The following is a 52,848-nucleotide window of genomic DNA, read 5'->3' as shown; positions in this document are numbered from 1 at the left end:
GGAGGGGAGGAAGGTGGGAAGGTGTGCAAATATTAGGAGCTGGCGCAGAATGGGTCCTGGCCATGTGGCGACGGAGCTGAGCGGCACTGTTAGGTGTGGGGTGGAGGTGGAGAAGGATGGACTGGGTGGGCTGGGCAGAGTTCCAGGCAGCACCACAGGTGTCCGCTTCCTGCTGAAGCCCCGGCTGAAAGGCCTGAGCAGAGTGGGAGCCGGAGGAAGGGCTTGCGTGCAGAGGAGCGGCACTTGCTGGTCTCCATGGCCCTCAGCCCTCCTGGGGACACGCAGGCCTCTTGTTTAGACACGGTGTCCTAGCAGAGGTCGGCCCCCGGGACAGCCAGCGCTCCAGGACGGCCAGGAAGGTGTCCTCTGTGTGAAGCTGTGGCTGTGAAATGCTTGTTCAGACCTTAGAAAGTCGGGAGTGGCTTCCAGGTTCCCACGAAACTCCGGAGCCGTCCCCGAGCGGAAGCTCAAGCCAGAGGGGCTGCTTCTGAGGAGACTGTGCTGGTGGCTTTTGTTTAAGGAATCGGAGCCCGAGAAGTTTCACAGGAGCCTCGGAAAGCTCTGGAGAGAATCACGTCAGAAACCCTGCTGGTTTGTGCTGAAAGGGACCCTGGACCCTCCCAAGTCAGCTGGCAGGACCCATGGGAAGGAAGCTGCATGGCTGCAAACCGGCCTGCCTTCTCCCCCCTGCCCCCGCCCCTTTGGAGGGGCGGGGGCAGAGGGAGGGAGACTCAAGCAGACCCCACACTCAGTGCGGATCCCGACCTGGGCCTCGATGTGGGGCTTGATCTCACGACCCAGAGATCACGAGTCAGCCCCTTCACCGACTGAACCACCCAGGTGCCCCACAGGCTGCCTTTTGTGGGAAAAGAATAATTGAGAGGGTGGACCTAGGAGCCCAGAGGCAGAGCCGGGAAGCATGGAGTCCCCTGATGGGCCACGAGCAGCCCCAGTGGCTCCTGTGTGCCTCCACCCTATCTGAACCGCGGTGTCTGGAGCAGCCCGGGCCTGGCCCATTGCTGTGCGTTGTGTGCGCACACGCATGTACATGCTTGGGGGGGGTGGGGTCAGCGGGGGCTGGGGACAGGGCAGATACGATGTCTCTCTAGCTCACAGGTCTTCAGACAGCGAGAACTCCACACCAGGAGAGCCCCTCTTGGGGAGGAGATTCTGGCCTTCAGGCTGGTGTTGGAGGAGGAGACTTGGAGGCCTTGAGGGGCTTGTCCCTAACTCGTGGCCAGAGAGTGGACTGGGGTGGTCTCATACGAGGGTGAGGAGGCTGGGTTGGCTGGAGCAGGGGTGTTGCACACATAGACTTGGGCTGAGTGAGGTGGGCAGTAGGGGACGTGACATCTGATTTAGGTTCTAGAAGAATCATTCTGGCTACTAGCTTTCGCTTCACATTTAAATTCTTGGAATGCTCTTAAGCAACAAGGAAATAAATCTTCAGACTTTAGTTTCTGCCTTTTAATGCTGTTAACATAATCTGGTATTTTCTATATGAGTGTTACAAATAACCAGTAGGCTAGGATTGAGTCGTCTTTATTCTTGATTCTTGTACATCGAACTAAGAAGTGTCAGAACTAAATTAAGTTTGTCCAGCATGATTAACTCTTCACAATTCCAGGCTGATTGCTATCTCGTTCCCATTGGTGATTCATTTTCCTCTCTCCCCGTGCGTAAACGTGGTCAGCTTATCAGGGTTGTCATCCTGTGTCCCCCAACTTTTTTTCATGCATTGGAAAGCCATTCTTGTTTCTTGCTGGTCTATCAGGATCCTGTCCCTTTGGTAGAAGACGTCTGTGGAGCCTCTCAGGTGAGTCAGCAGTCTCTGCCTGAACCAAAGGCTGCACTTTTGGCTGTGGAGACCCGTGTGGGTGGCTCTTGTGACCAGCAGAGGTCTTTTTATTCCATGTAGGCAGAGTCCTATCACGGTGCTTGGCAGACCGTAGGTACCTTGCATGTCAACAGCTGAGCTGTCGTCTTTGAACCTGGGTTGGCTGGGTGGGAGGAAGTGTGCCTTTTTGATCATTGGGCCTGCATATTTTATTTAAGGATGGTTTTAGCGTGTTTTTCTGTGTGTGTGCGCACAGGCATGCACGTGTGCACGCGTGTGCATGTCCTCACATGTGCGCATGTGCATGTGTGTGCGTGTGCCTGTGCGTTTTTTTGCTTTATTGTTGCTGTTTTGTTTGCTTTCCAATGTGCAGGCTTTACTTGGACCTTACGCCACTTTGTGAAACTCACATTTCAAAGATTCACATTAAGTTTTCCAGAAAAATAATTCCCTCAGTGCAATATAGGAAGCCAGGTCTCCAATTATTGGCACTAAGGGCTTTGATGACTTTTGTGTTCTAACAAAGGCACCAACTGTGTACGTGTTCTCAGCTCTCCGCCTGGTCTGGCGCATCAGGGACACTGTGTGGGGGTGTGGGACGCAGGCCTGCCCCTCAGCCCCAGCTCTGTCTTCCCGCTGTGGGAGGGGGCCTCCACGGCCCCATCTCTAAGAGTGGGATAATAGTGTCTACTCCATAGCACGTCCGTGGGGATTCAAGGAGACAGTGAATGCCGCACAAGCAGCTGTGGTTGCCAGGAGACCCACTTAATTCGTCTCCACAGCCCTGCACTTGGTTCATTCCTTCACTACCGCTCAGGGCAGGGATGGTCTTCGGGCAGAATAACAGGCCTTTAGGAAGCGGGAAGCTGATGACAGAGGCATACTAGCCATTTCATGGAGGCTGAGATGTGGGTGGGTGTGCCCGGGGCGGGGTCCCAGGGCTCAGGCCAGTGCATGCTACCCCCCAAGTTAGTGCCAGGCCATGTGTGGGGCATGTGACATGTCCTCCAGTGGCCCTGAAGGTGATTTTGACAGTGCATTCCAGTGTTGGTGTGCACTCTGGGGAAAAGGCAGAATTTGAGTTTCCAGAGGGACTTCCTTCCAGTCCCCTTGGGCCTGTGGTTGACGTGGGCAGGCAGTGCAAGGCTATACGAGTCATCTCTTGATGCACAACAGGTTTCCCTGAAACTTAGTGACTCACAAGAACGACCAAATGTCCGTTTCTGTGGCTTAGTTGGGGGCTCTTGCAGGACTGCAGTCAGGAAGTGGGCTGGGGCTGGGGTCTCATCTGCAGGCTTGACTGCGGAAGGGTCCATGTCCAGCCCCACTCACATGCAGTTGGCCAGAGATGGCCTCTGTTCCTCACTGGGTGGCTTCTCCATATGGCAGCTTGCTTGGAGCAAGCAGGGAGAGAGCCAGCCAGGCGGAGGTCACAGGCCTGTGTAACTTGATTTCGGGTCGGGAGTGACAGCCTGTCACTTCTGTTGATTAGCAGCAAGTCACCGGCCAGCCGACACTCAAGGGGAGGGGGTCACACAGGAGTGTGAGACTGGGAGGGGACTGTTGGAGCCGTTTTAGAAGCCAGAGGGCCCTCGTGGGCAGCTAGGCGTCCACGGCCATGGGCCACAACCGAAATCTCACATGTTGTACAAAAGTTAACTCAAAATGGGCCACAGGCTTCTTAAATGTAAAGCGTAAAACTTGTAGAAAATCATTGCACTCTAGAGCTGGGCACAGTTCTTAGTCTTGACCCCAAAGGCATGATCCACGAAAGGAAGCATTACTAAAATGGACCTCGTCACAATTAAAAGCTTTTGTTCTGGAAGGAGCCTGTTAGGATGGAAAGACAAACGGCAGACGAGGAGAAAAACCTTTGTAAACCACGCACTTCACAGGACCTGTATCCAGAATATATCAAAAGTCTCAAAACTCAAAAATCACTCCACCTAGAAAGTGAGTGAAAGTGGGGGGCGCCTCAGTCGGTGAAGCGTCTGCCTTCGGTTATGATCTCAGAGTCCTGGGGTTGAGCCCCCTGCTGGGCTCCACTCCGAGCGTGGAGCCTGCTTCCCCCTCTCCCCTGCCCCCTCCCTGCTCGTTCTCTCTCTCAATAAATAAAACCTTTAAAAAAGAAAGGGAGCAAGAGGGCGGGTGGAGGTTTCCCTGGAGGGGCACACGGATGGCAGAGGAGCCTGAGGAGGGGCCTATCCTCAAGGACGCGCGTCTGAAAACCACCTGCCGGGTGGCTGGCGGTCATAGGACCAACACTAAGCGCGGCTGAGCACCGGGCGCGGCCTCCTGGCTGCGCTGGCAGGAGGCTGAATGGTCTGCTGATTTCTTAAAAACGGAAAACGCAGCCCCCGTAAAGCCCAGTCCTTGTCCTGGACGTTGACCCCAGAGGGAGAACACACGTTCACACACAAACCGGTGTGTGAATGTTCACTGCGCTTGGAATCGTAGCTTCCCCGGACTGGAGACAAGCCAGATGCCCTTGAGCCGGTGAACGGCAAAATCATGCTGCTGTCAGGGCCGCGCACAGGATGCCCACAGGGACTGTGTCGCCAGGACCCCGGTCGGTGTGAGACTGTACTCTCCTTTTGCAAGACCTTTTCCTACGGGGAATGACCATTCCCGGAGACTTTTCTGAAGTACACAAGATTCGAAACCACACACTGAAAGCACACCGCATCCTGAACGTACTGGCCCAGAATGACCAACACCAAGACACGTTCTAGCAAAATTACTGGACTTTAAAGAAAAACAAAAATCCTTTGGACATCTTAGAAAAAAAGCACATTATTTATAAGGGAAAGCATTAGATTATCAGACTTCTTTTTTTTTAAATTATTTTTTAAGGTTTTATTTATTAGAGAGAGAGAGCACGAGCAGGGGGAGAAGGAGAGGGAGAAGCAGAGGGAGAAGCAGGCTCCCCGCTGATCAGGGAGCCCAGGATCATGACCTGAGCCGGAGGCAGACGCCTAACCGACGGAGCCCTCCAGGCGCCCCAGAGTATCAGACTTCTCGACAGAAGTGCTTTACGGGAGGAGAGGACGGAGTAGTAGCATGTTTAAGAGATTTGAAGAAAGAAAACGTGCACCAAGGGTTTTATATCCAGAAAACTCAACTTTCAAGTATAAAGGTCACGGAGCACTGTTCCCTACTTGGGAGAACTCCGAATTCTGAGAACCTGCTCCTGGGAGCCCTTCCTGAGGAATCTTCTGGAAAACAAGCTGTGCCAGCCAAGATCAGGCCACAATTTTCTCAGCCATCATGCTGCCGCACGCGGGGTTGGCTGTAGCGCCAGGACACGCGGTCCGCCCGAGAGGGCCGGGCGGGCGGGGGGCGTGGGTTCTGGCAGCTGCTGAAAAGGAGAGGGGGTCCCCCTGCCTGTGCGTGTGCTCTGACAGATAAAATCTTAACAGGCCGGGGGAGGTGGGCAGACGCAAGGCTCGTGTTTGTAGCGATCACGTGGTGGGTACCAGCCTCACTGCTCTGACACTGCTGGGAAATCCCAGTGAGTAGTTACGGGATCTTCCAGTGTCCTCCGTGTGGGAGAAAGGAAACACCTGCACCCAGTGAAGAGCTTCTGGAAGAGCCGTGTGGTCTGGGATCTGCCAAACTTGGCAGGTGAGCGGTTCGACATGGAGTGGCCGGCGGACCGCGGAGTCCGACTCAGCTGCAGAAGGGGGCGAGCTGTCCAGACGTGCAGCACAGTGAGCCTGCAGAGAAGCCAGTCTGAGAGGCTGCGTACTGCCTGACTCCGTTCATGTAACACGGGTGGAAAGTGGCCATCAGGAGTCTGCACATGTTGTGCGTGTGGGTCTCGTCCGTATGTGACCATGTATCTAGTCTGTGTCCCAACGTGTCGGCATCTGATCTAAGTCTTATCTCTAGTCTATATGTAACATAGACTTAACCCACATCCATATCTGAGCTGTGTCATCTTTATCTCCCCCCCCCCGATCCTTGCTGCTGAAAAGCTCTAGAAACAGTGACCGGTCCAGGGCAGTGACCATTCTTTGGCCCCACGTTGTAGTCTGGAAGTACCGTGAATCACCATGAGGGCCTCTTGGCAGAGTGGCTGATCCCAGGTGTGGGGATGTTGGCGATGAGCCTGAGCAGAGAAAGTCTAGGAGGGTCACACCCAGAGGACTCAGCAGTGACCCGAAGAGACCGCTGCACCAGCCAGAGCCGGGACAGTTTGATCTTCAGTGGGGACAAGAAATGCAACGGATTAAAACCCATCAAAATGGTTTACACGCACAAGCTCATAACGATATTTTAGAAAAAGCAAGAGATGGGCCACTTTTGGGAGATGATGAGAGCCAGGTCTCGCTTGCAAGGTGGTGAGTGGAGGGGACGATCTGTCTCTGGCCCAACCTGAATGAGTTGTGCCATGGGGCCGGCAGGCTTGCTGACAATACCCACTCCCTCTCTGGCCCTCCGTCTTGTTCACTGGCTGACCTCTCTGGGAGCGGTGTGTTCTGGGCGCCTTGGAGACTGATAGGCTTACTTGGAGTACCTGCCAAGGCCAGGATGCACAGGGGCATGCTTCGGCCTCTGCGATTCTGCTAGAGAGAACAGCGTTCCCCCTCCTGCCGCACAGGTGGTACCACGAGGTCTGTTAAAGGTCAGCTGTCGGGTGTGTGCAAGCACTTGGATCTCACTACGGTGCCCTTCTGTGTGTCCCCTTGCTCTACAGACTCGGGGACTGAGGTCTGGATTTTCAGGGAAGAACTGCAGCAGCTATGGATCGTCCTTTGCCCGGGGTCCTGTCAGTTACCCTGCGTGAACCCGGAGACGGGCTGGACTGGCCTGCTTCATCTTCTGGGCTCAAAGCGCCTTCTCAGTGTGGGGGACGCTTACCCATCCCCCGCCCCCACACCTCCTCACAGGGTCCCCACGTGGAGCAGTGTCCACGCCAGGATTCTAGCGGATAAGCGCAGAAATAGTGGAATGTGTGTATGTCTGCATGTGCAGCCTGACAGGCACCAGGCATCAGGGGCTGCTCAGACCTCTGCAGTGAGAGGCACCACCGGACATCCGAGCCACCCCTGGCCTTGCCCACCAGCACCGGTGCTGTGACCAGTGTGGTCAGAGCGGAGTCTGACCCAGGCCCTGGACCTAGCTGCCACGGGCAGGCAGTCACGAGGAGGGAGACTGCTGGGCTTTGCCGCCCCGTCCAGGCTGTGGGCAAGAGAAGGGACAGATGGCACCTCTGTGGGCCTGAGTCACCAAAGGGACATCAAGTACAGACACAGGCGGTGGGCATCCAACGATTTTTAAAGGCAAGGAGGTGAGGATTTTAAAGTCAGGCTGATGGCGACCTAGCGAGCCTGGGGGCGTGTCTGGGCACGTGAGCACCTCCTGCAGAGCCGTTTTTTGTTTTTTTTTTAAGATTTTATTTATTTATTTGAGATAGAATTGAGAGAGAGCACGAGAGGGAAGAGGGTCAGAGGGAGAAACAGACTCCCTGCCGAGCAGGGAGCCCGATGCAGGACTCGGTCCAGGGACTCCAGGATCATGACCTGCGCCGAAGGCAGTCGCTTAACCAACTGAGCCACCCAGGCGCCCAGAGCCGTGTTTTAAACAAGCTTTGAGCTGTAATCCACATACTGTACAGTTTGCTTGTTTAAGGTGCACAATTCAGTGGCTTTTAGTGCATCACAGAACTGGGCGCTCCTCTGCACAGTCTGGCCCCTGCCTCGGCCTGTGTCACGTGCGTCTCCTGTCCCTGCTGTTCAGGACACCGCAGGCCCCTGGCCTCCCCGCCTGCTCGCTGTCCGCTGAATGCCAAGTCGGGTCCCACATCAGGCCTGGGCACTGGCCGACCCGTCTGGCCGCCCACGCTGCTTGTTCACCAGGCACAGGGCGGCAGGTAAAAGCTGTTGGGTGCAGATAAGGAGAACAGAGATGATGGTGGTGCCCGCCCCACAGGAAGGATCCAGGTGTGCAGTGGTGCACGGGCAGGGCTGGTCACCCACTTCTGGGGGGGCGGCTAGCCCTAGGAAGCCTCAGATGTGTCATGGATTTAAATGTAAATGAGATCGTAGAAGATGATTTTGGAAAAAGTTTATATAACTTTTCGGATGGGGAAAGGAGACTGACCGTCCAAAGCAAGGAGAATGAACTTAAATAAAAGAAATTTTTGAGGAAGATGGCCTTGGACCAGGCTTGGAGGGGCCACCACCCCTTTCCTTGGCTCTGCTGACTCCGCCAAACTGGCCCAGGGGAAGGCGAGCAGAGGCAGTGGATTGATTGGAGGACTCTGGAACCCTGAGCCCCGGGGCTGACCAAGAGGAGCAGGTGAAAATCGAGCTGTCGGATCTAGAATCTAACCGGCTACGCAGCACTGGGTCTAAACCAGTCCTTCCCAGGGCTCTGATACACATCTGTCCCTGAGGCCAGTGCCCTGTACCTCCTGTTTTCAATTTGGTAATCATAAAGCAAACAGAAATAGAAGCCAGAAAAGAAAGCCGCATCATTTCTTTACTATGTAAGTATCAAAAATGAGTGAGCGTCCAGGCTGTGGGACATCCCAGAAAAGGCAGAACCACGGAGACAGCACCAAGATCGGCGGTTGTCGGTTTGGGGGGAGGAGGGTGAGTAGGTGGAGCACGGGGGATGTGGGGGCCGGGGAGCAACTCGGGGTGGTACTGCGGTGGTGGGCACCTGTCCTGATGCCCTTGTCCAAACCCACAGAATGTGCACCACCGGGGGGGGGGGCCCTGCGGTCATCTGTGGACTCTGGGTGTGATGCTCCAGAGTTGCTCTCTTTCTCTGATGAAGGCAGGTGTCTTGGGGGCAGTACTTTGTTTTTTGTTTTTTTTTTTAAGATTTTATTTATTTATTTGACAGAGAGAAACACAGCGAGAGAGGGAACACAAGCAGGGGGAGCGGGAGAGGGAGAAGCAGGCTTCCCGCGGAGCAGGGAGCCCGATGTGGGACTCGATCCCAGGACCCTGAGATCATGACCTGAGCCGAAGGCAGCCGCTTAACGACTGAGCCACCCAGGCGCCCCTTGGGGGCAGTACTTTGAAAGTGTCAATACGCTGTTCATCCGTTATGTTTAGCGTCTGTAGTCGGTTCTGGAGAAAGAAGCAACAGTATACGGAGAGATATGTAGATACATTACGGTGCTACAACATTTGTCCCTTTTCATACGATAAGATAGTATTTGTCCTGTTGTTGGCCTGTTTCACCAAGCACAGTGTCCCCAAGGTTCATCCCTGTTGTAACAGGCGCCAAAACATCCTTCCTTTTGAAGGCTGCGTGATATTCCACTGGACGGATGGGCGACATTTTGTTTATCCGTCCACGGGCATTTGGGTTACTCCCTCCTTCGGGCTGTTGGGAATGTTGCTGCTGTGAACAGCTTACAAATAATCTCTTCAAGAACCAATCTTCAGTTCTTTGGGTTTATAGACACCCAGAGGTGCACTTGCTGGGTCACATGGTAGTTCTGTTTGTGGTGTTTTGAAGAAGCCCTGTACTGTTCACCATCGCTGCCTCTTCATTTTTAAAGCAGTGGTTTTTGAAGAGCAAATATTTTTTTTTTAAGATTTTATTTATTTATTCATGAGAGACAGAGAGAGAGAGAGAGAGGCAGAGGGAGAAGCAGGCTCCCAAGGAGCAGGGAGCCCGATGCGGGACTCGATCCCAGGACCCTGGGATCATGACCTGAGCCGAAGGCAGACGCTCAACCATCTGAGCCACCCAGGCGCCCAAGAGCAAATATTTTCAATGTTGATAAAGTTCAGTTTATCAATTTTTTTAGAAACTTTATTGTTTGTGCCTTTTGTGTATTTTTAAATATATTTCTTGTTACCGGCTTCTTGTTTAATTCTGTTGTAGTCAGAGGATGGGCCCTGTAGGATTTCTGTCCTGTTAGGTGTGTTCAGTAGATGGTGACCCAGTACGCGGTCTGTCGTGAAGAACGTTCCAGGTGCGCTGGAGAACGGGCTGAAGCTGGTGGGGAGTGGTGGTGACGTGTGCGGCATCCCTCCTGAGTTTTCAGACCGACTCGCTCTGTAAGCCGCTCTTTGCGGGCCGAGAGGAGTGTTGAAATTACCACATATAATTTTGGGTCTGTCTGTGCCTCCCCTTAGTTCTGCCGGCTTTTTACTTCACGTGTCTGAGCCCTGCTCTGGGGGTCCTTGCATCTTCCTGAAGAAACAACCCTCTTCTTAGAAAACGTCTCTCTTGCTGCCTGGTAATTCTCCCAGCCTTTCCCCCCTATGGTAAACAATTTGTTTTTCTACCTCTGTTGTTTATAGGGGAGCAAATAAAATGTCATTAGGGAGAAGCACAGACGAACTATTACAGAGCTGAAGAAGGTTCTCCGTGGCTGACATGTTTGTGAGGCAGGCATACTAGGCCAGCTCAGCAAAGCAGCTGATAGCAGAACTAAGTGAGGGGTGGGGGGGAGCCATACGGATTTGTTTAAAAAAAGAAAAGCACTTCTGAAAAAGCCTGTGGGAAAATAAAAGGAAACCAGTTACCTCAAGCATCTTTAATGAGATGAGCAAAAGCACCCAGGTTGGGTGTCAAGGACACAGACATTTGGACAGATGGCTCTGCTCACACCGCTGGTGAGGTCCGCCAGCTTTGTCCACGGAGAAACATTTCACTGGGGTCACGCCAGGAGTCCTTGCTGCCACCTCAGGTGCCTTGGCTCCCGTGTGCCTCTGTGTCCGAACCCCACCCCCTCCCGCCCCCCAAATCCAAGCCCCACAGTGACCTGAGCAGAGCGGCAGAAGGGCTTCCCGCCTGGCTCCTCCCTGTCTCCCCATGAGCGAGGGCAGCGGCTCCAGCTTTCTTTTGACAGGAGTTAACATGGGGTCTCTTTTTCCAGCCTTTTACTTAGCGCAGATGCGTTTGTGTGTGTTTGGGGACGGTTCCCGGGAGCGGGCGAGTGGGCGTGCGAACGGTGAGCCCTCTGGGGCTGTGTGTGTGTGTGGGGGGGGTGCAGCACAGCCACGGGGCGGCGGCCAGGGGCCCTGCAGTTGTGGGTGTGACGTGGATTCTCGGCCCCGTGGGGAGGGCTCAGACCCAGCTGTGTGGGTGCGCTGCTTGTGAACAGCAGGTGTCTGGACGCTTGTCTGTTGGGCTTTTATTGCACCGAGTGAAAACCTTCACAAAAAGCTGGCTCAGCCCCTGCTGCCCCTTGCGCTCTGAGCCCCGAGCTTCACCTGCCTGAGGGCTCCCTGCTGGGCCTCCAGACCAAATCTCGACTCCTGCTGTTCCCTGGGGGCCCCTGCTTCCATGGCCTGTGCAGGGTGATGGTCCTCCTGTCAGCCCAGCCTGTGCACCCCTGCTCTGGAGGAGGGCCTTTCCCCGGAGGATCACCCCGCAGCCTCAGCGTCCCAGTGCCTCAGGTCCTGTGCCCACTCCCTGCCAGAACACAGGACACATTATGCAAACCAAGGTCACAAAAATGGCCCAGAGCCCAAAGCTCTAAGGGTGGCAGGTCCGGGAAGGAGGCCCCAAGGTGTGCCCAGGGCACAGGTGTGTGCACGGTACCCTGGAGTCATGGCCGAGCCCTCGCTCAGTCTGGACAACAGCTGCTTCCCTGCCTACCCCGGTGGCTGCCAGGCTGGTGCTGGTTTCCACACCCACCTCTGGCACACAGGTTACAGCCTCTCTGGGCCTGTTTTCTCATCTGTAAAACGGGAAATGAGCATGCCCAGGATTGACTGGATGCAAGGACATTCTGCAGAGGGGGAGTGGCTGCGTGCACGTCAGAGGCATTGATGTGGACGGGCCCCCAGCCTTGCATCAGCACCGCAGGCTGCTCCCGTGAATGCTGGGGACAGCAGTGGAGGGCAGGCCAGGGCATCCCAGGTTAGTCTCTCTCCTGGAACTCAGCTCCTGAGTTAGATGAGCCCTCCTGTGAGAAAACCATTTAGGCTCCCCCGCCCCGTGGCGTTTATAAAAAGCTTCCCTCAAAGTCCCGCCTGAGATGCTCTGGGATCAGTTCACTTAACTCCGTCAAAGCTGCATTCCATTCTCCTTAGAGCTGTCCAGTGACATCAGCACATTGAAGGCTCTGGTAAGTCCTGCAACAAGGAAGCTGGTATCACGTGGAGTTGCCTAGTGAACACCTATGGACAGACAGCACACTGAAGGAAAGGCCAAAAATACTGTGTTGTGGCTCCTTCTGGGATTAAGACGGGGCAGGTCACTTGAGAGGCTCCTCTGCCTCACATCCCCATTTGCACCTCCCTCTCTCCGAGTGCCTCCCAGACTTGCCAGTTAGAAGCATCTGCAGCAAGGCTAAGTGACCTGGCCCTTGCTTCCCGTGGAGTCGTGGCCTTGGCAGTTTTGGCCGGTGGTGGTCCAATGATGGCCACTGGCAGGCTGGGACATCTCTCCCTTTGCCTGGCAAGGCCTCAGTGGGCCTGCTTGAGTCCCCCAGTGAAGGCTGGTGAGTGGTGGAGGGAGCGTTTCCCCGGGGGGCTAGCAGCTGAATGCGGGGAAGCACTGAGGGCTGAGCGGAGGGAGCAAGGGGGACTGTAGGAGCCGTCCTAGTGGCAGCTGCGGGGTGTACAGGATGTGCGGGGGCAGCGGCACACAGCGGCCGTGGCCTCGCACTGTCCCTCTTGGGGTAATGACCCCAGCCTGCAGGGCGCTGGCTTCCTCTTTTCAAATGGGACTTTTAATTCCTGTGTCAAAGGTCAAGTGAGTTGACTCCCTTAAGCATGGGGAAGAGAACTAGGAAACTATGTAAAATAAAAACGTGAGAATGATTATCTCCCTGGAGAACATCGACAGCCTCCCCTCAGTGGGGTCTGTTAGCGACAACTCAGCTTCTTCCTGATAGGGGCAGAGGCCTGCAGCAGGGAGCTGGGTTAACGGCCTGCTGCCAAGTGCCGAGCGCGGGTTCATTTCTGGGAGCCTCGCCCGCGGAGAGCCTGCAGTCCAGGTTCCGTTCACTCTACAAAACTGTAAGCGCTCTAGTTTCTAGGCCGGGTGATGGCTGTGGCCACGGGCCGTGGCAGAAGCGTGTCCCAGGAAGCCCACAGCCTCCCCCAGAGACCTGCAGCGCCTCTGGTCTCACCCGTTCAGGGCCACATTATTCAAGGGCCCTTCCTCCAAAAAACGAAACAAAACATAAAAATCACATTTTATGGTAGCATTGGTCTAAAGACAAATAGATAAGTACTACGTATTAAAACATTTTCTTTGACCTAAAGTTTCACTTTTTCTTTTGACTTCCCTTTGCTCTAAGCTCTGCTTACTCGTCTGTAACACGGGGACAATTCGAATCCCTCCCCCTGGCTAATGCACAGCGCGGGCCTGTGACAGATGGCACTGTGATGACTGGGCTCCCGGCCAGTGTGGGCCGAGCCCCGTGACACAGAGCCATGGCAGGCTGGAACACGCATTCCATCGCGCTGGACAAGACACTTGGCCCAAGTCTGACCCTCCCACACGTGAGCACTGAGACCCAGTGGTGACCTCTGGCCTGCTACTCCACCTCCACAGCTTCGCCCCTGGCTGCAGGAGGGTTTGAAGTGATCTCACATCTCATGAAAGACGTTCATGTGGCACAGACGGTACCTCTTCTTCCACTGGAAGCCTTCGGTAACTATGCCAGTAAGGCTGAGAGGGACAGGTGGATAGAACTTGGTCAGTCACAAGCCTTCTGATAAACGCAGAGGTGCCCTGGGTGGCTTGAGGCCCGGTCACTGGCCCCGGTAGGCCAGGAAAGAAAGCCCAGCTCAGCTCCCCTTCCCTGGCATAAGCGCTCCCAGGTATCTGAGTCCTGCTCCGGCCGGGGTCACAGAGCCACTCACCCTTGGCATACCTGGCTAGTATTGATGGACTCTTGGAGGGCCTAGAAGGACGGCAGTGATGACCTCTGTGGCTTTGCAGGCCTGCCTGTGGAAATGGCCTGAGCACCTGCCCCCATGGCCCTCGTGTGTCCCTGGCTCTGCCCCTGCACCCGCCCTGCAGGGACGACTCTTCCAGTCGGCCCCAGGCTGCATCTCTCCTGCCAGTCTTGGCAACAGCTGGCTTGGCTCCAGAGTCCTAGGACTTGGGGGGGGCCCGGGCTGGTGCCTGGGAGCTGCATCCCTGACACCCCCCCTTACCCAACCGCGGGATGCTGGGTGCTTCATGCTCTCACCGCCTTTGGGTGTCTTCCCAAGTGCCATTCCCTTTTCTACCTAAAAATAACCCCCCTCCCCGCTTCATGCTCTACCCCCAGGTGTCCCGTGCAGTTGGCCAGGGTGGAGCCCCGTCCTCAATCCCGCCCCTGCCCCCGGGCCGAGGTGAGCCCCGGGGCAGGCAGGGAGCGACGCCCCCTATCTGACCCCTCACTACTCCCATGCAAAGCTCAGGGCCTCCAATTGGGGAGCCCGGGGCCACGCAGTCCCTAATGACCTCTCGGGGCCCAGGAGCGGTATGCGGCCAGCCAGGAGCGCGCATGCGCGGCCTCAGTGCCGCCCCAGTGAGCTTGAGCCGGCAGGGCAGCGTCTGCGGCGGCGACAGGGACCCCCCGCCCCCCGCCCCCGGAGGTCCGGTCACAGCGGGCCACCGCGCTCAGGAGGGCCGGGAGCCCCGCTCTTCCTGCCCGGGAGGCTCCCTGGACCACCACGGCCCTCGGGCACCGGCGCGCGCGGCCGGCTCCCACAGCCCTGCCCGTCACGCCAGGCACATCTGGAGGGAGACCCGAGAGGGCCAGCGCCCTGCCCAAGGTCACACAGCGGGCCGCAGGCAGGCCGCGGCCGCCGCCTGCCAAGGTCACCGCCCGCGCGCCGGCCGCCCCAGCGTACGGCCCGGGAGTGGGTGCCCTAAACGACCCTTCTCGCCGGCCGTGACCGAGCACCCCCACCCCCTCCACCGCAGGTCACCGCCGCCGTCCGCTTCCGCGGCCCCGTACCGCAACGTCACTTCCCCCGCAAGCCGGCGCGCGCGGTGGGCGGAGCTCCGATCCGGGGGGCGGGGCCAGGCGGCGAACGCGCCGTCCGGTAGCCCGCCGCGGGGGCGCGCTCCCGACAGGGCCGACGGTGGGCGGAGTCGCGGGCGGGACGCCGGGAGGCCGCGCCCACCCACCGGCGCAGGCCCCGCCCCCCGTGCGCGCGGCGCCACTGAGGTGAAGGCTCGGCGCGGGCCGGCTGACGGGCGCGCGGCGGCGGCGGCGGCGGCGGCGGCCGCGGCCAATGAGCGAGGCCGGAGGGGGCGGGGCGCCGGCCGCGGTGGTGTTCCGCCACTGCTGAGGCGCCTGGCTCCTCGCTGGAGGGACACGGCCTGGGCTGGGCCGGCGCCTTCCGCGCTCTGCCCGTCCGGCCGTGGTCGCCGTCGCTCGGCCGTACTCAGGTACGCGGCCCGGCGTCGGCCCGCGAGGCCCCGACCGGGTGCGCGCGCGCCCCCGCGGCCGTGCGCGCGCGCCCCCCGCGCGGGGCCGCGCGTGAACTTGGGCCGGACGGTCCCCGCTGCTGTCAGCGCGCGGAGCTCGGCCCGCGCGGCCCCGCGCTTTCCCACGTTCTCGTCGGCGCCGGGCGCTTTCGCGGCTGGACTCAGAGCGGGGCCGGCGGGGCGCCGAGGGCTCACGACCCGGCGTTGGGTCTCCTGGCCCCGCTGGCTGCAGGGGCTGCGTACGCGGGGGCCCCGGGGGCGGGGCGCGCGGCTGTCGTTCCGTGGCCGCAGCGGGCGGGAAGCCGGCCGGGACCGCCGGCGAAGCCCGGGGAGGCCGGCCTTCCGCCGCGACCGAGGGGCGGCCGGGCGGGCCGGGGCTCGTGGGCTCGAGGGGGTGCACCTTGTCCCGGGGCGCCCACCGCCGACGGACGGCCCCTTCCGACACGGAGAGCGAAGGGTGCAGCGGTCTCCGCGCGCCGGGAGCTTCGGGCGATGGGTTAGTCTGGCCGCAGGAACGGGCTTCCTTGCACGACGCTGAAGTAGATTCTGCTGCTTGCACCAGCCCTGGGGCGCCGCACGGCCTGCAGTGCGTCCCGGAGGGGAGCAGGTCCGCCAAGGGCGGTGACAGCCCCCTGGAAGAGCGGGAAAAAGCTAGGACTCGTTGGACGCACCGGCCTCTTGTCAAGCTGGGTTCGAGAGCCCGGTTCTTTGGGACGGTCCTACCTGCAGCCTTCCCGTGACTTTCCCTCCTCGGGCACCTCCCGGGTCTGCTGCCCTCGGCCCCTCCTGAGGCCCCGTTGTGCCGCGGGCAGTGGCAGCGGCTTCCCCCGCGGGCCCTGGGCTGCACGGCGGTTCGGGAGCCGGGGCCCTCCGGTGGGCCCTGCGGTCCCTGCTGTGGGGGCAGCGTGCGGTGTCCGTGGAGCCCGGTATTTTCTCGACTTGGTTGGATTTGGTGCCGTAGAAAAGAGAGCAGTTCTGATTGCAAATATAGAGGAAACACCAAAGTTACCGTCACTTTTTTTTTAAGTGGATGTACGGGGACCCTCCCTAGTTACACACAGGGAACGGGCAGCTTTTTACCGGGAGGCAAAGGATCCCGGAGAACACACAGCTGTTTTTCACAGGTGCCTTGGGAACATTCGAAACAAACTTTTTAAAGATTATTTTATTTTTGTAAAAGATTTTATTTACTTATTTGAGAGCGAGAGCTCGGGAGAGAGCACGTGCGAGTTGGGGGGAGGGGCAAAAGGAGAGGGAGAAGCAGACTCCCCCTCCCCCCCCCCCCCAGCAGGGAGCCGCACACGGAGCTCCACCCCAGGACTCCGGGATCATGACCGCAGCCGAAGGCAGATGCCCAACCGATAGCCGCCCAGGTGCCCTCAGACTTTTTTGTTTTTCTTTTTTTAAAGCAAATTGAAATTTTTCTAGAAACCACTTTGGCTTTTTCTGCAGTAATATTTCTTGAAGGCAAGTTGACTTTCACAGTCTTTTGAGCATCTGCTCTGAGTGGCCGCCATTCTAAGCATGTCCCAGGGACCTGGGCATTTTCACGTGTGTCACGTCATTTGATTCCTCGTGACCTCGTGAAGCGCGTGGTTCTTTTCTGTTTTCAGTGCGGGAAGGTGGGCCCAGGGAGGTGCGGTCCCCTGCTTGGGAGAGCCCAGTGAGGCTGAACCCGGTCTTGCTTCCAGTCCAGCAGAGCCCGCCTTACGTCTGTCCTCTCAGAATGAAGTTACTGGCTGCAGTTTTTGTTCAGTGGGGTACAGTTCCCACATAGCAGTCGAGGGAACAGTGATAGTGTATTTTAAGATGCGAGTTTCTTCTTTGTTGACTTGCAGAGGTATCACCTCAGACGAGGTTTCTGTGCGCCTTTAGATGTATTGATTTATTAGAGAGAGCGCGCGCGCGCGTGCACATGCGGGGGGAGGGGCAGAAGGAGAGGGAGAGAGAGAATCCCAAGCAGACTCTGTGCTGAGTGCAAAGCCCAACGCCGGCCTCAGTGTCACGACCCTGAGATCCTGACCTGAGCCGAAACCCAGAGTCTGACGCTCAACAGACTGAGTGCCCCCAGGTGCCCCTTCTGTGCACCCTTAAATTCCACGTGTGGCTGTCCAAACCCTCTAATTGTAGGTGTTAATGTTAGCACGATGTTGGTTCATTAGGACGGATGACATTTGTCTTTTTGTTTTGAAGTCTTTTCAAAAAAGATGTCCAGTGTCTCAATAGCGCCAGCACAGGGCTTTGCCTTAGGCTTTTCCAGGAACCGCTGAAGACAGGACCTATGTGTGTGCCCTGTTAAAGAAGGTACGGAACCCCTCAAATGGAGTTGTACCCCAGGTTCCACCAAATGAAAATAGTTGAGTGATTTTGGGGGTCTGCAGTAGCGCCCCCTGCGTGCCTCATCCCTGGAGTGTGAGTGTGAGCATGTGGCCCCTTTCCCTCTGTGTGATGCAGGAGTGATACCAAGGCCTGGCTCCAGCAGCATGGGAGGCAAGTTTAGCTCCGTTTGGCTCTGTTAGGTGTCACTTATTTACTTGCTTGGCAGCATTAGCAAAGCCTCCACAATTGGTGGCTTCAAACAACAGTAAACCACTTATTATTGCTCCTGGTGTCAGGGGCCCAGAATTCTCAACCAGCTGGTCTGGCGGTCTTTGTCGGGGGTGGGGGGGTGGGGGGGGTGGGGGGGGGAGGGCAGGTCTTGTGCCGGTTGGGTGGGTGGGGCCTGGGCTGGAGCGCCTCCTTGCGGGCATCCTCACTCCGCCTCTGGTACCTGGGAAGGCTGAGTGGCAGGGCCCCCCCAGGCTCTGGGTCTCTCCGAGCGCAGTGACTTTGGGGCGTGTCCTGCAAGAGAACCAGGCCTTTGTAGGGCCTCTCCCACTAGAGTCTTGGAAGTCACTGTTCAAGGGGTAGTAGAAGCTGGCCTTGTTACGGGAGCCGTGCCAAAGAATCTGCAGTCATGTGCTCAGACCAGCACATTACTGAGGGCTGGTTAATAGCTAATGTCCAGCCAGACCAGGTTGTTGCCCAGTGCTCCCTGAGACCTGGACCCGGGTCTCCTGTGTGAGCAGCGTGGTCGTGAGTCTACACGGTGCTCCTTGAGTCTGGAACGCACTTGGTCTAACAGTGTTGGTGGGCTTGCTTGCTGTTGTTTTCCATGAAAACCACCCTGGGTACCTGATGGTTCTGGGCTGGGAAACGGGCCTGGCTCTGGCCTTTCACTCCTGGGGATGCTTTCTGTGACTGGGGACCCTTGTTGACCATGTGCTCTGGGGCAGGCTCTGGGCACAGCAGACTGAATGGGTACTTGCAGCTGTTCTCACATTTTGTGCTCCAGAACCCAGCATGGAGTCGCTGAGGTAGCTGGTCCAGGGCCCAGGTTTGAGCTCAGGGGTCCAGGCCAGCCAGGCCTCTGCCTGGGACTCAAGAAGGCAGAGAGGATGCGTACCGAGCCGGCTTGATCCACACACTAGGCTCCTGTAGCTCTGGCACCTGGTCGTCCATGCAAGTTCCTTGGTTTATTTATTTTATGTATATTGTTAAAGATTTTATTTATTTATGTATTTGAAGAAGGGGGGGAGAGAGAGTGTGCACAAGTGGGGGGAGGGGCAGAGGGAGAGAATCTCAAGGTGACTCCCCACTGAGCACAGAGCCCAACTTAGGGTTTGATCCCATGGCCCTGAGGTCATAACCTGAGCCAAAACCAAGAACTGGAAGCTCGTCCGACTGAGCCCCCAGGCACCGCACAGGTTCCTTTATTCTGCAAGCCTCTGTGTGGGACAACCTGCTGCTGGGGGCCCTGGGGGCTCAGTCCCGTCAGTGCCCCTGCCCTGAGGCCGTGTGCGTGGAGGGCCCCTCTCAGCCTGAGCGGAAGGCCAAGATGACGGGCACAGAAGAAGCTCCCAGCCTGAAAGCAGAGACCAGAGCAGGCCGAGAGGACCGAGGGCGCAGAGGTGGTCTAGTGCAGGGCCCGGAGAAGCTGGGGTTGTGTAGCCACAGAGGCGAGGGAGTCGCCGGGGGCCTGCACCAGCAGCGTGCTCCTGCAGCTCGCAAATGCACAGGTCCCCAGCGGGCAGACACCGAGGGGTTTTGAGATAAAGCATGTCCCTGGAAGGCTTGGAACATGAGGTTGGGGGCCACTCCTGGAAGCGGATCAGCAGCAGATGGGCTGAGACTGAATGTGAGGGAGGGCCAGCCCAGGCCTGGGGCGTCAGACAACCCGCCGCTCCAGAAACAGACCGGGGACGCGGGCAGGCGGCTCTGCATGGGGATGCCAGCAAATCCCGTTAGGAAGACCCCGCCCCCAGTGCCCCTACCATTTTCCTGACCCCTGACACGGGGAGAAAGAAGACCCTGAGAGCCCCCAGGCATCCAGGGAGGAGGGACAGGGTGTGGGCGCCCCACCCGCCCAAGCACCCTGCTCTGGAAGCTGCCAGACCAGTGCAGTCCTCGGCTCAGCTGGGCCTGCCCCCCACACCTGAGTGGAGGCTGGGGGTCCGGAAGGGCCAAAGGGTGTCTCCACATCTCGCACCGAACTAAGCTTGTTTGTCGACTTTTATCCTTCTTTTGGGGAGGAGTTTGTATCGGGCAGAGACTTTGTGAGTGAGAAAAGGCGGGTGATTAACTTTGGGGAACAGACTCCACCGTGTGGCTCAGCCGGGAGTGCTATTTATAGGGACATGATAAGGTCCATGGTGGCTCCATGGAGGGTTCGTACAGCCATTTTGAGAGGTTTGGAGGTAGAAGGTGGGGAGTCTCCAAACCTCACTGTGTTGGTTAGGGGAGGAGGGCATCCCGTGCCCAGCCGGCGGGGCAGGGGTGGTCACAGAGGACTGCTTGGTGTGCAAGAGCTGCAGGAGGTGTCTGGTCACTTGTGCTCCCAGAGGTGCCCGTGAGCCCAGACACGGTCTCTGTCAGTCCTCGTGGTGGCTCGCGTGGGGTGGAGCTGCCATCCCCCACCCTTCACCTCTCTGTCCCTGGGGCCGGCGTTCTCTCACCTGGCCCCTGGCTTCTGGCCTGCCCATGTCTAGCCTTGGTGCCCAGAGTCCTGGCTTTGCCCCCCGCCCGCCCCCACAGGTCTCCTGGCACCTCCCGCTCAGCCTCAGTCTTGGCTTCCTTCTCTGAGCGCCCCCCACACCTGCTGGCTGCTACTTGCTCTTCACACCTGCCCCCAGTTGCCTTTGTTTGTCTCTTGCCTTCCCCAAGGGCAGCACATTCCGTCAGGGCCAGGACAGTGTCCTGAGCGGCTCCGTCCCCGGCTCTTCTGCTGACCATGACGTTCCATCCTGATGGTTGGATCTCTCATACAGGGAGCTGGCTTGGCATTGTGGATTGAATTGTGTCCCCCAAAAGATAGGTTCCACAGGACCTGTGCATGGGACCTTATTTGGAAGTAGGTCTTTGCAGATGTAAGTAAGATGTAAATTAAGATGAGGCCATACTGCTTTAGGGTGGACTCCAATCCAATCACTGGTGCCCTTAAAAGAAGAAATGCCGAGATACAAGACAGACAGGGAGACGGCCGTGGGAACTCGGCTGTGGGAGAACATGTGGCGCGAGTGCAAGCCCAGGGCACCAGGGATCACTGGCTATGACCAGGAGCTGGGAGAGAGGCAGGGGACCCGTATCCTGTGGGGCCCCCAAAAGAGCCAACTCTGCCCGCATCTCGACTTCCCACTTCTGGCCTCCGCTTCCCGGCAGCCCCGGGAAGCTACTACACTTAGGTTTCAGTGCATATCCAGTGGTACCCCAAGCCACGGCTTTGCCTTTGTGGTTTCAGTCGCTCACGGTCAGTGCAGTCCAGAAGTTGGTGACCCTCCCTCTGACGTGTGGTCGGAAGGTCCACGGTAGCCTGATGCTAGGTCACAAGGCCCATGTCACTCCCCTCCTTCATCTCATGTGGGCGGCTTTATTAGTTCTTATTTTTAAAATCTTTTAGAGAGTGGGGGGAGGGGTAGAGACACCCAAGCAAACTCCCCGCTGAGCAGGGAGCCCCACACGGCTGGGTCTCACGACCCTGAGATCACGACCTGAGCCGGAACTAAAAGTCAGCTGCTCAACCGGCTGAGCCCCTGGGTGCCCCTCATGATAAAATGTGGGCACTGTGTCCTCTCCATCGTCACAAGAAGAAGGGTGAGTACAGGACATGAGAGAGAGAGAGAGAGACAACTTTTATCACAGTGTACCGTTACACTCGTTCTGGTTTATTGTTATTGTTAATAATCTTTTGCTGTGCCAACTTATAAATTAAACTTCATCACAGGTACGTATGCATGGGAGAAAACGGTACAGATATCCCTTGAACAACACAGGCTTTAGGGGTGTCGAAAATCCACGTAGAACCTAGGAACCCCCAAAACTTAACCTGCCTTACCAATGACGTAAACAGTTCCTCAACACCCATTTTGTGTCTTATGTGTGTTATATGCTGTATCCTTGCAATCGAGTAAGCTGGAGAAAAGGAAATGCTATTGAGATCGTAAGGAAGAGACATTTCTAGTGTTCTCCTATATTTATGGAAAAAAAGCCCCACTTTGAGCCTGCACAGTTCAGACCGTGTTGTTCGGGGTTGACAGCATCTGTAGGGTTCGGGACCGTCTGTGGTTTCAGGCGTTTCGGGGGGCCTGCCATATGAACACGTGATGTCATGCATTTCTTCTTGGAGGAAATGAAATTGTTGCATGCCTGGCACTCCTTCCCCATCTTCGTGGTTCTTCTGGAAGATGCCATCAGCCGCCTGGTGCAGTCCCTTCCACATGGTGGTCTTTCCGCTCTTTTCTTACCGCAGGTGCGCCCTGCACCACACCGTGGCCCTCCACTCGCCAAGGTCACACTGGCCGGCCCTTGCATTCGGACACCACGCACTTTATTTTGTTCTTTTGAACCTCTGTTGTGAGTTATAATGGAGTGTGGCGTGCCACGTTTGATGTCACCGTGCCCCGTGCAGGCCGCAGCCCGCGCCCCCGTCTGCCAGATGCTCAGCCCGAGTTGGACAGTCTGGGGATCGTGTGCTGGGCGGTGCTGGTGTCCGGTCCGCGGGGCTTGTTCAGATTGCGGTGCGTGTGCCCTGGAGCCCGCTCTCTGACCGGGTCAGGAGTTGGGGGAGGTTGTCACGTCTCCTCTGTCCCCTCCGGGCTGGCCCGCGCCCCACTCCCGTGTTTCGTGCCCCTGACACCGTGGGAGAACCCTGACCAGTTCCTTCGTGCGCTTCACCTCGCGTGGCTTTGTCGGACATTTCCCCAGTCCGGGCACAGCCCCCGGGTGCAGGCGGCTGCTGCATCCTGTCCACACGCCACAGGCTGTCAGCTGTCCTGGGACCCACCTGCTGCGCTGCTGGGGCTGCCGTCTGCCAGTCTCCCCGCACACGAGGCCAGTTCCCGCCCTGTCATCAGCGAGTATCTCGTAGGGAGATGCTTGCACACCGTGTGAGGGTCACCCACCAGTGTGGCGTTCGTGGATGACTCTTGCCTGCACCAGCATGGGGTGTTTGTCACACGCTGACTTAAGGACAGAATCCGTCATTCCGTCTGCACTCCTTGGTCTGCACTCTGCCTGAGGGACGAGCTTCCCTCCCCTACTTTACCGAACTTTGCCAGCTAAAATTTACATCAGTACAGACTCGTGGGTTCTTGTTTATTCTGTGGAGTGGAACCCTCACCTCCTGGGAGCCCTGGCCCCATTCTCTGTACATGTCCTGGCGTTCTGCATCTCGTCCGCACCCCAGCCCTGGAAACCAGCTGTCTCTCCGAGGGGTGTGTGGCCTCGTTTCCCAGTGAAATGCTGGTCATGTTGTAGTTTCCTCAAGTTTTGTTGTGGCTGCTGTAGTCTTTCCAGGGTCGTGCGTGCCGTGTGCCGCTAGGAGGGTCTGACAGGAGGGTGGGAGAGTCCCCGAGTGTTGGGCGTGGCAGGCACAGGAGGCAGAGGACAGGGCCTTGGCCGTGGTGGGTGGGTGTGATTGCAGCAGAGCTGGTCAGGCTGGAGGGGCCCTGGTAATGCCTGTGTCCTGTGAGGGAGGTTCTAAGTTGGAGCTCAGGGAGAATTTGTGGGGAGAAGCAGTGAGAACCAGGCCAGGTTGCAGGCTTGGTGGGTCCTGCCCAGGTGACCGTGGGTGAGTGGTGCAGGCATATGGGGATGCGGCTGGCTGGCTCTGATTTGGCTCCCCGGTCCTATACGCACTTAAGTAGGGCCACTCCCAGAGCACAGAGACGCTCCCCTGGGGAACCGACGGGTGCTGGCCTGGGCTTCGGGGTCCCCGGCTGTGCTGGGGCAGGTGGCCGTCCCTGGCTAGGACGGTGGGAGCCCAGGAGAGCTGCTGGTGAACAGCGCGGACAGTGAGTGCTTCTCCTGGCCTGGAATAAGCCCGAGTGTGCACAGTGCCTTTGGTTGGGATGAGCTCATGAATTCCAGGGCCCTTGGTAAGCCTGTCCACATGCTCTGCCGAAGGGAGAGCCCCGTGCCGTCCCTCGGCTGCCTTGACAGGTGCCCGAGTGCAGAGCGGTGGTGGGCTGTCTCTGCTCTGCTTCCCACGCTTGCTGGGACGCCTCCTTCCCCCACTCCGTAAAAGGCTGGCTTGGGGCATGCTGTTTTATTTATTTATTTTTTAATTTACATTATTTTATTTTTTAATTAATTACTATTTTTTAAATTAACATATAACGTATTATTTGTTTCAGGGGTACAGGTCTGTGATTCAACAGTCTTGCACAATTCACAGCGCCCACCATAGCACATACCCTCCCCAATGTCTATCACCCAGCCACCCCATCCCTCCCACCCCCCACCACTCCAGCAACACTCAGTTGAGATTAAGAGTCTCTCTTTTTTAAATTTAATTTTTAATTTTTTAAAAAGATTTTATTTATTTAAATGACAGAGAGAGACGCAGCAAGAGAGAGAACACAAGCAGGGGGAGCGGGAGAGGGAGAAGCAGGCTTCCCGCTGAGCAGGGAGCCCGATGCGGGGCTGGATCCCAGGACCCTGGGATCACGACCTGAGCCGAAGGCAGACACCTAACGACCGAGCCACCCAGGTGCCCCTGGAGTCTCTTATGGTTTGTCTCCCTCTCTGGTTTCGTCTTTTTTCATTTTTCCTCTCTTCCCCTATAATTCTCTGTTTTGTTTCTTAAATTCCACATATTAGTGAGATCATATCATTGTCTTTCTCTGATTGACTTATTTCACTCAGCATAACACCCTCCAGTTCCATCCACATTGTTGCAAATGGTAAGATTTCATTATTTTGGTGGCTGTAATATTCCATTGTATATATGGACCACATCTTCTTTATCCATTCATCTGTGGATGGACATCTTGGCTCTTTCCACAGTTTGGCTATTGTGGACATTGCTGCTATAAACATTGGGGTGCACGTACCCCTTTGGATCCCTACATTTGTATCTTTGGGGTAAATACCCAGTAGTGAAATTGCTGGGTCATAGGGTAGCTCTATTTTCAACTTTTTGAGGAACCTCCGTACTGTTTTCCAGAGTGGCTGCACCAGCTTGCATCCCCACCAACAGTGTAGGAGGGTTCCCCTTTCTCCACAGCCTCACCAACATCTGTTGTTTCCTGACTTGTTAATTTTAGCCGTTCTGACTGGTGTGAGGTGGGATCTCATTGGGCACTGTCAGGGCAGTGTCTGTTCACTCCTGTGGAGAGTGCACGTGTGCGTGTGCAGGGGCCCCGGAGGGTGTGAGTCTTGCTGGCCTCTGGCAGCGTCTGTAAAAAGGCTTTCTGCTGGGGTCTGCCGGTGCATTCTGCCGGCACTTTCCGTAAAGCTGTGTGCTCCTTGCAGTCCTGGCCGTGATGGGGGCTGCCAGCTCCGTGTGGAGGTGTTCCTCGTGCAGACATCCTAAGGGACGCTGCCCCAGGACGTGACTCAGTGGGTTTGGGGTGGGGCCTCTGCCTTGTGAATGGTCTGCTGGGCCTGAGGAGGCCTCTGGGAAGGGGGGCCTCAAGGCCTGCTGCAGGTTAGGGGCCCGAACTCGACATTCTGGAGGGTCTGTCACTGCTCTCATTTTTTAATTTCTGAGAAATCTTTTCATTTTTCTTTAAATACTTCTTTTTTTTTTTAAGATTTTATTTATTTATTTGAGAGAGAGTGAGAGCAGGGGAGCACAAGCGGGGTGAGGGACAGAGGGAGAAGCAGACTCCATGCTGAGCAGGGAGACCGACATGGGACTTGATCCCAGGACCCTGGGATTATGACCTGAGCCGAAGGCAGATGCTTAACGACTGAGCCACCCAGGCTCCCCTAAATACTTCTTTTTAAGGAAATTCTGATCTTATTTTGTGGACCGGGCGCCTTCTCCATCTGAGGGCAGGACCGATGCTGTTTCCTCTGGGTGGCTGGGGCCCTCCTGTCTGGTCGGCGCTCTCCATGGCTTCCGAGGCAGGTGGCCCTACTCGTGCTCGGCAGCGGGCCGCTAAGCAGGTGGCAGCCAGGGATGGCGGGTGGGTGGTGGGCTACACGGGGGCTCAGGGCCCTCCCCTTGCTGGTGTCTGTGGGCAGCCAGGTCCCAGGTGCAGCGTGAGTGCCCACTCCTGGGAATGGAGGGCCTGCGCCCCCACTGAGCTGCCCCTGCAACCCTGCACCCGGGGGCCTGGGGCCAGGCTCTGCACCCCTGCGCCTCGCACGCAGGGCCAGCTGGACCGACTGGGGGAGGGGTGTGTAACGCTGTAAGGGGACAGTGGTGCATGAGGGTTCAGTAATTCTCAACCAGCTGTTCCTCGGGTGTAGGATGTGGCTTCCTGCCACTGTCCAGCTTCCCCATGTCTCTTCTCCTGTCTGCTCTGCCCACTGCGGGGAAGGGGTGGGGTGGCCTTTTCTGCTGCTTCCCCCGGGGCTTTGGGAGGACTGGATCTCAGGTGTGCACTTAACCTGCTGTCCTTCCACCAGAATGCCACTTCTAGTACAGTTTCCAGGGGAGCTCATACGGTAGTTGTAAAGCAGGAGGGTTTTCATCAGGCGGAGGTAACAAATATTCTCCACACAAAATACTCAGCATAGAACAGGAACACTGACCTAGTGGTTCTGCGTGTAATCACTTCTTTCTCTTTCCCACAAACACAGATGCAGAGTTCTGAAGAGTCCTTGGAAATGGATCCCTCATCTGTAAAGCGGAAATCCACCTTGAGGGTCAGCTCTGACCCAGCAGCGACCCAGGCCTCCTGAAGCCTGCTGTTCTGAACCCCCGTGCCCATCGGTACAGACTTGAGGACACGGGTCCCTGACCATGGTCACACTCATCACTGAGAAGCTGCAGAACCAGAGCCTGGATGACCTTGTCCGCAAGAGCTACGATGCTGGCCCGGTAAGCTGGCCGCGGCGGTAACACCCAGGACCCTGTCCCCCGCCAAGGCTCTGGGGGAGACTGCCCAAGCTGTCTAGATGGTGTGTGGCCAAGGTCTGAGGGGGCGTGGTGGGAGGAGGGCTGGAGGGGGCTGTGTCCCGGGGCCGTGTTGTGCACGTGCAGCCCCCACATCTCCTCAGCGTCCTGATGATGGGTTTCTCATTAAAAAAACACCAGCTTTTAATGAATGTCCAGCCGACTCCTAGAAGTATGCCAATCCTAAGTGTGCAGCATGCAGATCTTCATACCTGTTAAACGTGTCTCTGAGCGAGCAGCGCCCGTCCCCACCCTGATGCCCCTCATGCTGACACTAGCCCTTCTGACAACCTCAGTCTTGAGTGGTCTCCACAGCTTTGTCACTTGGGTTTGAAGTTTGCGTAGGTGGAGCCGTTTTTCCAGGATCGTATTAACATGACTTTCAGGACTGTCCTGGTTCGACTGTAGGTCTGGACGGAGGTGGCCGAGTATGCAGCCCCACATGGTGCTTGGAGGCCTCCTGAGCGGCCTCACTGATGCTGGGCGCCCAGAGCAGTGTTGGTGCAGCCCGGCTGCGAGTTAGGCCTCCCAGAGGCGGCGGGAAGCTGTGATTCCAGGCCTTTGACGGTGGGCTCATGGTCCACCGTCACAGCGGCTGGTTTTGAGGTTCTGAGGCTCAGCGCTACAGACGGAGTGCCAGGGACGGGAGGTGGGCCCGTGTCTGCAGCCCAGGGGGGTCAGGGGTGCTGAGGGGTTTTTGTGGGGCGCTGCTGTCTGGCCTCGAGCTCAGAGTCCTGATGGGATTCCAGCGGCCACCATGCACGTGTTCCCATTTTCGCTTGTGCTCAAGTGTGGAAACTGCTTCCGGGAGACTAAGCAAAACCGGGGCTGTAGCGGAGCATGCGCGGCCACAGATGGCCACATGCCCGTCAGAAGGTGTGCCCGGGAGCTGGCGGCCAGGTGCTGTGTGGCTTTGCTGGGGAGACGGGCCAAGGATCGGGCCTGCCGGGCCCTTGCAGAGGAGCAGACATGGCTGATCCTAGCACGTTTGGGGAATGGAACACGTCGCCTCTCTGACAGAGAGAAGGACCGTTGTGAGCACCCCGCGCAGGAGGAGAGGCGCACGGTCAGCCCGCCCTCCCTCCCCCTCTGCTGGCCCCACCCGTGGGCTCCGTGTTCCTTGTCCCGTTCTGTTGCCGCTGGGGGTGATTTGTTTGTTTCACTAAGACTCGTGTTTTTGAGAAGATGGCCTGTTAACATGGTAGGTTTTTCTTCCTGAAGTGGGAGAACAGACCTTTCCTGTCCCCAAATCTGCATCTTGAATTTTACGAGGAGCCATTTTGCTGTTGGAAGCAGAGTTCTGGTGCGTGTGGTGGAGCCAGCTGTGGCCTGGGGGGCGGGGGGGCACCGCGGGGTCGGGGCGCGTGCTGTGGGTCAGCGGGGCCCACACGAAGGTGTTCATTTAGACAGACTACCCTGGCAAGACAAATCCTACCTATGATTCTTCCCATTGTGATGCAAATAGATTTACTTTGTGTGAATTTACAACGTAACGTTTGGAAGAGAATTCCCTCATTACCGGTAGGCATTTTGCCGACTTCCTGGGGAGGCTTGTTCTTGCATCTGCACGGTTTCTGCTGCATGACTGCAGACGCTTTGTTTATAGAAACCTGCTGTTTCTATGTTCACTTTTAAAAATGAGGTGTAATTTACAGGCAACGGAAGGCACAAATGGCCCTCTCTTTTTGAGCAAGAAGCCTCTGTCGTCTCTGTCACCCATTTGATGTTGGGCTTTTAGTTTATGTGGCTTTCCAATGTCACTTTATAGTAAGGATGGTGTGGTCAGCTCTGCAGAGGGAACTTGGAATCTGTGTCCCTGGGGGTCAGCGGTTTACCTGTGAGCCAGTGCCCCGACGCTACCTGCACGTGTCTCAGCACACGCTACTCATAACGTTCACTGAAAGGAGTCGGTAGTTAAAAAGCCAATTTGTTGTATAAGAATAGAAATTGAAGTTTTCGAAGGTGACTGACGTTAGTATTTTCATGGCAAAATCTGAACATAGGTTGGAGTCGAGCATTAGAGACCTTGAGGTCAGCACTGTCAGCCCCTGTCCCTTGTTCCGTCTGTGCCTTCAGCCACGCCCCTCCTGCGGCTGTCTTAGAGCGAGTTCTAGATGGTTTTCCTCGGAGTATTTCCATATACGTCTCTACAGATGTCTTCTCAGGTGTCCCCTGTCCTGGGTGTGTTGCGCAGACTGCCCTGTGCCCTGTGTGGCGGCCTCTAGTTCCATGTGGCTTTTCAAATAGAAATTAAAGTTAATTAGAATTAAACGTAACGAACAATGCTATTTTTCATTTGCACTGGACACACGTCAGGTGCCTCCGTGTTTGGTGTGGCCAGTGGCCGCCCTAGTAGGCAGTGCAGACGGCTGCCCCTCATCCCAGGAAGTTCTAGACTGGGCGTGGTCAGACCCCGCTGGTTAGACTGCGTTCTGTCTGCCGTTTGTCTGTCAGTGGACATTTGGGTTGCTTCTACTTGTCCGCTGTTTTCAGTGCTGCTGCTCCAAGTGTTTGTGTGCAGGTTTCTGATTGGACAGACGTCTTCATTTCTCTTAGTGTTCGTCCGGCAGTGGGACCTGTGGGTCGTACTGTAACTCCATTTAACCTTCCGAGACACCGAGCTCTTCTCTGCACGGCTGCACCGTCATACAGCCCGCCAGGCGGGGGGCCCTGAGCTCTCCACTTCCTCCTCAACACCTGCAGTTGTCCCTCTTTTGGAGTCTTGCCACCCAGGAGGTGCGGTCTCCTTGTGCTTTGAGCTGTGCGTCCCTCCCGACTGGTGACGTCAAGCGCTTTTCTCGTGCCTGCTGGCCGTCGTTGAATCTTCTTTGAAGAAATAGGTCTTCAAGTCCTTTGCCCATTGAAAATGTGAGTTTTCTGTCTTTTTATTTTTGAGTTGTTAGAATTCTTTGTATAGTCTGATCCCTAATTGGATATGTGATTTGAAAAAACGTTTTTCTATTCTGTGGGTGTTTTTCTTAATAGTGTTCTTTGAAGCACAAAAGCTTTTATTTTATCGAAGTCCAGCCGATCTCTTTTTCCTTTTGTCACCTGTGCTTTTAGTGTCATATCTAAGAACCTTGGCCGAGTCCTAGGTCGTGAAGATTTATTCTTACATTTTCTCTAAAAGTTTTATAGTTTTAGCTCTTACATTTGGGTCTTTGATCCCTTTTGAGCTACTTTTAGTGTGTGGTGTGAGGTAGGGGCCCAACTTCATTCTTCTGTGTGTGGACCCCAGTTGACCCAGCACACCATGTGTTGAAGACTCTTCCTTCCCCTTGAGTGGTCTTTGGCACCCTTGTCAAAAGTTTACATTTTTAAAAACAAAGTCTTTGAAACCTAGTGTGTACATTACACATGCAGCAGATCTCAATTTGGACACCAATTTTCATTATAGAAATATTTGATCTGTATTTAGATTTCATGAAATTTATAGTTGAAAAAGTAGATTTCACATACTCCAGTTGTTCTAAGCACACTGAAAAGTTTTCCAAAAAATTGAATTATTAGTTTTAAAACTAAAATTCAAGATAGTTAAATGTAAATAAAATTGGAAATCACTAAACATTTGGTGCCTTTGTCTCTCTAGCTGTGTGCTGCTCCGGTCACTCATGAATCCCTCCCCGAGTACTGTCACTTGCTGCGTGGTCAGGCACAGGTGGTAGGAGCGGGAGGCCCAACAGGGACATCTCATCCAGTCCTGAGGGGTTAATCCCTTTTGAGGGTCTCTGCCCTGTCAGCCAGAGAGCTGACATTTGTCTCAAGGGTCAGTGTCCCCTGTGTACCATTGCTCAGTCAGCCCAGGTGTGGGGAGTGCTCTGTGCGCCTGGCCATGCTGTGCTTAGTGCCTCTTCGTGGATGTGCCAGTAGACCCTGTGTCCTCTCTGTCCTCACCCCGTTCAGTGGGGCTGGCTCCTTCATTTTATGGTCCTTTTACTCTGGCCTCAGGTACATTCCCACTTCCTTCTGATCACCGGGGTGAGGTCGGCTCTTCCTGCATTGCCTCTGTGAGGCTCGGGGGACATAGGCTGGTCTAACTGTGACCAAAAAGGCCTAGAAGCACATGAGGTGTGTCCGGTTCCCACTGCCCCTTCCCCTGCCCAGACAGGACGGTGAGTGCCTTGAGAAATTAGGCCGTGTCTTCCGGCTTCTGGTATTTTCCATAGCTGGTGCACTGGTTCGTGTCGGCGAACGCTGGCTGCCCCAGTGAGTGTGGGCGGGCGACCTGGGGCAGCTCTGTCCGGGGGCACGTTCTGTGGTGACGGGAATGCTCCCCGCTGTCCAAGTATGTGGCTCCTTAAAGCATGTGGTTATTGGGCCCTGAGATGTGGCTGGGGTGATGGGGAGCTGAATTTGTATTTTATATAATTGAAGTTTAAATTTCCGTAACTGCTGACCGTTGTGTGGGGCAGCATAGATAGAGAGCGAACTCAGTGACCTGAGTGTCAGCCGTCCCTCACGTGGACCCTCTGTGGCCACACCGCGTTCCCTCCAACCAAGCTCTCCTGTCTCCGTGATTTGTCATTTCAAGGATGATCTGTGCGAAGTCCATGACCTTTGGGGAGGGGCCTTTTTTGCTCCTCATGATGCCCTGGAGAGGCATCCGGGTGGTTTCGTGGTTTAGCGGAGTAGTTGCACTCGCGTAAGGGCGTACCATTCACCCGCTGAAGGCTTGTTGCAGTTCTTTTTTTTTTTTAAGATTTTTAAAAAAATTTTATTTATTTGACAGAGAGAGGGAACACAAACAGGGGGAGTGGGAGAGGGAGAAGCAGGCTTCCCGCGGAGCAGGGAGCCCGATGTGGGGCTTGATCCCAGGACCCTTGACCTGAACCGAAGGCAGACGCTTAATGACTGAGCCGCCCAGGCGCCCCAAGGCTTGTTGCAGTTCTGATAAAAATCCCAGTACCCTACAGTTCTCAAGTGAGCTGTAGCTTCTCTGTTTCGTTTGTTTACAACCTGAGGCCGTGGCATCACCATGCGCTGCCCTTCCCGAGGGGCTTGTGTTCTCCTGGGAAGATAGACAAAGCCAGCCCTGGGACGGCAGGTGCGGGCTGTGTGGAGCTGCAGGGGCGGCAGAGAGGAGAGGAGGTGTGGCGGGGGCTGTGTACTGCAGAGGAGGGGGGGTCTTGGGGCCTCAGGGGAGGAGGATGTGCAGGCAGGTGGGTGGGCAAGGAGTCACTGCACGCAGCCCGGCCCGCCGCCCGGCCCGCCGAAATGCCGGCAGGATCCAACAGAACTTGTTGCGGTGGTTCAGTGAACGTGGGAGTGGCTCCAGGTGTCGGGGGGAGCGTGGTTTCTCTGCAGGCAGGCAGCCCGGGGAGCCCCTAGCCCGTGCTGGTGGGCGGTGGAACCGGAAGGCAGTGTGGGGGTGTTGAGAGTTGACATAGGGCGGCCAGGGCTGGACCCTCGGTGGGCGGCAGGCCCATGGGAGCAGGTGCCTGGGCTTCTGTTCTCGTGAGGGCGGGCCCAGAGCAGGTCAGGGTAGCAGGCGCACTCCACTGCGCTGTGGTGGGGGGCGCTGAGGAGGAGGGTCGTGAGCTGGGGGTGCACTGGGGGCGGACGGTCAGGAGGTTCAGTATCACTCGCTGTGGTGTGGGCTGTCGGCGTGCCGTTGTGTCCAGCTATGCAGGTACAGGCTTGGATGGTGAGGAGTCTGGCTTTTAAAAACCTTTTGTTGAAAATACGCTTTTTTAGTGAGGTAGACTTTGCACACAGTGGAATGTGCAGGTTGGGTTTGATGAGTTCGGTTGGATGAGTTTTGCGGGTGGTGCACACTGGGAACGCTGTCACCACCCAGACAGGTTCTGGCCTTCTCAGGGCCCCACGTGGCCTGTCCTGGCTCGTCCCAGAAGCGCGGCAGCTTGTACTTTGGAGTCTGGCTTCTTTCCCTGGCGGGAACTCAGGAGGGACTCATCAGGTCCGTGGTGGTTGGCGCTTCCTTCCTTCCTTTCCTCTGCGGGGCGGTCTCTGTCTTCCTTCCATGGACGTTTGGGCTCTTCCCAGGCTCTGGCTGCTGAGCCTAACGCTGCTGAGCGCGTGCGGTCTCCTGTGGCCGGCTCTCCCAGCAGTGCCCTGGCCTGCACCTTGGCCCGGCCACTGGGCACGCCTGGTGCTGTGTCCCCCAGGCTCTGACCACTTTCCCCGGATGACGAGGGAGATTGCACCTCTTGTTCTGCCCAGTGGCCAATTGTGAGTGACTTAAGGTCTTTGGCCATTTTTCTGTTGGATCTTGTGCCTTTTTTTTTTACTGATCTGTGGGAAGTCGTTGGTACATCCTGCTATGAGTCTTTTTTGACTTGAAAATATTTCGCAAATATTTTCTCCTATCTTACGGTTTGCCTTGTCGCGGGTGACTTTCAGTGAACAGAAATTCTATTTTCAACATAGACGGAAGCACCCGTGTAAGTTAGTGTGTTTTTATATCTCACTTAAGAAATCTTTGCTACCCTGAGTCTTGAAGTTATTCTCCTGTTTTCTTCTAGAAGCATCTGTTTTACTTTAGCTTGAAGACTGCACTCTCCCTGGAGCTGAGTCTTGTGTGTGGGATGAGACCAGGCCAAGAGTGGGTTTTCTTTTTTTTTTGCACGGATGTGTGGTTGACCCAGTGCCCTTTCTGGAAACGGCTGCCCTTTGTCCACCATCAGTTGGTGGATTTCGTTACTCTCGCATAGCCCAGGAGCCGCCCTGCCTGTGTGTCCCACCCTCACTCCAGCCCCAGGTGGGGAGACCGAGGCTTACACAGAGGAGCCGGCCTGCCCCCAACAAGGTTGCTCAGGGGAGTGGACTGCAGGCCGCGTGCTGCACGGGCCGTCCCTGGGCTCGGGTATGGCGGGGCCGGGCCGGCCTCGGTGCCAGCCTGTGGTCTTAGCGCCCCCCGGTATCGCAGGGCGTGTTCAGGGGCGGCCTCGTCTGGTCAGGGCTCCTCAGCACGAGGCAGGCTGTACAGTCCTGTTCTGGATGTGGAGGCCCACAATGCTGCAGCTTCCCACAGAGAGGCCCAGGGCTAGCCCTGATGCGCTCCCCAGCACAGGCGCTGTCCACAAAACCCACGTCCCCGGCTCTGCCACGCGGCCGCTGTGTGCCTGCACGCTGAGCTGTGACCTGGGCCTCCCGTGTGGGAGCTGCTGGAGCCTCTCCTTGGTGGACGATGCTTCTGTTCAGGTTTCCTGCTGTGGGGACGGCAGCCCTGGGAAGGTGCTTGTGCCTGGGCTCACCTGGGGGACAGGGGCTGGCCAACCCGGCCCGGAGTGGGGGGCATGGGGGTTGGGGGCACTGGGAGGGCCTGGGGGGCACTGTAGGGGTGCTGGGGGCACTGGGAGGGCCTGGGGGCACTGTAGGGGTGCTGGGGGCACTGGGAGGGCCTGGGGGGGTTTGGGGTTGCTGGTGGAGGTGGGAAGGCAGAGACAATTGAACAGCGACGGCTCCCGGACCCCACAGGATGGTTCTGTGTCCCCACAGCACCGGGGGCTTGCCCCAGAGACCCAGCTGGATGATGGCACCCCTGGGGCTGGGTGGGGGGAGCCTGCAGAAGCAGACAGACACAGGCGAGCAGCACCCCCTCAGGCGCCGTGGGGGCAGATCACAGCTGAGACCCCGAGCAGCCCTCAGGGGGCCTGGCCAGGGGCCGGTCCGTGCGGGAGAGGGCCTGAGTGGGGAGGCCGTGAGGGCAGCCTGGCTGGCTGCGGGAGGGCTGCCTGGGCAGGAGCACACGGTGGTGCGCACGTGGCTTTCGATTCCTTTCCCTCAGCTGTGTGTTGTTCGGCCTTTAAGAATCTTGATTAAGCGGCGCCTGGGTGGCTCAGTCATTGGGCATCTGCCTTCGGCTTAGGCCGTGATCCCGGGGTCCTGGGATCGAGCCCCTGCATCCGGCTCCCTGCTCTGCGGGAAGCCTGCTTCTCCCTCTGCCACTCCCCCTGCTTGTGCTCCCTCTCTCGCTGTGTCTCTCTCTGTCAAATACATAAATAAAATCTTTAAAAAAAAAAAAAGAATCTTGATTAAGAAAAGGGTGTATGCTGGGGTCCATGCTTTTCCTTTTCATTGCCAAAAAATGCAGCGTTGGGGAAAAACAGCACTGACCCATAGCGATGAGATCATTGCGTTACCTGACTTCATGCTGTTGTGAGTTCTGTGTCCATGTCCACGGTGTTCATACTGGTTTTTCTTGTCATTTACAGCGTTCTGCTGGGACACTGAGCAACAGGGGTCATTTGTTCCCTTTTGAGAGCAACGGTAAGTGTTCGAAGCCCTGACCCATCCTCCAGAGCTGCTGTGGCCATGGGCCGGGGACGGTGCGTGGAGCGTGCGGATGTGGACCTGGAGGGTGATGCCCAGCCTGCTGGGCTGGCGGTCAGGGCGTGGCCCGGCCTCTGCCTCCAGTGTGGCAGGTGCCGGGCCGCTGGGCCCTCCCGGAGAGGTGCTGGCTGTGTGAGGTCGAGGCCCGCCCTGTGGGGCCCCGTGGCCACTGAAGGGAGAGCAGGGCGGGGTCGGGCGCGGCACGGGGTCCGTGCGTAGCTCCTGTGTGGCCCACGCTGGACCATCAGTGCGCGTTGGGACTTGGCCCCCACCACCTGAAAGGCCCCTCCAAGTGCGTGTGTGCGTGCAGAGCCTGTCACCCTCCACTCCTGCTAACCTTGGCTCTGGATGACAGGCTGTGGTGAAGCATGTTAGCTGGGCTCTGACTCGAGTGCAGGTCTTCTCTCTGCCGGCCCTGGGCACCACGGCTGTAGGGTGGCACTCAGAAGCCATTGGCAGGGGCGCTGTGTTAGGTGGCTCTCCAGACTAGCGAAATGAAGGTTATTTTTACCAAATTCTTTTGTGAACGGATGGAGGTAGGAAGTGTGAGCCCAGCACTGGGCCCTAGGCACTGTGTCCTCAGTGGGAGTCCACCCTGCACATGGGGCCAGTCCTCAACAGGGATTCCCAGGGGGTCTGACCCTGCCTCTTTGCTGCCCAGGGTCACCCCAGGGCCTTTGCTCATGCCTTTCCCCACAGCGGTCCTCTTCCCTTGGGGTCCCACTGCCTCCATGCCCAGTTTCCCAACTGGTAGTGAATGCTGAGTGGCCGGAGTCATGGGGTTGCTGAGCGGACTCTCAGCCGGGTCAGTGGGAGTTAGGGTTTCATGGTGCACCTTGCTTCCACACTAGGAGTCCCTGGAGACCCACTCACCTGGCTCTGCCCTCAGCCCCCAGTGCAGCAAAGCTCATGATGGCGGCCCCGTTGGGTGCATTCGGGGTCTGGGCACCCAAGGGGTGTGTGGAGGAAGAGGGCTGGAGCGGGCTGCTCCCGGGGCATTGCCGGCAGAGGGAGCCCCTGGTGCTTGCGTGGTGTGCACTCACATGTGGGTCTGCGGGAGTGCATGCTGACCCCGGATTCTCAGTGTCTCGTGTGAGACTCCCAGGAGCCACATGACGTGAGGAAGTGGAGGCTGGGGGTGGGGGTACTGGCCCTCTGCACAGTCCCTGCCTGCTTTGTGCTGTGGCTGTGCCTCCAATTTCGCGAAACAGGGCTGCCTCCCGGAGAGGAGGCGAGGGGCACCGTGGCCCGTGTGCTAAAGGGGCACCAGCCGCCTGGAAGCAGCCTGGTGGGCGGGGGTCTTGCAGGTGAGGTCGCACACCTGGAGGAGGCCTGGGCCATGGACAGAGAAGTGGGTAACGCAGGGCAAGTCTTTCCATGAACCGGAAAGGAGAGTGGTGTGCTCCGGTCATCTTCAGGGAGTGGGTAGCTGGCCTCGTTGAGACGTGTCTTCCTTGGAAAGTGAGGCTGGCTCCTGGGCTGAGCTGACCAGGGGGGAATGCAGGCAGGGCCGGCGCTGACCGGGTCTGTGGCAGAGGAGTCACGTGAGGCTTAGTGTCAGGCCGTGTCCCCAGCCAGGCAGGGGCCTCGGGGCCTGGCAAAGACTGTGCCTTGTCTCCTGCTCACTCGTCTCTTCTCTTTTGTGTTTCCTCAGAAGACAGGCGCCCCTGGAAGGTCTTAAGTGGAGGATGGCCCGTCGGGAGTCAGACGGCCACGGGCACACGTGGCCCAGACACAGGCCTGGGTGCCGTGAGCGCCACAGACCTCAGGGAGAGCACAGGGCCCCCCTCGGCACCACCTACCAAGCGCCACTGCCGCTCCCTGTCGGAGCCGGATGAACTGGCACGCTGCCGCTCCCCCTGGCGCCCCGGCAGCTCCAAGGTCTGGACGCCGGTGTCCAAGAGGCGGTGCCACAGCGGCGGGCGCGCCACGCTGCGGGAAAGCCTGGCTGCCAGCCTGCCCGGGAGCGCCACACTGCTGGGCCGTACCGCCCCGGTGGCCGGCCCCACCTCGCCCCCCGTGCCCCGGCCGCCTTCAGCCGGCGGCGGCTGCCCGGACGGCAGTGAGGGTGGCCCGGGCCCACCCTGGCGACCCGCAGGGCCCTGCGCTCTGTCCTGCAGGCGCCGCCTGTCCCTGTCGCAGGAGCACCTGGTGGAAGTGGGCACACCCCCGCCCTCTGCCGGCAGCAGCCCCTCGTCCACGCCTGAATTGGGCCGGCGGCTGGGCCTGCTCCGGTGCCGCTCACAGCCTTGTGTGCTGGTCGGGAGGAAGTGTCGGCGCAAGCGCAGGCGTGAGGAGAGCGCCTGCTGGCCGCGCCCATCCTTGGACTTTCTGAAAATGACACGGGTGAGGATCGTCTTGTTTCTGCTGTGCTCACCTCACGGGCGCCACCCTGCGGCGCGGGGCGGCTCTGCGGCCAGATTGGCCCACCCCAGCCTTGGTGGTCTCCGCCCCTCGGCGGGAGCCCAGCTGCCCGGAAAGGCGCTCTGGGCCTGGCTGGGCCTGAGGTTGCAGCGTCCCCATGGCCGTGTTTCCTGCCCGCCTGGGCGGGGTGTGAGCCGTCCTCAGCCTCGTGCATGTGTCTGTGTGTGTGCATGTAGACGTCTCGGGTTCCTGGCCCCACAGGCCCCCATGGCTCTCGGGTCCCCTGCCCTCCCTGGCGTGGGACGGCCATGACTGCCTTTCTGTATGGGAGGCCATGGGGCAGAGTCGGCGAGCTGGGCTGCAAGACGGGGCAGTGAATGGGGTTCAGCAGTCAGGTGGGCAGGCCGGCTAGAAGCAGAAGGGCAGGGTGCAGAGTCGGGTGGGGCGCTGGCACCGGCAGCCCCAAGGAAAGGAGCCCAGGAGATGTGAAGCCTGCTTGCCTGTCTTTTTTTAGAGGGAGAGCGAGAGAGCGTGAGCACATGAGCAGCATGGGCGTGGGTTGGGGAGGGGCAGAGGGAGAGGGCTAGAGAATCCCCCGCTGAGCGCAGAGCCTGCCATGGGGCTCGATCTCATACCCTGAGATCCTGACCTGAGCCAAAACCAAGAGTCGGGTGCTCAACCGACTGAGCCACCCAGGTGCCCTGCTTGTCTTTCTAAAACGTTTTCCCTCGTTGCTGATGTATCATCGGGTGCCCTCTGCCCTTGGACCCTTGAGGTCCCCTGAGCCTGCCCCAGCATCTGACAGCCCCTCTGCCCGAGGCCCCAGCCTCACCGGCCTGGTGCCTTGTTTAGCCTGGCACCTCGCCAGGGTTACTGCGTCACAGCCCACATTTAGCCCACGTGGCGTCCACGGATCAGGCATCCAGGAGCAGCTCCGCTGGGCGGCTCCACTCAGGGTCCCCTGTGCACTCATGCTCCGTGGGGCTGTGTCACCCGCAGGCTCAACAGGGCCAGATGAGCCACTCCCAAGCCATCACGTGTGAGGTTTGCTGGGGGCTCACCGGGACACCATCTGGGCCCGGGGTGTGTGTGGAGGTGAACAGACCTGCACACTCAGTGTCTCTGGGGCAATCTACTAGGGCTTCCTGAAGTTACCACTTTCTGGGAAATGGCATTGCATTTAAGGTGTCAGTTTGGGGCACGAAGTTGCTCATTGTATCTCCTAGGACTTTTAAAATCTTTACTCTGGTGCGTTTGTAGCTGTCTCTTTTATCCCTGATGTGTTGAATAATCAAACATATGCAGACAGGCGTTGTGAGCAGTTGTGATAGCTGACGGACGCTCCTGATGGTGACCTGGGGGATGGAGGCCAGCACCCAGCCCAGACGTCGGTCGGGGCTGGAGCCCTGTCCTTCTCCAGCTCCCGGCCACCTCTGGAAACAGAGGGCATCTCAGCGTGATGCTTTCTACTTAGACCGTCTCTGGTGCCCAGCGTGCGCAGCTCTGCAGACGCCGGCGGGTGTCTGACAGTTGGCGCCATTCTGACACCAGCTGCCCTGAGTGCAGACCCTGCAGCCTCACAAGACCACCCGTGCTTCAGACGCCTCCCATACCTCCCACCCGCCATCTACAAATCTGGGTTCCCACGACCCCCTCCTCGGGTTCCGTAATTGGCTAGAACGGCTCGCAGAACTGCGGAAAGCACCTTATACTAACTCGTGACCCATTTATCATGAAGGACACAACTCGGGACCATCCCGAGGGCAAGGTATGGGGCAAGGGGTGCAGAGCTCCCCCTGCCCAGCACCCAGACATGCCCCCCAACCTGGGAGCCCTCCAGATCCCCCCACCCCCTGGGCAGGGGATTTATGGAGGTTCCACTGCCCAGGTGCGACTGATGAGCTCACTGGCCACTGAGACTGACTGCCTCTCCATCCCCTCTCTGTCCCTGGCAGGGGTGTGGGGGTGGGGGACTTAAAGTCCAACCCACTAAGCCCGGTGTGGTCATTCTGTCCACTGCCCCATCCAGAAGCCCACTAGGGGCCCCCAGGGGTTACATTAGCCTAAACCCCTGGTGTGGTTGAATGGGGCTCGTTATGAATCACAAAAGACACCCCTCACCCCAGCACTCAAAAGTTCCAAGGGTTTTAGATGGTGGGAACCAGGAGTGGGTAGAGGCCAAATGTGTACCTCTTACTGTATCAGCAGGTATCTGGGAAACTCCGTGGTCTTAAAATGTACAAAGGGGTAGAAGCAGCAGTCGAGCTGTTAAGGGCTAATTGGCTGGGTTTGGTGACTGATGTTTTGGGCAAGACCTGTGGGTTTCTCTGGGGCACAGCGTGTTCAACTTGATGTCACCTACACGTGGGATGGGCGCTCGTGGGTATTTGTGGTTAATGTATAAGCGCAAGGGAGCAGGAAACTTAAAAACACTTTTGGAAGTGTGGATGTGACCCTGAGTGCTGGAGGACAGGCTGTGGGAGGCGGGCGCGGGCTGTCAGGCTCTGGGGGCGGCTGGGGGTGCAGAGGCCCCAAGCGTTGCTGGGCACCACGTGTGTGCCCAGACGTCCCGTGCACCCTCATGTGCTTTGCTGCCCAGGGGTGGGGGGTCCGCTCTAGGAAGCATGTTGCTGGTTGTGGGAAGTGGGCACATCCCGTCAGGTTCGTAGCTGGAGACCCCGAATGTTCCCTTATCTTGAGGTGGTTTCACATGGACACAAGGCTTCTCGGAGCGGGCCTGGACAAAGCACAGCGGGGGAGACTCAGGGCAGAATGTGGCAGGCTTTAGATGGCTGTCCCGGGGCCTGCCTTTGGGTGCGTCTGTTGTCCATGTGAAGGTGTGGCCGTGAGCAGTGACAGGAGCTTCTCGGTGGCTCTTGCTCTCTGTGTAAGCGCAGGTGGGACCGCATCCTTCCCACGTGTGCGTGCCCTGGCCTGATGCCCCCAACCTCAGTACGCCGGTTCTGTGCCTTGACTTGAAGCCAGGGGGAGCACAGGGTCCTTGACCGCAGGCCTAGACATGGTACGCTGGATGGCTGAGCAGCCCACCGCCCGCCAAGCATGGCCTGAGGGTTGGCTTTGGTCAGCAAGGAGGGGGCACTGCTGCCCCCGAATCCTCATTCCGGGTAAGCGATTGTTTCCACAGAAAAGCATATAGAATTTTTAATATTTATTGGCAAAGCTAGGTTTCAAAGTTGAAAAAAAAATATCATTATGGAAAATGTGTCGATCAGTCATGGTTCCAGCAGAGAATGGGCACAGGTGCTGTTTTTTATGAAATTTGTGTTTTCAGGGCTTTCAGAAGCTTTTCAGATGTGCAGGCGATCTTCAGCTTTCTACAGTGTGATTGAGAAGCGGCTCCAGCCTGTGGTTTGGACACGTAGCTCCCTGCCTCTGGCTCAGCGTGGCCTCCGTGCCAGACTTGGCACCCGAGGAGGGTGTTTGCAGTCGGGGGCGCACGGCGGTGCGTTCACACACTTCAGCTGTCTGGAGCCACCGGCCTGTCCCGCGTGGCCTGGCGGGCCCGGGGACCCACAGCTTGTTGGTCAAGTGTGGGTTTCTGTCGCTTTGCCACAGAAGCGTGTTGGTTCTTGCCTATTTTTGTCACACACATGGTGCTTTGGGGGCTGTGGCAGGGACGCTAGCTGTGACTCCTCTGTGGGAGGGTCCCCTTGCGAGGACAAGGGCACAGCTCGCGGCCCGAGTGCACGGCTGGGTGGTGCCTCGTGGCATCTTGTCCCAAAGCCCCTGCGTAGATGGTTGAATGAGATAGTTGTGACAAGGGCACAGCTAGCGAGCAGGTGGGTCGGCTGGGGTTGGACAGATTGGGGTGTTCACGACCCTTTCATGACCGTCTAGACCAGGGTGGGCAGAGGCCTGAGCACGTGGGGCGGAGGAGGGAGACCCCGTTCTCCGGGTCAGGGAGTGTAGGGGTGGCCGGCAGGGGGGCCGGGGACACGCAGGTGAGGGGGCTCTGCAGGCGGAGGGACTCCTTGCCCTTCAGTCCGTTGTGGTTACTGGAGATTTGGGACTTACTGAACAGACCGTGGCGTCCGTGGCCCTAGAGTCGCGGGCTTGCTGTCCTGTGGCTGTGGCCCCGTCTTGCGTGCTCTGGCACGCTCGCTGCAGCGCCCCCTGGGGGCTCGTGGCGGAAAAGGCGCTGGAGAACACGGGTCTGCCGCTGTCACCACCGTCCAGGAGGCACGGCGGGCAGTGCGGCCACTGGGGTGTTAGGAGTGCGTGTGAGTGTGCCCGTGTGTGGGGCCTGGCCCTGCCACCCGCTGGCACTTGGGGTGGGGAGGCTGGGCTTTGTCGGGGCGCCTGCAGAGATGGGGCTTTGCTCCGTCTTCTGAGGGCCTGTCCCTTCCCCGTGTGCTTCGGGTTCTCAGTCTGAGCAGCTTGTGTCTGCACTTTACTTTCTCCTTCTATTTACGCGCTCGCGTTCCCCGAAGTTGAACGACCTGTTCTATGGTAGGTGTATCATATCTACTCTACTTTCCTACTTTTCTTGTTCCTTTACCGTATTATTTTGCTACTTATATTTAGGTGCAAGGTGGTGAATATGAACACTGCACTGCCCTGTGGGCAAGGGGGGACTCCAAGCAGGCCTCAGGATCACACTCTGGTCCCCACTTCAAAGTCAGTGCTGGGGTCAGGTGTGGGCGCTGGGGTCAGGTGTCAGGTGTGGGCGCCGGGGTCAGGTGTGGGCGCCAGGGTCAGGTGTGGGCGCTGGGGTCAAGTGTCAGGTGTGGGCAAGCGGGGTCAAGGGTCAGATGTTGATGTTGGGCTCAGGTGTGGGCAGTAGGGTCCAGAGCAGATGCTCCGGTCAGGTATGGGCGCCAGTTCAGGCATATGGTGTGGGACGGCGCAGGGTCCAGCTCCTGGGCGTGAGTAGGGGAAGGACTGTGGGAGTGGGTGCCCAACAGGCCCACTTGAGCCTTCTCCTGTGGGGTCAGCACAGATCTTGGCATGATGACAGGAGCATTCCCAGAGGCCCCAGGCGGCCCAGCAGGTGCTCTGTGAGTGGTGGGGTATGAGGCATGGGCGGGAGGCACCCGGGGCTTTACGCGCAGGCTGCGGTGTCGGCATGGGGGTCGTCCAGCTCCTCACCAGCCTTCTCAACACACGGCTGGCACCTCTCCTTGCCACAGTCTCATTTGGTGGAGCAGCTTGGGGGACCTTGTGAATCCGAAAAGCTTTATATTCCGCTGTCTGTGGGACCGGCTTCCTTCCGGCTCTGGCGCTGCTGGTTACCTTCTGGCCCAGCGTTGCCGCGAGACAGGTGGCGCGGCTCGGACTCACTTCCTCTCTGCCCTGCGCCCTCTGGGGTTTCTGGGTGACAGACCTGGTGTGTTTGTTTTGTCAGTGGTGCCGAGTGTGGGGCTCTATCAGGTGGTTTCCTGGATTATGGGGTGGGGGATCGGGTAGTGCATGCACATTCCCTGGCTCTCGCCGCCCCGGTGCCTGTGGCCTCTGTGACTCCAGCTGTCCCGATATCGGGCCTCCTGCTGGCCCTGGGATTTCCTGCTTGCCCCGCTTCAGGGCTGGAGCCCTCTCTCCAGGGACGTTGGTAGTGGACTTAGGTTTGGGGGTGTTTCTTGCCCCTGCGCTGCTTGCTCCCCCAGATTGTGTCCTCCCTGGTTCCAGCCTCACCTGTCTTCCCTGTTAGAGGCCGCGGGCGTTCTGTGACACTTCATGTCGACCGGGTTTTGGACCAGAGGGCTCTGTCTTGTGGGTGTGGCCCTTTGGCCTGAGCTTTCTGGGGGGGCTGCCTGGGTCTCCTGCGTGCTGGAGGGGGACCCCCCCATGTCCCCATCTCTCTGAGTTTGCTTTGGGGTCAAGTTCCGTGGAGAACACATCCAGTCCCCGCCTGGGCAGGCTGGGAGCTGACTCAGGGCCGGGGCTCTGTGCTCAGGGTGCAGATGTTCGCTCGGCCTCTGTTTGCACGTGTTGGCCCCTTCCCCAGGCTGAGACCCTCCAGTCCTTGCTGTCCCGAATCGCCCCCACTCCTGTGAAGGTTGAGGGGAGCGCTTGCCCGGACGTGGGGGAGGGCGGTCTAGGGATGCTGTTGCTTCTCAGCTGGCTTCCTTGTTGCAGCTCCCTCACCCAGCACGCTCTGACGTGCTCAGCACCCCTGCACACACACACACCTGCTTGTGCACATCCCATGTGTGCTGTGGACATTCCGAGCCCTGCAGGCCTCTCCCGCAGCTGGCTGAGGACGGCACTCGGGTTTGCCACGTGGGCCCCATGGGGCTTCTCGTTGCTGGTGCGTCCGCATTTCTCTCCACAGCTGGACCCCTGGTGGGACAGGCGCTCGTGGGTGCTGGGCTTCAGGCACCTGCAGGCAGCTGGGGGCCCCTCCAGGGCTCCTGCTCAGCCCTGGCCTTCCGGCCGGCTGGGCCCCTGTGGGCCCCCGTGGGCCCCCGTGGGCAGGGTGTGATCTGGCTGAGCAGAGACGCAGTGAGCTCCCTCACGAAGCTGGGGCTGTGCTCTCCAGGAGCACAGATCCGTGTGCTGTGGTTGGGAGATGGCCTGACGTCTTGGACAGTGCACACGTGGCTGGCCAGGCCCCGGATGGTCGCTGAAGAGAATCTGGGATGGCTCACAGGCACGTTTCTAATTTCCCTTCAGTCTCATCAGCTTAGCTGGAGCTGGTACGTCGGCTTGGGGTGGTAGAAGCACAGGGCACCTGCTCATACCCCACAGGAAGCCGGGGCCTGGCTCTGGGGCTGCAGCGGGTCCCCCCAGATGGCACACAAGTCGAAGGACCCTGTAACATCTAGAGCCCCTGATTTATAACTCAAAAGTCTTGACCTTTGATATTTGAAAGAAGATATTTTGTGTTCATGTGCTTCGATGCGGGTAACCTGAAACCAGAGTGACGGCAGCAGCGGCAGGACTGTCCAGGGTCACACGTGGCAGTGTGGCCCAGGCCACTCCGAATGGGCCTCACAGCCTGGCTTCCCATCATCCCCAGCGTTGTGTGGTGGCTCACCCCCGACCGAGGTGGCGGGCAACACCCCTTTTGGGGCCATGTGGCTGATGCTCAGAGTGTGGGTCACAGCTCTGTGTGTGTGGTTTTGTTGAGTGGCTGCCGTGTCTCCCAGGCGGCCTGAGTGGACTTGCGCAGAGCCTGCCGTTCTCCAGCTGTGGCCCTTAGATGGGCTCGTGGCCCAGCGACAGAGGACCTGTCTGCGGCGGTCCTCCTGCCACCTGTCTGGCCACTGCTAGCTCGCGTGTGTGCCGTGGGGTCGGCGCCATCCACACATGGGCCAGCACAGGGGCAGAGCAAGACCAGGAGGCTGGGGGGCCAGGCAGGCAAGGGGCCCTGCGGACACAGGCCAGGTCCTCAAGAAGTGACCGCTACTGTCACATCCACCTTGATTTGAATAAAGGAGTTACTTCATGGGTCCTCATTCTGTGACCAAACTTTGTGACCAGTTGTATCTTTAAAGGTTGAATCCTTAGAATTTTATTTTTCAGTGGCTTAGTTATTATAGAACAACAAGAAAAGTCAGGTTGTTTGTTTTATAGAGCCAAATAATTTCCTTAAAAGTGCTGATTTCAAGGAGGGGGAAGCATTTATTTACTTGAATTCACTGTGGCACTGTTTCTAGGAAATTTTCTAGCCAAAGAGATGGTCGTTATGAGGCACGTCTTGGCTCTTTGGGTTTCGGTTGGGTTTCAGTTGCTCAGCTTGTGTTCTGGGCCCTCAGATGTAGGTGCTGGAGCCCAGGTCAGAGTGCGGGAGCGGCTGTGTCCCCGCGGCTGGTCCAGGCTTGCGCATTGCCCCACCCTGTGTGCGCAGATGCTCCTTAGAAGCCCCGAACCACGTGCTGACACCTGTGTGGGGGCAGCCTGGGTGTGGCTCCAGAGAGGAGGCTGACCCCAGAGTTGCTGAGGTCACACTGGGGCAGGTGGAGCCACGTGGGGCCAGCTTGGGAGGCCGCTCCAGCAGCGGGGTAGGTGTGCAGTGGCCCACATGCATGTGCTGCCCCAAGATGCCGGGCCAGGAGTTCAGGGCAAGGGCTGGGGGGCTGGTGTCAGGGAGATGGGGCCCTGGCCGGGCCAAGGGGGCTGCTGTCTTGTGTGGTCTGGAGGTGGGCTGTGGCCAGGGGTGGAGGGGGGAGGCCGGCACATGCTCCCAGCACCAGGGCTGGGGTGGCCTGCTGGGTCTTAGGAGCCTGGTGGGATAGCCAAGGAGAGGTGCCACCTGAGTGGACAGGGCTCTGTCTGCAGTTGGGGGAGAGCCCGGCAGCCTCCATCTTTAACAGCCCGGCGAAGATCTGGCTGGGGGCAGGGGGCAGAAAGAGGCAGTGCCGGCCCTTCCAGGGAGTCCGGTCTCAGCAGGCAGCATGCCGGCCAGCCGCCGGAGGCCTGCCATGCCGGGCGGGCCTGAGTGTGGTGTGTGGCTGATGCACGGGGACCAGACGCTGTATGTGAATTTGGGGATCCACTCCTGGGTCAGTGTAACCCCGTGGATGTGCTTTAAGCTCGTATCTTTTCTGTTTCAGACTTTAAAAAATTCAAAAAGCCTTTGTTCCCTTGATTATGAAGACGAAGAGGAGGATGACAGCCAAGTGAAGCTGGCCCCGTATGCCCCACGCGGCCCCACGGGCATCATCACGCCCGGCTCCAGACCACTGGGCGTGTGCCCCAGCCCCTGCTGCACCGGCCCCGGCCCGTGGGCCTCTTGGGAGCCCATGGCCGCTGAGGGCGAGGGCGGGAGTGGCGGCGACCCCAGTGACTGGGAGAGCGCTGGGGAGGAGGGGGCCTTCCCTCCCGGCCGCGGCGAGCTGGACCTGGGGCAGATCGAGAGCAACTGACCCCCGGCGGGGGGTCCGGGGCCACTGCCCCCAGTTTCTTCCCGGCTCACGGACAGGAGCTGGGCTACGCAGAACTTTGAACATTAGGTGTAATTTTGATCCAGTTTTTCCTAAAGAAGTATTTTGGATTTTTATGGCTTTTACAGTTCTGGAGAAAGCTGCTGTATTTTGAACGAATTTTCGGAAGGGCATTCTATGAAACGGGAGGCTGCGGGCCGATCCCAGCACAGGTGTGCGTTCCTTTTCTAAAACCCCTGCCGTGCAGGGCGCGGGGGTCCGTGAGTGCCGAGCAGCCGGCCTGCTGCTGCCCGTCACCTCTTCGGAGCACCAGGCGGTGGTGCCTGTGTGCTCAGGAGCTCTGGGATGGTGGTCCTGGCAGCACCTGGTCTGACTTCAATAAAAGGCGTTTGCTTCCCCGTGTTTGTTTCTGGCTGAAAGCAGTTGGGCCTCGGGCCTGTGGGTCTCGTGCAGCACAGGGTTTTCATTTAATGACATGGGGGATTTGTCCCTGAGACTCTGACCTCAGGAGTTTTGAGTAGGAGGGCGCAGTCTGTGGTAGTGAAAGAAAACAGCAATAACCTTCAGAGAAATTTTCTTGATCTCCCCCGCACCGAGAACATCTTCCAAGCTCACAGCCATGCACGGGGACCGCCGTCCCTGGTGCGGACGTAGACAGGAGGTGCCGGTCTGCAGGACGCCGGGCTTTTTTGGGCCTGCCCGCTGGCCCCTTCCCTGCGGGATGGGGGGTCCTACAGCCCACCACCGATCCCTCAGGCCCACCCTGCACTGACCTCCTGCCACGTGGCTGACGTGCATTCCTGGGAGTCGGAAGTGGCCATCATGGCTTCTCCAGTGACCGTCGAAGAACTTTTTTCCTCCCACTCTAGGCTGTAGTCCGAGGGTCCCTGAGATTCCGGAGATGCCCATTCATCTTGTTCACTCACTGGAAGGCCTCCTGAGGGAGCAGGCGCCCTGCGTCTCAGCAGACGTGCTGTGGCCAGAGTCAGACGTCAGAGACAGAGTTTGTTCTAGAACAGTCTGCCTGGCCAGTTAGTGGTCTCAACCATGGGGAGTTTAGAAAATACTGGTGTCTGGGCCCCTCCGGGGTGTTGCCTGGATGGGATGGGGTAGGGGGGCTGTTTGGAGCTGTCTGGCTTTAACCCGAAGAGGAGAGATAGATGATCCAGGTGCGGCAGAGCCGTTTCCCCTGGGACCCCGAGCCCTTTGGTCCTTCGGTCCTCAGCGGCCTCCCGGGGCTGGCAGACGTCTGGCCACGTGTGGGTCTGGTGTGGGACCCGAGCCTGCGGGCCACCTGCAATGCAAAGAAGCCTTTGGCAGTTTCTGAGAGGGGCCTTTGGGGGTCAAACTGGTGCCCACGGGCATCACCAGCGTCCCCAGAGCCACCACCTGGCCAGAGAGCCTCTGGGACCCACAGGCACGCCCTTGGTGGGCACGTGACTTGGGTCCCAGGATCCCTGCATTGGATTTCCAGCACAACTGGGAGGTTGTGTTTTGGGTTGAATTTTGGGAGATAGGCTCTGTGTACTTAGCTGCATAGAGCCAGTGTCCCCACTCAGAACTTTGCTCCGGGGCCGACCTGTGGATCTGGTGGGGCGGGGGTGGGGTGGGGGCGAGGTCCCTGTGCCAGCAGAGCCTGGCCACGGGGCTGTGGGGCAGTAACGGGTGGGGGGAGATTGAAGGGGCCTCGGTGTCATTGGTATCACCCACACCATATTTTCTTGCCACATCCTGATAACAAAAAGATAGCAAACAAAACCTTGTGTGTTTGGGAAATTTAAAAATGCACTTTACCTAACTCATTGGCCAAAGAAGAAATCATCCAAGTTAGACAATACTTTAAACTGAATGGTCCTGAAAACGGTACATATCAAAACTTGTCAAATATATCTTAGGTTGTAGAAAGAAGAACATCTATAGCCCTATGTGATTACGTTAGAAGAAATGAGTGGGAAATCAGCCAGCTTAGCTTCCAATTTAAGAACAAGGCAGAGGGGCGCCTGGGTGGCTCAGTTGGGCGACTGCCTTCGGCTCAGGTCATGGTCCTGGAGTCCCGGGATCGAGTCCCGCATCGGGCTCCCTGCTCAGCAGGAAGGCTGCTTCTCCCTCGGACCCTCCCCCCTCTCATGCTCTCTCTCTCTCATTCTCTCTCTCAAAATAAATAAATAAATAAAATCTTTAAAAAAAAAAAGGCAGAGGTCAGCAGATGCCCTTGAAAGGAAGTAAATATTTTGGATTTGGGGAGTGCAGGTGGTGTCCCCCCCCGATTTCATCCCCACACTGTCATTTGCTGACCCCTGAATGTGGGGGATGAGCGAGCAAAGCCGAAGGGAAAAGAGGGAGCGCAATCCTAAGAGCAGGCGCTTTGCCAGAAGGGACGGGTCGGGAGCTGTACCGAGAAGGGCCGGGGGCGAGCAGGTTGTCTTTGGAACGCGGAGGGGCCGTGCAGGCCGTGCAGAGAGTGCGGCTGGTCCAAGCGACTAGGAAGCAATGACATGTTCCTGGAGAAATAGCACCAACCACCCAGCGGGGAAGAGAGGCGCCAGGGCTGGTCCCGGGAAGCGTAGTGTGAAAAGCTGTGGTTCAACACCTTCCCGTATGGAAGGCACCAGCGCAGGCAGGCTTTGGAGACAAGTGCTGCGAAATACCCAAGTGTGATCCTGACGTGAAATCAGACGCGGGCAGGGATGGGGGCGCTGCTGATGGCCGTCCGCTGACCGCTGTGGCCACGGTGGCGGACAAGCCCCCGGGGCAGGTCTCCGAGAGCCTCCTCTCCCTGCTCCCATGCCCGCCCTTTTAGGTGGTGTGGGGAGGACTGGGGGGCCGGGGACAGAGCCCTCGGGGCCACTGGGAGCCTCAGCTGGGCCCGCCTGGGCAGTAGGCCCCGCCTGCTCTCCTGCCGCCCACACAGGTCCCGTGTGCTTGAAGAAGCTCAGGGCGCTCCCACCGCACCCCGAGGTCAAGGTCATGGGCAAGCAGGGTCAGGCTCCTGCAGCCTTCGTCCCTGCCCTCCAGACCGCGAGGGAGGGGGCCCTGGTTCTCTCACAGGGGCGGCAGCCCGGCGAGCCGAGCCCCTCACTCCCTCTCCCTGCGCCCCTGACCTCGGCCCCCCAGCTGTGCCAGCCCTCCCGACTTCGGCCCTGGTGTCACGTCGGACGGGAAGCCCGTCCCTGTCACCCGACGTCCAGTCACGTGCTTTTTCTATTTTTTTGCAGTTGCGGATATAGCTTCTTTAAGCCTCGTTAAGTTACTTTTGTTAATTTATATTGTCCTGGAAAATGGCCCATTTCGTCAAGACGATCCGACGTGTTAGCTCGTCACTGCGTCTCCGCAGCTCCCAGTCCTTGTGCACGGCCCTCGCGGCCCCACTTCTCTCGCTCCCTGGCCAGAGGTTGCTTTATTTTGTTTATTTATTTTGAGGACCGGCTCTTGGATTTACTGATGAGTTCTTCCATTTTTCTTGTTTCCAATTCATTAATTCGCCTTTATCTTTACCCCTCCTGCTCCCGTGGATTTACTTTATTGTTCTGTTTTCCCTCCTTGTGTCGAATGTTTAGTGCATTTATTATCAGTCTCTCTTGCTCAGTAATAAAAGCATTTAAGGTTGTGAATTCCCCACCAGCCCCTCCCGAAGCTGGCTCCGCGGACGTGCGGTCTCCCTTTTCTGGACGGCTGTAAATCTGTCCTGGAGACTTTTATTTACTCTCTGACCTAGGAGTTATTTAGGCGAGCACTTTTGAATTTCCAAATCATCTGGCTTCTCTTTTAGATCCTTTGATTAATTTTTAGGTTGGTTGTATTGTTTTAAATAATGAGCCCTGTAGATGTTTGGTTGTTTGGGATGCAGTGAGGCACATGTGCACGTGTGTGTGCCTCCCTGTGTGTGCAAGCACACGCATGTGTACGCCCCACGTCTGCGTACACGTGCCCACACGTGGGTCCACGTGCGCGTGCCGCTCTGCCCACATGACTGCGTGCGCACGCATATGCATGTAGCATGTAGCATGTTCCATGGTTTCTGACCAGGTGACTGCCACCCGGTCAAGGACATTCACAAGAGGACTGCAGGTCCTTGTCCTCGCTCTAGCTGTGTCCCCCCGGTCCTGGGTCTCTGGGTGAGGTCTGGGCCGCCCACGGTGGTCTGACAGGCCGGCCTGCTCTCCCGGTGGAGCCGGGACCCCCGTTGTGTTCGCAGTGATGTCCCTGAGCCCACACCCCGGATGGCCAGGTCTGCTACTGACAGGGCCCATCACCGGGTGGCCTGGGGGACGCTGGGCCCAGCACAGGCTGCAGCGGAGGGCGGGCTTGTCCTGTGGCTCCCATCGTCCCTCTGGAGCAGCCGGAGCAGGTGTGTGGAGTGCTGGAGAGGACCCGGCAATTTTCAAACAGAAAGTTCAATTTAATTCCTAGTTTGCTAATTACACAAAATTATGAGTAGATGTTATTATTTTTATTCATCTGTTGAGATGGTCATATGATATTTCTTCTTTAATCTGTATATGAGTTTTCTAGGGCTGCTGCAGCAATGACCACGGCCTGGGGAACGTTGCTTCTCTCAGAGCCCTGGAGGCTGGGAGTCTGAGATCCAGGTGTGGGTGGGCTCCCCCTGAGGCCTGTCCCGTGCCCTTATGTGGTCGTCCCTCTGTGAGTGTCTGTGTCCTCATCTTTTCTTATAAGGACACCAGTCACATTGGATTAGTGCCCACCCCAGGGACCTCATTTTACCCTAACAATTGCTTTAAAGACCCTATGTCCAATTTTTTTATTGTGGTAAAATACACATAAAATGTACCATTGTAATCATTTTAAGTGGGTGGTTCAGTGGCATCAGGCACATTCACAATGTTGATTGTGAATTCATTCACCCTCCACCTCCAGAATTTGTTCATCTTCCCAGACTGCCCCCAAGAAACACCAGCTCCCCATCTCTCCCGTCCCCAGCTCCCCGACACCCACCATCCACTTTCTGTCTCTATGATCTGACTCCTCTGGGGACTCACGGGAGTGAGACCATCCAGTGTTGTCCCTTTGGGGCTGGCTCATGTCACTGAGCCCAGTGTCCTCAGGGTTCACCCAGGTGGTGGCAGGTGCCTGCACCTCCTCCCTGTTTAAGGCTGAATAACACTCCATCGTGTGGATTGTTGTCCGTTTTGTTTATCTGTCCATCCATCTGTCCATCTGTCCGTCCATCCATTCATCCATCCATCCGTCAACCCATCCATTCGTCCGTCTGTCCATCTTTCCATCTGTCCATCCATCTTTTCATCTCTCCATCTGTCCATTGTCCATCCATCCGTCTGTCCATCTGTCCATTAATCTATCCATTCATCCATCTGTCCATCATCTATCTGTCCATCCATCCTTCCATCTGTCCATCCATCTGTCCATCCATCCATTTGTTCATCTATCTGTCGTCTGTCCATCCATCTTCCCATCTGTCCATCCATCCATCCATCCTTCTATATGTCCATCCATCTGTCCTCCGTCTGTCCATCCATCCCTTCATCCATCCATCCATCCATCTGTCCGTCCATCCATCCGTCTGTCCATCCTTCCATCTGTCTGTCCATCCATCTGTCCATCTATGTTGTCTCTCTGTCCATCTTTCCATCTGTCCATCCGTCCATCTGTCCATCTGTCCGTCCGTCCATCCGTCCACCCGTCCACGGACACTGGGGTGCTTCCCTGTCTCAGCTGCTGTGCATGATGCTGCCGTGAACACGGGGGTGCCGGCCTCTCATCCAGACCCTGCTCTCCGTTCTCCGGGGAGCACACCCAGACGTGGAATGGCTGGGCCGCGGGCTCATTCTGTGCTTAGTGTTTTGAGGACCCTCCACGGTGTTCTCCATGGCGGCTGCACCCCACGGTGCACGGGGTTCTGGTTGCCCCACGTCCTCGCCAAGGCTTGTCGGTCTCCGCTCCTTTGAAAGCGGCCGTCCTGCAGGGTGTGGGGTGGGGTCTGTGGAGTTTTTTTGCTCTTGATACCTAACACCTGCCTTATAGTAAGAAATTTATTGAAACTTTATGGCCTAACATGGCCAACTTTTATAGATATTCCACCTGTGCTTGAAAAGAAACTATATTCTGAAAATGTCTGCAGCATTGTGTGTATGTCTGTTAGGTCCAGATTTATTGTACAAATCTACATCCTTACTGAATTTTTTGTCTACCTGATGCATCAAGTACTGAAGCCTGTTAGACTCTGGTGGCTGATTTGTCCATTTCTCCTGGTGGTTTGTTCTTGCATTTGCACTTAGAATTATTATATATTGCTGTTGCATTGAACCTTTTATAATTACAAACCAGCGCTGTCTGTCTCTAGCGATGCTTTTGCTCACATTCTATTTGGCCTCATGTGGGTGTAGATGTGCCATCTTTCTTTTGGCCTCCATGTTTGCCAGCCCTTCATTCCTTCCAGTGGATCTGAGTTTCCTTCAGGTATCATTTGTCTTCAGCCTGAAAATTTTTCTTTTCTTTTTAAAGATTTTGTTTTTAAGTCATCTCTACACCCGGGGTGGGACCCGAACTTAGAACCCTGAAATTGAGAGTTGTATGCTCCACCCGCTGAGCCAGCCAGGTGCCCCTGAAAATTTTTCTTTAACATTTGTTGTAATCAGGGATGCTGTCTCAGCCTTCATTTATCTGAAAATACATTCCTTTTGCCTTAATTTTTGAAGGATCATTTTGCCAGATACAGAATTCTGGCTCGTCTTTTTTTCCTGTACGTTAAAGAAACAGTTCCATTGCCTCCTGGCTTGGATAGCTTT

General features: G+C 57.4%; 1 protein-coding gene across 6 annotated transcripts; it reads left to right on the top strand.

The window, feature by feature from the left end:
• The first annotated feature begins 12,132 nt into the window (after positions 1–12,132).
• FAM53A (family with sequence similarity 53 member A) lies at positions 12,133–46,477 on the top strand. Of its 6 annotated transcripts, none has more exons than XM_027599683.2 (5): positions 12,133–13,420; positions 26,264–26,504; positions 34,754–34,808; positions 36,526–37,217; positions 45,752–46,477. In XM_027599683.2, exons 2-5 carry the CDS (start codon positions 26,427–26,429, stop codon positions 46,061–46,063), a joined length of 1,137 nt encoding a protein of 378 aa, XP_027455484.1. In that variant the 5' UTR covers positions 12,133–13,420; positions 26,264–26,426; the 3' UTR covers positions 46,064–46,477. The 6 variants fall into 6 exon arrangements, with proteins under 6 accessions (XP_027455484.1, XP_027455485.1, XP_027455478.1 ...); XM_027599684.2 differs by lacking the exon at positions 12,133–13,420 and adding an exon at positions 14,966–15,157 and having other exon boundaries at positions 36,529–37,217; XM_027599677.2 differs by lacking the exon at positions 12,133–13,420 and adding an exon at positions 14,968–15,157.
• Positions 46,478–52,848: the final 6,371 nt, after the last annotated feature.

Source organism: Zalophus californianus, chromosome 2, assembly GCF_009762305.2.
Source record: "Zalophus californianus isolate mZalCal1 chromosome 2, mZalCal1.pri.v2, whole genome shotgun sequence".
In the NCBI taxonomy this organism is placed as follows: Eukaryota; Metazoa; Chordata; class Mammalia; order Carnivora; family Otariidae; genus Zalophus; species Zalophus californianus.
The sequence above is the reverse complement of the archived record's forward strand: the minus strand, read 5'-3'. Positions and strand labels throughout refer to the sequence as shown.

What these genes read in the sequence shown, in the direction of transcription:
- FAM53A (XM_027599683.2), top strand. Translation starts at nt 26,427, where the DNA reads ATGGTCACACTCATCACTGAGAAGCTGCAGAACCAGAGCCTGGATGAC. An exon ending in GTTCCCTTTTGAGAGCAACG is followed by an intron (nt 34,809 to 36,525) that starts GTAAGTGTTCGA and finishes GTGTTTCCTCAG; the next exon opens with AAGACAGGCGCCCCTGGAAG. An exon ending in ACTTTCTGAAAATGACACGG is followed by an intron (nt 37,218 to 45,751) that starts GTGAGGATCGTC and finishes TTTCTGTTTCAG; the next exon opens with ACTTTAAAAAATTCAAAAAG.